The sequence below is a fragment of the Tasmannia lanceolata genome, unplaced genomic scaffold (assembly GCF_043159265.1).
Source record: "Tasmannia lanceolata isolate RefF3 unplaced genomic scaffold, GAP_Taslan_0.1 ptg000002l, whole genome shotgun sequence".
Taxonomy (NCBI): Eukaryota; Viridiplantae; Streptophyta; class Magnoliopsida; order Canellales; family Winteraceae; genus Tasmannia; species Tasmannia lanceolata.
Window position 1 is genome coordinate 48466353 of NW_027518679.1, and position 52231 is coordinate 48518583.

At 39.1% G+C, this 52231-nt stretch overlaps 5 protein-coding genes and 1 pseudogene across 6 annotated transcripts; 2 read left to right on the top strand and 4 right to left on the bottom strand.

Moving 5' to 3' along the window:
- Positions 1 to 7289: 7289 nt before the first annotated feature.
- Positions 7290 to 8511, bottom strand: LOC143876330 (protein BRANCHLESS TRICHOME-like). The gene has a single exon (XM_077378056.1). The coding sequence runs from the start codon at positions 8303 to 8305 to the stop codon at positions 7514 to 7516; it is 792 nt and encodes a 263-aa protein (XP_077234171.1). The 5' UTR covers positions 8306 to 8511; the 3' UTR covers positions 7290 to 7513.
- A 2378-nt stretch (positions 8512 to 10889) lies between these two features.
- Positions 10890 to 20686, bottom strand: LOC143876337 (uncharacterized). The gene is made up of 2 exons (XM_077378058.1): positions 20551 to 20686; positions 10890 to 14699 (listed from the first exon to the last, which is right to left on the bottom strand). The coding sequence occupies exon 2, from the start codon at positions 13387 to 13389 to the stop codon at positions 11389 to 11391; it is 2001 nt and encodes a 666-aa protein (XP_077234173.1). The 5' UTR covers positions 13390 to 14699; positions 20551 to 20686; the 3' UTR covers positions 10890 to 11388.
- On the bottom strand, positions 20680 to 23695 carry LOC143892702 (protein CANDIDATE G-PROTEIN COUPLED RECEPTOR 7 pseudogene; annotated as a pseudogene).
- LOC143876341 (heterogeneous nuclear ribonucleoprotein Q-like) lies at positions 22988 to 30154 on the top strand. 2 transcript variants are annotated; one of them, XM_077378062.1, is made up of 9 exons: positions 22988 to 23145; positions 24970 to 25438; positions 25524 to 25640; positions 25789 to 25929; positions 26031 to 26207; positions 28708 to 28915; positions 29034 to 29200; positions 29334 to 29419; positions 29699 to 30154. In XM_077378062.1, exons 2-9 carry the CDS (start codon positions 25040 to 25042, stop codon positions 29823 to 29825), a joined length of 1422 nt encoding a protein of 473 aa, XP_077234177.1. In that variant the 5' UTR covers positions 22988 to 23145; positions 24970 to 25039; the 3' UTR covers positions 29826 to 30154. The 2 variants fall into 2 exon arrangements, with proteins under 2 accessions (XP_077234177.1, XP_077234180.1); XM_077378065.1 differs by having other exon boundaries at positions 23046 to 23145; positions 24989 to 25438.
- A 2798-nt stretch (positions 30155 to 32952) lies between these two features.
- On the top strand, positions 32953 to 34375 carry LOC143886138 (uncharacterized). Its single transcript, XM_077390098.1, has 4 exons — positions 32953 to 33053; positions 33178 to 33252; positions 33476 to 33543; positions 33908 to 34375. Exons 1-4 carry the CDS (start codon positions 33012 to 33014, stop codon positions 34119 to 34121), a joined length of 399 nt encoding a protein of 132 aa, XP_077246213.1. The 5' UTR covers positions 32953 to 33011; the 3' UTR covers positions 34122 to 34375.
- A 5537-nt stretch (positions 34376 to 39912) lies between these two features.
- LOC143876353 (putative lysophospholipase BODYGUARD 3) lies at positions 39913 to 44884 on the bottom strand. The gene is made up of 5 exons (XM_077378069.1): positions 44123 to 44884; positions 43613 to 43838; positions 42937 to 43265; positions 42401 to 42600; positions 39913 to 40614 (listed from the first exon to the last, which is right to left on the bottom strand). The coding sequence occupies exons 1-5, from the start codon at positions 44480 to 44482 to the stop codon at positions 40290 to 40292; spliced, it is 1440 nt and encodes a 479-aa protein (XP_077234184.1). The 5' UTR covers positions 44483 to 44884; the 3' UTR covers positions 39913 to 40289.
- Between the last annotated feature and the right edge of the window lie 7347 nt (positions 44885 to 52231).

The window sequence follows — 52231 nt, forward strand, 5'->3', positions numbered from 1 at the left end:
AAGCTTTACGAAGTAGGATTGTCTAATCAAATCGCGGTGGCTATCAAGGCGGCCGAGGTCGTTGGCGCGGTCGAGGAAGAGGTGGAAATTTTTATCCCACCAACAAAGAAAAATCAAGTGATGGAAATCGTGGAGGAAATACTGGAACACGAGACAAATCTAATGTCAAATGCTTTAATTGCAAAAGATTAGACATTACAGAAATGAATGTCAAGCCAAAATGCCAGATGATCAGGCAGAGCATGCAAACACCACCGAAGTTGAAGGAAATATGTTGCTTGCGTGCAAGACAGACGAACCAGATGTAGAGCATGGAAATACCTGGTATCTTGACAGAGGATGCAGCAATCACATGTGTGGGACAAAGGAGCTATTCTCACACTTGGGCGAGATGGTTCGTGGAGAAGTCAATTTTGGGAATAAATCCAAAGTTTTGTAATTGGCAAAGGTAACATCAATATTCATTCCAAAGACGGTACTAATGTCACTATTGCAGATGTTTATTTTGTGCCGGAACTTTTTTGGAATTTATTGAGTGTTGGACAACTTTCCGAAAAAGGGCACAAAATTGACATCCAAAATGGAGTTTGCACTGTTAAGGGCAGAAACAACAAAATGGTTGCAAAAGTGCAGATGATGAAAAATCGGATGTTCCCTTTGATGCTTCAAACAAAGATTGTGATGAATCTTTCAACAATGTTGAAAGATAGTGATTGGTTATGGCACTTGTCGTTCGGTCACCTGAATTTTCGCGGACTAAAGTTGCTAGTCCAGAAGAAGATGGTAACTGGGTTACCATTGATCAAGGCTCCTGATCACCCTTGTGAAGGGTGTATATCCATGTTTTCCTGGTAAGCAACACAGAGATTCCTTTCCAGTTGAGAAGGCAAGAAGGGCCAAGCAACCTTTGGCGTTGGTACACACAGACATCTGTGAGCCAATTGAGGTAGAATCACTCGGACAGAAAAGGTACATGTTTTGTGGATGATTTTACCAGGAAAACATGGATATATTTTTTGAAAGAAAAATCCGAAGCTTTTGGAAAATTTAAAGAATTTAAAGCCCTTGTTGAATAACATAGCAGCTTTAACATAAAAACGTTGAGTTCAGATTGAGGAGGAGAATTCACCTCAACTGAATTTAACAATTACTGTAAAATTCAAGGGATCCAACGCCAACTGACCTAGTTATACACCTCAACAGAATGGTATAGCTGAAAGAAAAAATAGGACAATTTTTGAAATGGCCAAAAGCATGTTAAAAGCTAAATCTCTGCCAAAGTCTTTTTGGGCAGAAGTTGTTGCTTGTGCTGTATATTTGTTGAACAGGTATCCAACAAAGAGTGTTCTTGGAAGAACTCCAGAAGAGGCTTGGAGTGGCAACAAGCCAGATGTTTCTTTCTTGCGGGTATTTGGATGTATTGCATATCCACATACACTCGACGAAAGAAGGAAGAAGCTGGACGACAAGAGCCACAAATGCATCTTCATCGGCTACAGTGATGTCACGAAAGGTTATAAATTATATAACCCAGTAACAGGAGAAGTGATAGTGAGCAGAGATGTCATATTTATCGAAGATGAAGCCTGGTCATAGAATTAGAAAGATGAAAAACAGAAAGGAGTCATCATCGACAATGAACCAAACGGGAAAGAGATGGACAGATCTTTACCTAGCAATTCATCTCCTATACAAACTTCTCTGTCACAAACAGAAGCTCATGAGTTTTCGGCACGTCCAAAGCGAACACGGGTGCTCCCGGCTCGCTTACAAGGACAACGACACCGATGATGACATAACAAATGAAACTCTGGTAACTTTTTGTCTATTTGCAGATTGTGACCCAATCACATATGAGGATGCAGCAAATGATGAACGGTGGATTCAGGCGATGGCTGAAGAGATCCACGCAATAGAGAAGAATAACACATGGGAGTTGACTTCTTTACCATCTGGGAAGAAGCCAATTGGTGTCAAGTGGGTGTACAAGATGAAGTAAAAACCCGACGGTCAGGTAGACCGGTTCAAGGCGAGACTCATAGTGAAAGGCTACAAGCAAAAGCCAGGAATTGACTACTTTGAGGTGTTCGCACCGGTTGCCAGAATGGATACCATCCGGATGATCATAGCACTTGCAGCTTAGAATCGATGGAAAATCCATCAAAGGGATGTCAAATCGGCATTCCTGAACGGTGTTCTTGAAGAAGAGGTTTATGTTGATCAACCTCCTGGCTATGTGAAGAAAGAGCATGAGAATCATGTTTACAAATTGAAGAAGGCACTATATGGTTTGAAACAGGCACCCCGAGCCTGGTACACACGCATTGATACATATATGCTGCAGCATGATTTCCAGAAGTGCCCTTATGAGCATACACTATATATCAAGTCAAACTCTTATGGTGATCTCATTATTGTTTGCCTTTATGTTGATGACTTGATATTTTCAGGAAATTGCGAAAAGATGTTTGCAGAATTCAGGGAGGCTATGACTTGCCAGTTTGAGATGATAGATATGGGATTGATGTCCTACTTTCTGGGCATTGAAGTACAGCAGACAGATGATGGCATATTTATTTCACAAAAGAAGTATGCCAGTGATATTCTAAAGCGTCTCAAGATGGAGTCTCCCAATTCCATTCGGACTCCAGTTATGGAACGGTTGGAATTAAAGACGAAAGGAATCGAAGAACTAATAAATCCCACATATTTTAAAAACATAGTTGGTAGTCTGAGATATTTGACTTCCACTAGGCTAGATATTGTTTATGGAGTGGGGATTATTAGCCGATTTATGGAGAAGCCCTACCAGTCACACTTGCAGGTGGCGAAGCGCATTTTGCATTACATCAGTGGTACCCGTGATCATGGAATTTTGTAATCTTATTCTAACAATTTCATTTTGTTGGGATATATAGACAGTGATTGGGGAGGTGATATAGAAACTCGGAAAAGTACTTCTGGGTATGCTTTCTTTCTCGGAGCCGAAGCTTTCTCCTGGTCTTCGAAAAAGCAACAGGTGGTTGCCCTTTCTACAGCAGAAGCGGAATACATGGCTGCAACATCTGCTGCATGTCAGGCAGCATGGCTTCGCAGAATGCTCAATGAGTTAATGCATCAACCTGACGGCCCCACCAAACTAATGTGTGATAATAAGTCAGCCATCACATTAGCCAAGAATCCAGTTTTTCATGGCAGGAGTAAACACATCGGCATCAAGTATTACTATATTAGAGACCTGGTTAGAGATGGAGAAATTAAGCTTGAGTTCTGCAGATCTGAAGATCAAGTTGCAGACATTTTAACGAAACCATTGAAGGCAGAATTATTTGAGAAACTGAAACTGATGCTCGGTGTTGTTGATTTTAAAAATCGATTTAAGGGAGGTTGTTAAAATTAAATCGATATTTTAATGTTTGCCGACAAATCTTGAGATTGGTAGATCTTTGGCGGTTGGTCAAAATTCGGCGCATGCAAATCCGAAGATATCAGGGCATGCAAATAAGATTTGTGAAAATCCTCTTGTATTGTTTTTCTTTGTATTGCATGTATGGTATTGAATGTGTTAGTTGTTATGTTATGTACCTTGAAAATGACATGCATTCTATATAATGCATGGGGTGTGAAATAAAAGATATACGAATCTCTCTCTCTCTCTCTCTCTCTCTCTCTCCCCCCCCCCCCCCCCCCCCCTTAGCTTTCTCCTCATCCAGTAGAAGAAATACAATGGTGCAAATATCATTTTTCAAAACGAGAGTTATTTGAGTGGTTACTATAGAGTTTTTGGTTCCAACAATCATAACTAAAGAAAGGAGGAACAAAGGATCTTAGACGGTCCAAATTCGTTGAAGTAACACTAGAGACAATGATTAGGGGAAAAAACAATGGGTTCCCAAAGATCCAATATAAGACATGGATGTAGCTCAACACTTAATGGATGAGTGCTAAGATACATTAATGGATAGGCATGGTGGATGCATATTGGGATCTTTGGGAGCGTCCCAAATAAAGAGTTTGGGGGGTATTACTTCTTTGGAACATTCTTCCATGGCACACCATCGGAGTCATTGTGGTCCATCAATAACATTCAACTTTTGAGGCATCTTTGATCTAAGAGCTATCCCCTTTTCTACCCTAGGTTTTCCCTCAAAACCTGGTGGGGAGGTCTTATCCAAAATTTCACTTCTTCTATGGTACACTTTCCTTCTTCAATTTATTCGAGAGCCGTAGCTATCGGGATGGTTGTATTGTTTCATAGTAACCTTAGAGATGGGAAATTTTTTATCCTTTTACACCACTGTCTTGCTTACGAAAAATGGTTTCTATTTTCTAATACATTTTTAATATTATATTTTAGGTAAGAAGTAGGTGATAAATTTTGTTTTTTTGATAGATAACTTGGGATTGAACCTTCGACCTCGAAGTTAAAGAACAAAGCCTTAACCAATTGAGCTCAGCTTTGGGTGATAATTTCCAAAAGAGAACCCAATAACTTAAGAATAGGTGAAATCCAATTCATGTCGGCATAGGTGAAATCCACTTAGGGCCCGTTTGGATACCTCATATTTTGTATTTGGATTTGGAATTGAGTTTTGATTACAAAATGAGTAGATCAGCCAGCTCATGTTGAGGGAGAGAGAGAGAGAGAGGGAAGGGGATACTTCCTACTGGATGAGAGAGGTTGAGAAGCAAAGAGGGTGAAGGAAACTGCCAGATTTGTGGATTTCCAATTACTTATTTCCACAACATATTCGGAAATCTGATTTTTTTCACTGTCAGTCGCTGATTTGGAAATCCAAGGATTTGATCCGGATCCAAATCACAGCGCAAAAAGGGCTTCAAATGTGAGAAATCCAAATCATAATCTTCTCGGCATCCAAACGGGCCCTTAATTAAAAAACTAAGAGATTCTCTCATACCCTAAAATATATTTCCACATCAATTATTAATCTAAACCAGGTAAAACTAATTTTTATAAAAATCTAGGTAACTCATTAGAAAGACTTTTATGCGCAACCAACTGCTACCTTAGAGTGCTTCAGAGAACTCCTTGGACTAGAGGAATAACTCCTTAGACTCACCTGAGTTTTAGCCTCCACTCTAAAATCCTACTCAGGAGGTCTGAAATTTAGATCATACATAGACTCCCCAAAATCCCATTCTATTATTAGAACATCCACTTGAGAATCCATCTCAATTCTCATGGAATCTGACCAAAATAGCCTTCTCATGAAAAAAAAAAAAAAAGTAGAAACCAATAGAAAAAATGGTAAGCTTCTTAAGAAATAAAAAATCCTAAAATATTTTCAATGAATACTAATCAAAATACCCTTATTAAAATAAAAATATTATAAAATAAGAACAAATACCTCTATGTCATAGAAAATGACCAAAATACCCTTATCTCATGAAAATAAGAAAAAATTAAAAATACCCTAAAAGAAAATAAATTCTATACTACCCCGTGTCATGCACTTATCTTTTAGAAAATGACCAACTTGAACTTATCATTTAGAAAATGAGCAAAATACCGTTACCTCATGGGAACTGAGAAAAAATAGAAAATGGAAAAATTGTAAAAAAGAATAAATTTCTAAAATATCTCATGTCTTGGAAAACGAGAATGATGGCATTATCTTAGGAAAGATTCCCAAAATACCCTTATCTAATAGACAAATAGAAAAATTCCTAAAATTGGAATAATTCTACAACGCCCTTATCTCATGAAAAATGACTAGAATACCCTTATCTCATTAGAAATGAAAAGAGGGAAATGATTTCAGCGCTCCAATGTTTTGATAAACATGCGCTCACTTGTTTGTCGTGTAGTATTTAAAGGGTTTTAAGAGCTTTTTGAGAACCGTAATATCGTCTGGCATCCCTTTAAATACTACAGGACAAACAAGCTGAGCGCATGTTTATCAAAACACTAGAGGCAGAAATCATTTACCATGAGAAAAATGCATAAATCCTAAAATACCTCATATGTCATGCAAAATGACTGGATGATAAAAATATCCCTACCCATGAAAATGTAAGAAAAATGAAAATTCTAAAATACTTTGATGTCATAGAAAATGACCAAAATGCCCTTATTTCATAGAAAATAATTAAAATACTCTTTATCTGATGAAAATTTATCAAAATAGCCTTATCTCATAGTAAATGACCAAAATACCTTTCTCTTATAAAATAACTAAAATGCCTAGGTAGAAGAGGTCTGTGCTCTGTGCACTGCAAGTCAAATAAGAAAAATAATCTTTTGTTATAAAATATTGGTGAGCTTCTGCTACCATTCCTTCCACCTTCAAATCCATTTGGGCAGTCTACATTGAGAAATCCTTATCTCAATGAAAACATTACCTATCAGATTGCCTATGATCGAACCCGATCATAATTTAGCTCAGCCTTCTATTGTTATGAATTGGGGTTCCGTATGGAGTAGATTTTTGGGATGCGTCCTATCAAGCCATGGATTTCCGTGGATATCCTCGCCCACTTAATATAAAATCTCTATAAGAATGAAGTCATTTGTGTAGAGATTGTAAGCTAAAAGAGTAAAGCTTCAAGGGTAAAGGATCAAGAGAGGGATAAAGGGAAAAGAATACCAAGTCTACACGAGCCCTCAATGTCTACGCTATATGATCGAAGAGTCAATGTAGACTTCTTATGATGTTGCTTAAGATTCATAAAGTCTCATGAGGACTACAACAAAATGTTTAATGTATTTAGCTATTTTAGGACTGTTTTGTGCCTGTAAGCATGAAGTCATTTGTATAGAGATCGTAAACTAAAAGAGTAAAGCTTCAAGGGTAGAGGCTCGAGAGAAGAAAACGGGAAAAGAAAACCAAGTCTATACGGGCCTTTTGGCCGTGTAACTCTCAAGCTCCCTTACCTTGCTCTTATAATCACAAAATTGCATAATCGATCCATCCAATTGGAGCCAACCACTTTGATCAGATGATTCTAGTCTCCTACCAGATTGCCCATGTAATCTTTTGTTACCTCTCATTTACTGATACAGGCCAATCAATGTAAATGGAGATTTAATATCCTTTGCTGGCCAAGTGAAAGGCTTTGGATCGGTGGAGATCCAACGTGGGGCCTACAGGTGAACGATTTGGATTGATTACGGTCGAGGCCTACATATGCAACACAATTGCAGCTCACTTTGCTATACCTGAGCCACCCATTAGTGGCTCATTCAGTATCTGTTTATCTGATTCCTGTCCATCCATTTCCAAATTGCAATTCAAAGGGATAAGCCTTTGTTACAGAGAGATGTATGATAGCAGCACAGACAATTATCCACCCTCTTCTAGTATTGGGTTTTGCACATCATCAATTCACAAAAATAAATTCTCAAAAACCAAATCAAAAGAAATGTGAAGGAGAAAGATAGCCCTGCTCCAACACAAAAGCAAAAGAAAGAAACACAGAGATGAGAAATCCACAGATAGAAAGAAAAAAGAAAGGAAAAAAAAAACTAAGAAAACATAAATCATAAAACCAATCATCCAACAGCAAGACCATCTGAGCTCTTGTGTCTAGATAAAATCCGAATCTGAGCCTTCTGACACTCGACTTTCGAACTCGATTGCCTCTCTCTCAACCCAACTGCTCGAATCACTCTTTGAAATTCCACAAACCCTTTAATCCCTCTCTTGATATGAGGATTCTCCCCTCTCTTCTCTACCTTCTGCTCCTCCGCCTTCGAATTCGTAGTCCTCTCAAGCGGTCCGAGCTCTCTTCTTTTTGAATCTGGGAGCTTGTTCTCCATCAAAATTCGCTCTTCTGCCAACTTTATCTCCATCCTCTCTTCCATCCATAACTCCGCAATCCTAAGCATTTTCCTCTCTTCTTCCATCTCTCTCTTCATTAGTACAATCTTGGCCTTCGCAACCGCAATCTCATTGGCAAGCTCTTCACATACACTACCCATTGCCTCTCTCTCCTTTTTCTCCTCTTCAACCTCCTTGGCCAATCTCTTGTTTATATACTCAGCCTTTTTCCTCATTTTTCGTTCGAATTCGACCTCCGCCTTTAGATCCTCAACCTGGGCTCGAGCCAGGTCGAGCTCGGATTGGCGGCGTAGAGAGGTAGAGGATTGGTTTGAGTGTATGGATGTATGAAAGAAGTTGAGATCTCTAACTGAAGAAGCGAACTTTCGAGAGGAGAGAGGGTTGTGATGATGATGATTTTGGTGTTGAGAACAATAAAATGGGTTGTTGTAAAGCTTCCATATTGGTAAAGGGGATGTGGGGTTTCTTAATTCTTCTTCCTCTCCTCCTCCTTCCATCATCATTTTTGCTTCTTCCCTTCTTCTTACTGATTTCTGATTTTCTTTGATTTGTTTCTCAAGGAAAGCAACTGATTGTGGACCATCTAGCTATATCTTTGTCCAACCATTAAGCTTTGGGTTCCAAAACCCCTTCACATCATTATTGACATTAAACATGCTTGTGGTCTTCCTCTCCTCATCCATCCATCCATCCGTGTCACTGTTTCTACCTTTATTTTTTTACAGGGTTTCTTATCTAGTATGTATTTACATCTTTCCAACCGTCCATCATTAATAGGACCATGAAATTGCCAGCCAAAAAGTCTCTCTCTCTCTCTCTCTCTCAAAATAGAAACCAGTTGCATTTACATTACAGGCCATGTTTGGATTACAGGAAAAATATTTCTGGCAGAAAACTTTTTGCTGTCAAAAAATTTCATCTACACAGTTTGGCAAGAAATAGTATGTTATGATGGGATTTGCTAGGTACAATCGCAGTAGGCATTTCGTGGACCGGCTGTTGTACGAGAGAGAAGTCACATAGGCTCACTTTCCAAAAGATTTTGTCTTAGTAAGTTAATTAATCTGAGGTGGCTATTCTCTCATAAAACAGGCTGCCCGCTGAATGCCTTCTGCGATGCTCCCTAGCAAATCTCTATATTTAGAGGAATATTATCATAAATTGAAGGTTCCTCTAACTAAAACTTGAACCACAGGGCTAAAAGTAGAGTTCATTTCACCTCGTTGCTCGCCTAGAAAACAGCCTCACTTTCTTGTAATCACACTAAAACACATGTTTTTTAATTTCAGTCCTTAAATCAGAAAAGTGAAAGGATAATTAATCTCTAAGTGACACGCTTAGGCCCTACTTGTTTTGTAATATGAGAATTGATCGGGAGTCTAAAAGTGATATTGAACTCAAAGATTGTATTATACCGTGGTCATAATTGCCCCTAAAAGCGAACATATTGTGACAGTTACCACCTTTAAAAAGCAACTTCAAGATATTTCCATCCCATCACTACATTTCCACACCTTTTGCTTGTGTTGTGTTCTCCTCAAAAGTAACTTTATTGTTATGAAAAGACAAACAGAAGCGGCAGAAATGTATGCATTATTAGAGACGGACAAACAAATGAGGGTGAAAGATGATGGGAAAAGTGAAATTATCATTTTGGCTTTGTTCACTTGCCTTCTTGAGAAAGGAAAAGAGAAGAAAGTAAGCCAAATTTTTCAATGATTAGGCATGATTTGACATTTTCCGCCGTTCACTTGTTTTCTTGGGAAAGTGGAATTACATAGGTGGAAAATATAAATAATGACGTGGAAAACCAACTTTCTTGCACTTTCCCTCTAAATTTTCTCACCAAAAGGATGGGAAAATCACTTTCCTGAGAAAACCACTTTGCCTGCATACTTTTTTTCCTTTCTCGGCCAAATGAACAACGGAATTTTCTCACAAAAAGGAATTTTCTCACAGTTTCTTTTTCTTTCTTTTCTTTTCCTGCAGCTAGAAAACAAGTGAACAGAGCCTAGTGCGTGAAATATTTCTCATCTTTTGTATCATTTATTAAGGGAGATGATATTTTCACCCCCACTTTTGCAGGAGAGAACAGCTACCCAACCTCACATGGTAGTAAATTTTGTCTTATTCATTTAATTATTCTGTGGTGGTTGTTCTCTCCTGCAAAAGTTAGCCATGAAATGGTTTCCCCTGAAATTGCCTAGCAAATCCCATACACACACAGTAATTTGCAAGTAATAAAAGTGTGATGGTGGTGTATCTTAGCACGCGATTGCACATGCACAAGCAACAAAATACAGAGATTAACATAACATGCCGTGAAAGTCAAAGCACACCCACATGGCTAACACAAACCTTTTCAAATACATTCGGTCGCTCGTTTATTCTTTTAACCAAAGAATGCATTTCATTTGGAAAGACTCGACCATTTACGTTTACTTCATCTTTTTTCCAGAAAATTATGGAAATGGTACTCTCTCTCTCTCTCTCTCTCTCGTTTTAATACAATAGAACCTCTAAGTCAACTCCCTAAGGACCAATGAGATAGTATTAAAAAGGATCGGTGAACGACTCTTCACAAAGATTTGCAATGTAATAATCTGCCACCACATTATCTATTCAAGTCTCGGTTCAACTGTGTTCTGTGGGTTGGAAAGACCACCAAAATGACGTGGTGAAAAGAACAGGAAAAAACTCGTTCTATAGGAGGGAGAAAGTGCTAAAAATATAAAAGATTAAATAACGCCTTCTCCAGTTCTCCAATGGCTTAAGCTTTCAGAGTAATTGGCCGTTTCCATGGTATCAGAACAAAGGTCCAGAGTTCAAACCTCCGTGATATTAAAATTCCACATGGAATAGCCAACCCAAAAGAGGGGCCATATGTGCCGCATGGAGGCCAACCCCAAAAAGAGGGGCTACACGTGAAGGTGAGTGTTAAAAGTATAAAAGATTAAATAACACCTTCTCCAATGGCTTAAGCTTTTGGAGTAATTGGTCGTTGCACAGAAAGAATGTGATACCTGATCAATATTCAGAAAAACAAGAAATACAGGGAAAGAGGTGGAGAAGAAGAAGAAGAAGAGAGAAAGACTGAAGAGGAAAATTCATTTGCTGTCCCTTTCTTTATTTTACAGCTACATATATGCAATTACAATCTTGCAATCAACCATTCCTTAACCTGAGTTAACAACAGATCCTAACTAACCAACTATAGTTCTAACTGTCCTTAACTGTTCCAACTGTCCTTAACTGTTTCATTTACCACTCAGATTTATCCTCTTTTCTACCTTGACACATATTCAGACATCCAGTGTGGTTGCTTCTTAGTTCTCTGAATTCTAGCCTGAGATGGGGCATTCTTTTCCTGAAGCTCTGTTTCTGTTCCTTCATTTGAAGATGTATCATTGCCACCCCCATTGAAAACCACCTTGTCCTCAAGGTGAAGGGAAGGGTACAATTGATGAAATTCCTCAGCGTTTTCCCAAGAAGCTTCTTCCAATGGCAAGTTCTTCCATTGAACCAGCCACTGTTTAATCCACTTGCCCTGCTTTAATACATTTCGTTCACTGACAATAGCGAGAGGTTAAATGACAGGCCGATTGTTGAGGCTAATCGAAGGCAAATCAAGTGGAACTATGATTGAACCAGGATCCCCATAAAATGGTTTCAAAACAGAGATGTGAAACACCGGGTGAATTTGTGATCCCTCTGGTAACTTGAGTTTGTAAGCGACGGATCCAATCTTTTTAATTACCTGAAAAGGGCCAAAAAACTTCTTCCCGAGTTTGTGATTGGGCTGATGACCCACTGTTACTTGTCTATAATGTTGCTTCAATAAAACCCAATCGCCCTTTTGAAATTGTAATTCTGTTCTATGAACATCAGCTTTAGCTTTCATTCGTGTTTGAGCTGAAAGAAGGCATTGTTTGAGATTGTGCAATAGCTCAGTTCTAGTTCCCAAATCTTGATCTAAAGCTTCCAATTTGGTACTTCCTCTGCAATAAGCTGGGATGTTAGGAGGGAGACGCCCAAATACCGCTTCAAAAGGAGATCTTCCCAAAGAAGAGTGAAAAGCGGTGTTATTGTGATATTCTGCCCAACCCAAGAAATTATACCATTTTGTAGGATATCCAGAAGTAAAGGCCCTCAAATACTGTTCTAAACAGCGATTCACTACTTCAGTTTGGCCATCGGTTTGCAGATTGTATGCAGAACTCATCCTTAGTTCAGTACTTTGTAATTGAAACAGAGTTTTCCAAAATTTACTCAAGAACACAAGGTCCCTATCACTGACCAATGATCTGGGTATGCCGTGATGCTTACATACAATGTTCATAAACAAAGAAGCAACCTTGCTAGCATCATAATGTTTGGGCAAAGCTCCAAAATGAGCACTCTTAGAAAATCTATCGGCGACCACTAAAATGACAGAAAATTCTTTAGAAGTAGGTAGTTGTTTCAAATTCGAAGGTCTTGGCCACGACAACATAGATTCAATCTTCTTATAATCTGGTTGAACTCCTTTGTCTGATATGAAGTGACCCAAGTATTCAATTGAATGTTTTCCAAATGAACACTTACTGAGTTTTGCATATAATTGATGAGTTTTGAGTGTTTGCAGAACATGAAATAACTGGATAACATGATCAGCAAGTGTCTGACTAAACACAAATATGTCATCGAAAAAGATAATGACAAATTTTCGCAGAAAGGGCTTAAAAAATTGATTCATGGTAGCTTGGAAAGTCGATGGAGCATTTGTTAAGCAAAAGGGCATAACAAGAAACTCAAAATGTCCATCGTGTGTTCGAAAAGCGGTTTTTTGAATATCAGATGGATGCATTCGAATTTGGTGATAACCTGCCCTTAAATCCAACTTCGAAAAAACTGTAGCTCCATGTAATTCATCAAGCAGCTCAGCCACCGTTGGAATAGGAAACTTGTCCTTAGTCACAAAATCTCTATAATCAACACAAAACCGCCAGCTACCGTCTCGTTTTTTTACCAATAAAACAGGGGAGCTAAAAGGACTGGAACTAGGCTGAATAATTCCTGAATCCAACATTTCGTTTACCAATTTTGCAATCCCGGATTTCTGAAAATGCGGGTATCGATACGGTTTAATATTCACATGCTTTGAATTTGGTTCTAACAAAATTCTATGATCCGTAGGCCTGGAAGGAGGTAAAGAGGAAGGTTCAGTAAATACCTCTGTGAATTGATGTAAAACTGCTTGTAAGTCAGGAAGCATTTGTTGAGCTGAATTTCTAGCCAATTGTTCCTCTGATGGATTGGTTGTGGATGAAAACAAAATGAAACAGGATGATAAACCCCCATTATCAGCCAATTTGTGCAACTGCGTTGGTGAGATAAAATCCGATTGACCTTCCTGAATTCCTTGGAAATGAACTGGTTCTCCATGCCAAACAAAATCCATTGTTAAGGACTTATAATCGGTGGTGATAGGACCCAATCCTTGTAACCATTGAACTCCCAGAATAACATCAGCTCCTTGTAAGGCAATGATGAAGAAATCAGTGACAAAAGAATGATTTTGGATGTCTAGTTGAATATTAGAGCACATGCCTTGGCAAGTTAAAAATTGTCCATTACCCACTTGGACTTTAAAATGAGGAGAAGGGGTAGTAGGTAAACCCAAGAATTTTGCAACCCTTTCCTATATAAAATTATGGGTACTGCCGCTATCGACTAGAACTTGAAGAAGCTGATTTTCAATGATACCTGCTAGTCTGAGTGTTTTTGATACATCGAGACCCATTAGTGCATAAAAAGTAATAGTAGGTTCAGCCAAAGAATCTGATGGTATCTCTGAATCCCCTGAAGCAAATTCTTCTGTGTCTTCATTGTCACATTCTAAGAGCAAAAGTGACAATTGATTCTTGCATTTGTGTCCAGGGTGAAAACGTTCATCGCAATTAAAACAAAGGCCTTTTTCCCGCCTTTGTTGCATTTCAACAAAAGACAGTTTCTTGATTGGAAGTTTTGTGGTTGTTGGATTAGAATTTGAATTCAATGGTTTGAGGGCTGGTAAATTGGAACGAGGAAAAATGGTAGAAAAAGTTTTAGAAGTTGTTTGAATAGGAAAAGTTGGGCTAGGGCCAAGAATAGAAGATTGAGTCTCAAATTTGGAAGGCCATTGACGACTCATCATACGAGATTCTGCAATTTTATCTTCTTGTAATCGGGCAAGACCGATAGCTTGATGTAACCCATATGGCTGATGAGCTATCACCTCTCGTTTGATCTCTGGCTTAAGTCCAGATACAAAACAACTCTTCAAGATATGGTCAGAAAGACCATAAACTTTGGTTGATAATTCCTGAAATTCCGTTTGGTAATCAAGAACAGAACCAGACTGAGTTAATTTTGACAACGCACCTTGGGGATCTGCATAAGCTGAAGGGCCAAAGCGATTTTTTAGTGCAGTTCAAATTCAGGCCAAGATCGTAGCTGATTACTGTTGGACATCCACTGAAACCAGCTTGATGCAAGACCGTCCATATGGAAAGAAACCATCTGAAGTTTCTGATGTTCTGGGGTTTGATGAAAAGTAAAAAACTGGGTAACTTTGAAGAGCCATGACGTCGGATCTCCTCCACTGAATTTGGGAAGATCCAGTTTAACATGTTTATGGAAAGGCATAGAAAGAACAGAAGAAGGAATATCTCCATGTTGGGAAGAAGAATTGGATGGGTTTTGGTTTTGCTGATTTTTACTGGATTCAAAATCGGATGACAATTTATCCAATTGCTGCTGCATTGGGCGGAGTAGCCAAAAAATCCTCTCTTATTTGTTTCTGCATAGCAGTCATTTGAGCCGAAATTTTATCAATGGTAACATCTGGTTAAGAATTTTGTCTAGCTCGAGTTCCATCTGCCATGATCGGAAAAACAATGAAAGCACGAATGATACCTGATCAATATTCAGAAAAACAAGAAATACAGGGAAAGAGGTGGAGAAGAAGAAGAAGAGAGAAAGACTGAAGAGAAAAATTCATTTGCTGTCCCTTTCTTTATTTTACAGCTACATATATGCAATTACAATCTTGCAATCAACCATTCCTTAACCTGAGTTAACAACAGATCCTAACTAACCAACTATAGTTCTAACTGTCCTTAACTGTTCCAACTGTCCTTAACTGTTTCATTTACCACTCAGATTTATCCTCTTTTCTACCTTGACACATATTCAGACATCCAGTGTGGTTGCTTCTTAGTTCTCTGAATTCTAGCCTGAGATGGGGCATTCTTTTCCTGAAGCTCTGTTTCTGTTCCTTCATTTGAAGATGTATCAGAATGAGAGAGGGAAAGTTTGTGGAGGTAGTGGGCAGTGGGAGAGAGAGAGAGAGAGAGAGAGAGAGAGAGAGAGAGAGAGAGAGAGAGAGAGAGAGAGTTCTGTTTTCCGTTGATAATCTGCTTGCGGAAGATGAAAAAATAGGGTGCCACATCAGCCTCTTGGGGAATTCTAATGGGAAACACTAAGAATACAGCGCGGCATATCAACCAGGATAAGGATATCTTGATCGCTTGGATCCAAGAAGCGATCTCCATTACCAGCGCGGGATGTGCAAGGGATCGGGGCAGAAAGGAAAAGAGAGAACCTGCACCCACGCCTTCACGGATTCTTGGCCGAGGTAGCAAGATCTGTCGAGGGAGACTGGATTCCCAATCAAATTTCTCACCTTCGAGAAGTTCTCCAAAGACCAAGCGCGAGGAGGAACTCTGCATATTTCCCACTACCCATCTATTAGCCGGTTCTTCCTTCCTTCCAGCCCACTCTTCTAGTTTCTCAAAGGGGCATCCATATTTGGACAGCCAAAGTTTAATCAGATCCACCCTCTTGACTTACACGCCGAAACCACTATCATCACCCCAAGAGCATCAATCCCTACCACCCTAACTCTACCTCTGATTCCGCTCGCTCTTTCCAGCCACAGTTCTGGTAGACATTGGTGTCCTTTCAGTCAATTTTACTTGGATATAGTGAATGACACACTAATGTCTAACAAGTTCAAGCTCACTCGCTGAACCAGTCCAACTCTCAGATATTGGGCCAATATTGATTCATCATTTCCTTCACAATCGTCCTCTTCTCTTCATCTCCTAATCCTCTCACATTCCAACTAATGATATTCATTATGAACTAATGCCCCATCAATTCCCCCTTTAACTCCTCTGATAAATTTGCAACCTGCAATTTATCTTGGTTTTGGCATCGGCTATCCTATCTTATTGAAGGTAATAAGCCAGTAATCTCTCTTTTCCCTTTGTTGATCACCTCTTTAAGCTACTTCACCCTGCTAAATAGGTTAGATTTCTTTCTCTTTTTTAAATATGCAAAACCTCACTATTTCCTCCTCTCTACCTTCAACAGGAAGTCCTACAAAATAGGTTGACATGCCAAACTGACTTCTCCATCCATATAGCAGCCGTGGCCTCAGTTTTTCTTTTTCTTTTTCTTTTTGGATGGTAAAACTAATGGCCCCCCTAAAAAATTGACAACCTTTCTTTTCCCTTCGTTGTCTGAGGCTGTTAAAACGTTTTTTCTACATGGCCGAATATATTTGTTTCCATAATTGTAGGTTTTAGTAGCTTCGGGTTTCTGTTTAACAATATTCATTGGATCCTCCATGAAGTTTTGATTCAATGCTTTCTTAATCATCTCATACATTTCATGATGGTTTGGCTAGAAGTAAAACAGAAACAGTTTATGGCCCTTTGAAGTTTCTTCCCAAGTAAAATAACTATCAAAAGTTTCTTCCATAAGGGGTTACTTTCTGATCTAGTCTGATGCAGATATAATAGAACCAAAGACCTATCAGATTCTTCATGAACTATGAGGTTGATTCAACTATCCTCCCGTATAACCCAAAGTGGACCTTTGGGATTAGAGGGTCAGTTTATCTACAATATTGATTAAGAAATTTTCCTTGAGTATTGTTTCCCATCTTACACATCATAGAAAATTAAAATTTTGATGTGTCTACACTCTTCAGGAAGAGGCATGTTAATGCCTCCCAGCCACAGAATGAATCATCATGGTGGACTAGTGGGCAAAGTATTTAATTCTGCATCTATAATAATATCATTTTCTTTTATTTTTAAATGAATGATAACATCTATCATAATAACACAATGAGAAAAAGGCTGTCAATAAGTTAAATCCTCATCATTTAACACGTTGTCTTCCATAAAATTTTTTTTTATAGAAGTCCAATATAACTAAGCATTATTTTTGTTAACGGATGAGAGATGATTCAGAACTAAATTGATTTGATAATTTAAATTACCAAATTGGGTCAATGTAGATTGATCTTGATGATCCCTTTCTAGCTCGAATGCATCAATACTAGTTTCTTTGTCTTCTTTGCCAAGCCATCTTCGCCTTCGATGGCTTGGAACTCAAAGATCTGCGTTTGCATGGTGTATTCTCACTTTCTCTCATTGCTAGGAGTGATAATGATAAACCCCCTGAAGTGCACTTGTAACCCTTTATCCTTAATAAAATTGGATCTATTTCAAAAAAAAAAAAAACTGGAAACTCAAATCTGTTTCACATTCATTTGGATTTGCTTCCTGTTTTGCTCTTTCTTCCTGCTTTGTATCACTTCATGTACTTAGGGTTGCTTCTAAATTAAGCTATTATTTTCAGTTCATGTACTTAGGGTTTGCTTATAGATGCGTGCTAGCGTGCGCGAGTCACGAAAGGGCTTTGACGATCGCTTTTTTTTTTTTTTTTTTGCCAAACATGGCCTTGGTGTTTTGATTTTTCCAAACCCATACGTGCTTCTCTATTGGCTTTTCCTTTTAACATTAAGTGGGAGAATTCCATCTCCCTTGCAGTGAGATTGAGGACAATAGGGAAACTTTCCAGTCATAATTGACTGGTTGAGCTTCAAAATGGCAGTAATCATCTCCAACATAAATGATCCACTCCAACCATTACTTAAATACACAAGATCATGCAAAGGATAAATGTTGTTCTACAATTGTATATCCATCTAAATAAAGGAGGAAACCCTATCGATATTTCTAATTTTCCAATTGTTTATTGTTCCCAGTATTTCAAATGAAAGCCCGAAAACCATATCTGGATCAGAATTGATGAAAAGTCATCTGATTTTTTTTTTGTGAAATGGATGAACAAGTCATCTGATTTCTGATCTTTTCTCCAACTTCTAATCATTAAAGCATTACCTTCTATAAAGCAGAACCATTCTCGGGTACCTTTAAAAAATCCTCACGATGACTGATTGGTTGAGTTTCAATATTGTCATTATCATCTGTAACATAAATGATCATCTCCGGCAAAAATTCCACCTAGGATCATGCAAAGGATAAATGATGTTCTTTAATTGTATACCCATCTCCAACTTCTAATCATTAAAGCTTTTGTCATGTGTATTTTCTTATGTTGTATGTGGGGTTAGTTAGTGCATAGTAGTGGGTATTGTTTTAGTGTAATGACCATTAGTTGTGGCTAATGTGTTTAGGGTAGTGGGAGTTAGTTATTTGTGATGTGTCTTGTTAGTGGGTAAGTGTGCTTGTGATGTGGCATTCCCTCTTCCTTGTATTTATGTAATAGCAATTCAATGAAAAGAGGAGAAGAAGATAATTTTATAGCAAAGGAAACTTTGTAGGACAGTCATGGTTCCTCTCGAATCGAGCCATTAGGAGGTCCGGTTGCCTAAAATCAACCTCTCTCCCCCTCATTTCTATTTTACGTTTGTTTATTTCCGTTACGGCCAATTACGCATGTAACAAATTGGTATCAGAGCGGTGGATCCTACGCCATGGCTGCGCCTTCAGAGATTTTGGAATCCCTACGCGGTGATTTCAAGCAAATCAAAGTGCTTTTTTTGAAATGATGGAAGAACACCAACGATTTGCGGAAAGCTTGGAAAAAATCAGCAAAGGGATCAAAGAAATGCATAAAGACAGAGAAAAGTTAAATCTTGAAAGTGTTGACGTTTACGTGAAGAAAAATGAGAGAATTGATGGCGACAAGAATAGTTTTGTTGAAGACACCACCAAGGATCATCATGATCATTTCATCATCTTGAAGCGGCTTCATGAAAAATCTTATTTCGTCCCGACTTTGATCACGATGGATTTTGGAGGCGAGGTTCAACTGATCGCGACTCTTAAGATTTGGGACCCTGGTGGAATAAGTTTTTCTCCAATAATTCGACCTTGAGGACAAGGTCGTTTGTAAGGGGGAAGGAATGTTATGTGTATTTTCTTATGTTGAATGTGGGGTTAGTTAGTGCATAGTAGTGGGTATGTGTTTTAGTATAATGACCATTAGTTGTGGCTAATGTGTTTAGGGTAGTGGGAGTTAATTATTTGTGATGTGTCTTGTTAGTGGTAGTGTACTTGTGATGTGGCACTCCCTCTTGCTTGTATTTATGTAGTAGCAATTCAATGAAAAGAGGAGAAGAAGATAATTTTACAGCAAAGGAAACTTTGTAGAAGAGTCATGGTTCCTCTCGAATCGAGCCATTAGGAGGTCCAGTTGCCTCAAATCAACCTCTCTCCCTCTCATTTCTATTTTACGTTTGTTTATTTCCGTTACGGCCAATTAGGCATGTAACAGCTTTACTTTCCCCAGTAGCCACTCCCAAGTATCTGTAAACAATACACAGCAAAGTCGAAGACAATGCCTCATCAAGGGAAAGCATGTATAGGGACCCACCACCTAATTTCAACAATTTTCTGTTGAAGTTTTCATGGGGAGGAAATATGTTCTTTAGGCCAAAAGATACAATTAGAATATTGTCCCATTTAGACATTCTTCTTAATTTCTGAATTTCTCTTTTACATTTCCTTCGCAAGCTTGTAGGCCATACAATTTGATGCAGAGCACTAGGTGCACATTCAAAACCAAAGAATTTCAGAGATGGGTCTCTTATCAGGCACTTAAGGCCTTAACAGCATCGAGGTGAGTAAAATGCAAGTGAGGGCAGCTATCATTCTTTCTTTGGAAAAAAGGGAACCTATGATTATTGCAAGGTAAAACCTCTATTTTGGGATTAGGTCCGACATTGGACTCAGTTCAGAGTTTGGTAAAGTAATTTCCAAAAGAGTTAATCAGCCCACCAAAACATGGCCATTTGGGCTTCAAATATATAGGAAACATTTATAGCCTAAACAAACTCAAGTCAAATATGGTATAGAAATCCCACAGCAAAAGCATACAACAGATCACAGATATGCGACTCCATCGGCTAATCAAAAAGCAAAATCTAATTCACTACTCAAAACCTAATTACTTCAACCAAATTCCTTTTGTAACAGGAAAACCAAATCTACATTTACTAAAGCTTGCCAATATTAGGGAAATCCACACAAACATTCCTTCTCACTGGCATATTCCATGCACATCAATTACATATCAGTAGTTGCAGTAGGTTAACAAAGATGAAAATTAGCAACCGAAATTAACAAACAAGAGAGAGAATATGACTACAAAACCGACACGTGTAAGAACAAACACAACTCATTCACCCAAACTAAATCAAATGATCCCAAATTGGTAATTCAATTCACTAAGTATCACTAACACTGAGAAAATACCTAAGCCTATGCAGCTAAATTGCTAAAATACAAAGCATGGGCAGAAAAAACAACGTATAGAAGATAACAAGTTATAGGCTGAACAAGAGCTTCATGGCTCCTACAATATTGACTATTAGAACACCCATTATGAGGAACAGAATTCCTACCTCAACATTCTGAGCTAGAACAGACTGGTTTTTCCCAAAGCAGAATTCCCATCCATCAATATTGGCCTTGGATTTATTAACATCGAGAGGAAGAATAAAACCCGCCACGCATAAAAATTACAAGGAACCCATCACAATTCGAACTCAGCTTCAAGCTTAAGAGCTTCTGCCGCAGCTTCCTCCTCTTCATCATCAATCACAAAATACGGGTTATGTACCTCTGGTCTGAACTTATACCCAGTGAACACATAGAAAGCAAGTGTCCCTAATTCACCTGCAACAACACTGGTCCATAGATACCGATAAGAAGTGATGGTAACCAGAGCATAGACAATGACCCGAGTAAAGTAGATATAACAGATCACAACAATGTAGTACTGGCGGAAGAGCGTGAGCTTCATCAGGTTCACTGCTGCCTTCCCATCGGTTTGAGCAGCCTCGCGGTGATTTTTGATAGACCAAACAATGGGGAATAGCACGGCGCAGCAGCATATAACATCGACGAGGAGGAAGACCTGCCTCCAGGTAATCCAATCTTGGGCGTAAGGCCTGCTTTCGTCTATGACGACTTGAGCAATGTTGGCCACAATCTGGAGAGGGATGACGATCATTAGCACCTTCTTCTCCTTGGAGGTAGGGTTTGATGAAAGACCTGTTGGGACAAATTGGTTTGGTGAATGATCAACACAAATAATCGAAGTAAGAAACACAGAGAGGGTTAGAAATGAGAGTTTGAAAAATGGGAGGGAGGCAAGAGAAGCGGAAGTTTTATCTTATAAACTTTAATTTCCCGACTTATGCAGGTGTACCAGGAAATAAGTCCTGAGGATAACAAGGGCTGCACCCGAGTCCGGAGGATACAATCCCTACGCTAAGAACAAGAGGTGCACCAGTATTCAAGACAACCAGTGTAGCCGGTCAGAGAAAAAACAGAAAAGTGAAAGAGGAGAGAATCACATTGAAAATTGAGACACAAGCCCTTTCGTTGTAAAATAACAACTTTAATTTTAAAAATAGAGAGGGAGCCTTGGCGCAACGGTAAAGGTTGCTCCATTGTGACCCGGTGACAGGGGCTCGAGTCACGGAAACAGCTTCAGCAAAACCTCTTGTTTAGTTGCCAATGTGGCATCGAAATCCCTAGAGATCGTGACTCGGGCTCGTGGATGAGGATGTTTAATTGGGTTTTGTCCGTCGTTTTTCCAGATGAGAATGAAAGGACTGCTTTCTGGGAATAATTACATTGATGCCACTGGGGTATGGAAAAGTCAAACGCGTTGTTTGACGGTAGTGGCATTGTCGTAGTTTTGTAACTGAGTTAGTGCTATATTAGTAAGTATGGAGTATCGCTTCATTGCTTAGCCTCTAAGGCTGGACCTTTCTAGGCGATTTTATCGTCGGTGCCCAGATAATAAAAAATTGAGGAAGGCTAAAGTGAAAAACGCCCTTGTAGAAATCGGATGAAAGAGGGCCCTATTGGTTGAAAGTTACGAAAGTGCATTTATAATATGTAAAAGTCAAAATGCATTAAGTGCAATTTGGTGACTTCCCCGTATGGGGCGCACTTTCTCCTCATTTATGCAACGGCACGTGTGAGTTTAGCATTCCTCTAAAAAATTTGGCAACTGATATAGCCACAGCGCTGTTTTGATAGTAGGTGTGTGCCTAACCATCTGTTACAATTCCTATAAATGAGATAATTAAAATCATTACATTATTTGGTCTCAGGGTCCACTTTCCAGTGGGCCCACATATTAGGGTTGTAACTTGGGTCGGGTTGATGCCAACCTTAACCCAACCCGAGATAGCATTCCCCCAACCCAAACCAAGCATCGGGTAAAGGATGGTCAACCCTAACCCTAACCATAACCCAACCTGTCTGTAAATCTCTCAATCCTAACCCAACCCATCTAACCCAAAATCGGGTCAGGTTGGTTCGGATTCACCTTGGGCCAACCCTAACCCTAACCCAACCTGTCTGTAAATCTCTCAACCCCATCTAACCCAAAATCGGGGTCGGGTTCACCTTGGGCCAACCCTAACCCAATCCGTCTGTAAATCTCTCAACCCTAACCCAACCCATCTAACCCGAAAGCAGGTCAGGTTGGTTCGGGTTCACCCTAGGCAAATCCTAACCCAAACCATCTAACCTGAAATTGGGTCGGGTTAACTTTTCCCAACCCTAACCCGACCCAAACTGAGGAAATGCCAACCCAACAAAAGCCAAAATCAGGTTGAGCCCATCGGGTTCGGATTGACCCCAACCCAAGTTGCACCCCTAAATTTCGGGCATGGCATAGGGGGTACATGTAAACTTTTTTTTTGGTACGAAAACATCAGTCGTAGATTAGCTGTAAAACGATCTTGACATGTACTTTCGTCCCTTCACATCCTTAGAATTTAAGTACTAAAAAATTCTTACTGTGCTGATTAGGCACCATGCTTTGCCCGTGACGATTGTTGAATGGTGGGCTCCATCGCAGTGGAATTTCTATTTACTATGTTATAAAATCAGAAAAATTCTTGAGAGAGAGAGAGAGAGAGAGAGAGAGAGGGAGATAGAAGCTCAGAAGAAAATTATCAAAAGATCTAAAGCTGGTATGCAAATCCCTCCCATTTAATCTCCTATTCTTATGCATATTGAAACCCATATAATCTCCTAATCTCCTTTTTCACTTAAAATGCTTCTTATTCAGTTTGTGTAGAGAATACTTTTAGGGTTTGGTTTAGCTTTTGTTTTTCCATGAAGATTCGTTTCTTAATCAATTGGGATTTGGGTTTTTTTAGATTGTTTAATTTCTTTTCTATAGTTCTGTTTTTACCAATGAGATTTGAGGTTTTTGTTTCTTTGATTTGGGTTATATCCATATCTATCTTCCTGGTCTTTATCTTTAGGCATGCTTGACAACAATGTTTTTTTTATTTGGGTTGCAAGAAAAACATTTCTAACGGAAATTTTTTTCGTGGGAGTTTTTTTCCCATCGAGGATTTAGTGGGAAATGGCATGATTATGGTCAATTTAGAGGGATATTATTATAAATTGAAGGTTCCTCTAAGTAAAAATTGGAAAGGGTTGGTTCAAGTTATCATTTTTCCTGTGTAAAAAAATTACTAACCTGAAATAGTTTTCTTTTCCAAACTTTTCCATCAATTTCCTGCAATATAAACACGGCCTTAAGTTTTGATTCTACTTATGGTGTGTGTTTGGCACTGAATCTGTAGACATTTACATTTTTAGGGTTAGTTATTCCTAGATTGGATGTAGTCAGGAAATTGCACTGATTGGGTGATTGCAACTGTCTATCAATAGATTTTGACATGTTGAATGTGGACAATTGTTCCCACGGATTGAATTACTGGAATCATCATGTGCTTGCAAAATTTTGGCAATGTATCCTTCATGGTGGGAACCCCTTTCAATCTAAGTCAAAAATATTGTTCTCGGGAATTTCTCGGCCTTGGAAAGATCTCGGGATATATAATTTTCTTAAGTTTTAGGGCTTTATTGGAAAAACTACAATGAAATTATTTAAAAATATATAAACTCAACTCAACTAAGCCTTTGTCCCAAACTAGTTGGGATCGGCTAATGAATCATTTAGAAAATTTTCATGAACAAGGTGAAAGGATCTACCCGGCTCAAATTGACTAAGTCTAATCCTGACACTAGTTGAGTTCGTCTACATGGATCATTTTCTTCTATTCTCTCCTATCTGAGGTCATGTTCTCTGTTATGTTCCTTTTAAATTATATATTTTTAAGAAAACAATATGAAATAAGAAATATCGTAAAAAGATTGTGATGTTATCGTGACATTTTCATTGTAAATGATAAAAATGAAAATATGGTTTTTTTTTTTAAATCCCGGGATGATTTTGGGATTCTATCGTTTTATCAAAATGTCACGATAAAATAGATATATTTTGAAAACATTGGAGATATTTGTGACATAGCCTTCAATTGGTGGGTCTGGGTCTCCTACAAGTCTACTGTGTTCATGACAGGCTGCTCGAGATCATTGTGTCATTGCTCACATGCATATTACTTTTACTTCAATTGGTAGAATTGTAATGTGTTTTAAGTTGACATGATGTCTGAAGCCTAAACTATGAGAAATTCTTTTTTTCTTTTGCACCTGTGGGGAATTGTTGATTGCCAATCGGAATGCTTGTGTTCTTGGATAAGTCAGATTACATCTGTTAAAAATTACCTGTTCAGCTCATGCCTATCACTGTTTAGATCAAAATTTATCACCCCATTAAAAGAATCTGTCAGTTTTCACTCTGCAAGCATATCTCATGGCCCAAATTCCATCAAGATTCTCACTCTACGAATCCTGTTGGCCATTCACTTGTTCCCCCCAACCCATTTTTGTATTCCATTGCTCTACAAATGCTCCTGGCTTCTGTGCATCCTCCACAGTTGCCGTGCAAGCTTGCAGGTGGTCTACGTCAAAGGCTGAAGTTGGGTGACTGGAGCCAAACCCCAATCGATGGCCGAGAATGCGTCAGTGGGGCCTGAGGAGCAGGTGGACCTTGATGATGACAACGAAATTGAAGAAATGTTGGATGAAGACATTGAAGAAGCATTAGGGGATGATCTCAAAGAAATTGAAAATGAAGTGCAAGATAGACATGTAGAAGAAGAACGTGGGTCCGTTGGCGAGGGGCATGAAAAAACATTAGTATTTGATGGAGCTGATGATGCTGATAGCTCTATGAGTGATGAAGAGAAATTGCCTGTCTCAAAGGATGAGGAGGACAGTGAGAAACGTGCTGAGCTGCTTGCTCTTCCTCCTTATGGGTCCGAAATTTTTATTGGAGGCCTTCCACGAGATGCCACAGAAGATGATTTACGAGGACTCTGTGAACTGATTGGTGACATTGCTGAGGTGAAAATAAAATCACTAATGCTTATTTCATCTTTTTATATTTGCTACATTGTGGTTGTTGTGTAATTTTTGCAACTGGTAGCAGATAAGACTTGTGAAAGATAAGGACACTGGTGTCCACAAGGGTTATGCTTTCGTAACATTTAAAACGAAGGAGTCGGCACAACAGGCCATTGAAGATGTCCACAATAAAGAATTTAAGGTAACTTTGATGCTGGTTATGTGTTTGTCGTTGTTCTTGGCACTCTAACATCTATTTTGTGAATTTTCATTTTTTTTTTTTGGTTTCAGGTAAAACATTAAGGTTTTCACTTTCTCAAGTTAAACACAGGTTATTTTTGTGCTTTCAGGGAAAAACATTAAGGTGTTCCCTTTCTCAAGTTAAACACAGGTTGTTTATTGGAAATATTCCAAAGACCTGGGCAGAGGAAGACCTGAGAAGAGTGATTGAGGAGAATGGTCCTGGAGTTGAAAATATTGAGCTTTTAAAGGTGCAGTAAGCTTGGTGAACTAAAATGGGGCTGCTTTTATATCAGAACTCAAAAATATCTGACTTCTTATCACATTAGTTATTTTCTGTTGCTAATTACAGGATGCACTAAATCCAAGCCGTAACCGTGGTTTTGCTTTCGTGGAATACTACAACCATGCATGTGCTGATTATGCAAGGCAGAAAATGTCAAGCGGGAAATTTAAGCTGGAAGGCAACACTCCCACTGTCACCTGGGCTGACCCTAAGAATTCACCTGATCCTTCTGCAGCTGCTCAGGTAACAATCAAATATATTTAAGGGAAAGAAAAGTCCATGTGATTTTATTGTCGTTTTAAAACCCAAAAGAACCCCTAATAAAAAATTGCTTATGATTTCAAAAAAAGAAGAAGATGCTGGATCTGAATCTTAGGACATACTTGCCGTGGACAATAATATGAGCAAATGAGTACGTCCAGTTTTAATGGGGTTCAAAAAGATGTATTCAACCGGACAAAAAGATTGGAAAGGGGTCACTTATACAATTAGGATGGAATATGAACTGACCTAAAGAATTGTAAATTCGACCTAACATGAATGGATTTCATGGAGATTTTATAACAAAGAAATAAATTCAGGTTTTGTGAACTGATTGTAGAGTTTGAAAGGGCTTCTAAACAGTTCGTAGGTTGGGAAAAGCATAAGAATAGTCCTAGATGAATATGTGGATTGAAAAACTAAATATCTAAAGGTAGAATATTAAAAGAGAAGAACTAGAAGATTGATAAGAGAGATAAACTAGAACTAACTTGAAGAAATTAGATCCAGCATATATTGTAGGAAGATAGATAAAGAAGGATAAATTTGTTACTGTAACACTAACAAATTCATGACCTCACACCAATGGAAATAAGGATAGATATGTTAGCATCGTGCTAACAAATGACATCACACCAATGGAAATAAGGATAGATTGTTAGCTTTGTTGCGGTCTAGATTTGATCGAGTGCCTGGTAGGTCCTTCCTTCAAGCACTCCGGGGTTCAGAAGTGCTGCAAAGGACCTGCGCTCACAGACAAAGGGTTAAGGCCACCCGGAGTTTGGGAACTCCAGCGGAACCATCAACACTCAAGTCAGCTCTGGAGGTAACAGATGGAACTAAACTTCAAACAAGAGCTAAGGCCTATCTTGGCTTCAGGTTACCTTCCTTCAAGCACTCCGGGGTTCAGAAGTGCTGCAAAGGACCTGCGCTCACAGACAAAGGGTTAAGGCCACCCGGAGTTTGGGAACTCCAGCGGAACCATCAACACTCAAGTCAGCTCTGGAGGTAACAGATGGAACTAAACTTCAAACAAGAGCTAAGACATATCTTGGCTTGGCCTGAAGGCCTCTGTGGGCTCAGTGGCCAGGCGGGATGACATGCCATGCTATACGGCCTCAAGACCCTCGTGGGCTCTGGAGCCAGATGATGCTTTGTGATAGGTGCCTGATCTTTGTCCCCAACGTATAGCTCCTCTACTTTTTTGGGTCGGGCCGGGCCAAGAAATTACTCTGGTCTCGAGCTCCTTTAAGTCTGATCTCTAGCTCCTTCGTCCCCCAAGAGTTTGATGTCACTAAATGTGACGTATGTCTGTTGTGTCGTTATCATTGCAAATCCGCTTCGTTTCCCAGGTTGCTGCGCCGGTTCGTGGGAGATGCATTCATTTCTCTAAGCTTTTTTGGAGCGTCATGGATGTCTTTGCCGTTTCAAGGAAGATTGATGGTGACAACCTCGGGGGTGTTTCCATGTGTTCAGCCTGAGACTAATGTATGTAACCACGTCAAACAGTTAACCACATCTGATAATGTTCGCCTCTCAGGTTTCTTAACCTGCAGTCCATTTTGTGTTGATGGTGTGGCATCGCCTACAGAGTAGACAGAGCCAACATCCCTCAATTAGACCTCGATCGCCCCACTCTCTTCCTCTTGGAGTGAAGTAATGACTTAGATTTTGACACCAAGTTTGGGGAAATCTTTCTCAAAAAACTTGACAGGAATACATCTTTACATGTTATAATATTGTCATAAACAAGGGGCATCATTTTTTTTTCTATGTGAGTCATCTGACCATCCCATTTCCAAAAAATTAATGACATTTGTAGAAGTCTATGTGAAGAAATACATTGTAGATAGTAGTGGTTTGCTACTGGAATTCACGAACAATAGATCTGTTTGTCGCTCGTGCCCTCCACCATACATGTGAACTATGTATTGATTGAGGTTGTTGATCTAGGGTCATCTGTTAGGTGTGAGACTGGTAAGTACCATGATCTAGTGATTCAACACACTCGATCATCATAGATGTGTACTAAATTTAAAGTGGTGAGGCAAGCAACCAACAGCAGAAAAGAGAAGAATGACAGTATCAAAACTTTAGATATTATTGAAGTGATATCTGTCACTTGGGAAATGCTAAATTAAATATTTAGAAAGTCAAAACTCTAGATACTATTGAAGTGATATCAGACACTTAGGAAATGCTAAATTAAATTTTTAGAAAGTGTGAGCTGAATAGAAAGAATTTATTAGTTCTTCAGTTGCTCTATTTGGTTTTATTCTTCCTCTTTATTAACGTTTTGTTGTACGCATTCTTTGTTTAACTGTGACTGTCTAATAATTGTATTTGTTTTATGGATTCAGAATCAAATCTCACTTTATGTGGGGGTTTTCACTTAGCTTTCTGCAGAGAAAGCAGCTGGTCAGTACGTTATAGAGTTATAGACATACAGTATACTTAATGTGACTCACCCATAATTTTCTAGGTGAAGGCTCTTTATGTGAAAAATTTGCCCGACAATACAACTCCAGAACAGTTGAAGGAACTCTTTCAATGTCATGGGGAGGTCACAAAAGTTGTCCTGCCACCAGGCAAACCTGGGCAGAACAAAAGGGATTTTGGATTCATTCATTTTGCAGAAAGATCTAGTGCATTGAAGGCAGTAAAGGGAACTGAAAAATATGAAATTGATGGTATGACAGTCTCTTACGCATTATACACGCGGGACTTATGATTAATTGATGTCGAAAATTTTAGTGGATTCTTGGTTACTTTGTAGTGTGACCATTTTTCGTCTTCTTCCGATGACAGGCCAGGTATTGGATGTCTCCCTTGCAAAGCCTCAGAGTGACAGGAAGCTAGACGCCGCCTCCTATAGAGGCGGGTTAGTTCCAAGTTATGTTCCACATTCTAGTTATGGCTTTGTCGATCCATATGGAGCTTATGGTGCTGGATATGGCACTGCTGGATTTGGACAGGTCGATATTACTCACTTCCCTTTTGTTATGATCCTATCATGACACAATCCCTTCATGTAGTTGCTTTCCATCATTTTGCATCTGCATACCTTTTTGCTTACCATTAAAAAATGGGTATGGTGTTTGTGAGTAGCCCATGATATATGGTAGAGGACCGATGCCGTCTGGGATGCAAATGGTGCCTATGGTCCTACCAGATGGTCGCCTCGGTTATGTCTTGTAAGTAGGATAGATAGATCTGTTTTGATGCTTTCGCTGGATTTTTTTCCTTTTTTTTTTTTTTTTTTTTTGAAGAAAATGCTTTTGCTAGATTGTTTAAAGGGTTTTGCTAACTAGTGCCCGAAACTTAATTTTACACATGTTTTGAGACTTTTTTTTTTATCAAAACGTCTAAAAGCCTCAAAACATGTGTAAAATGATTGCAAAATTAAGTTTCCAATGCACCTTAAATTTCGAATGTCTTTTGTTTATTTTCGTACACCTGTGAAAAATGTACAGGCAGCAGCCTGGTGCACAAGCTTCATCGCCACCAGCTCGTCGGAATGACCGTAGCAGTGGTTCAAGTGGACGGCAGGGGCGGGGAGGTGGTGAAGGCAATCGTGGGCGAAGGTACCGGCCTTACTAATTTACAGTGAGATGGTGATCTTGGGGTTGGATAATCAATCTAACAAGAAATGAGAATTGGGTATGTATCTTTGGATTTATTATAACTTCCCCACCTCTAGCAGAAGAAACTGAGACATCATTTTTTCCTTTTGTTGCCATCTGATCAGTGTTTGCCCTTATCACCCAGATTATTTATAACAGCAAGGTTGTTGTGCTGAACTCAATTAAGTAAACTGAATTTCGTTACTTGCAGAAATTGCGTGAAAATGTTTAGAATGATCCTTCACACTAGCCCGAATGCTACTTTATTGTTGTAAATTTAAATATTTAAGCTTCATTCCTTGCCTAGTTTTTCTCTTTTATTATAGTTATCTTTGGCCTGAAAGAATTAAAATTTAAGCAGCGCATTGAGAACGCCACCCTGTTCAGAAGCGGCATTGATGACACTCGGCGGCACATCCTTGGAAGATTTTGTCTCTTGTTTTAAAAATTGATACTATTCTCTTCATTTTCACTTATGATGCGGCGCATCCATGGCAGAGTTTGTCCCTTGTTTTAATATTGATCCTAATCTCTTTGTTTTTAATCTTGATGTTTCCTTTTGTCCTTGTCTGTATCTCACAGCCTCTTTTTTCACTTTTTTAAGGAAGCTCTGTTTGGTTGCTTAGAAACTGGATGTCATGTAAGCCTTGGGAAATCCATGAGCTTTATTCTGTTTGCATGCATGTTAATCGGGAGAGGGAGGGAGCGAACGGGGAGGATTACATAGAAATCCCTTCTTTTTTGGGATATTTCAGATTATCTAGAAATCCCTTCTGTCTTGGGATATTTCATATGTAAATGGTAGTGATGCCACGTCACCAGACATGTAATTATTTCTCATATTTCTTGTCTGGTAATCTCTAAGGATTTGGGTGTTACTTTGGCAAACAAACACCACAAGTAATCCAATAAAGTGCTTTTTTTGCTTAGGAATTGCTTGAAGATCCCTTGCATGTGGCATTGAAACAAGGGCACGTTTGGCTCGCGAGAATTTATTTCATGACAAATCGGGGTCTCAAGTGGAGATGAGAGTGAAGTAGCTGAAATTCAGATAAAAATGTTTAGAATGACCCTTTACACTATCCCCCAATAGTAGTTTATGGGTGCAAATTTAAAATTTAAGCAGCTCATTGAGATTACTCTTGTGCGGGCACTTTTCCCGTCGAGTTGTCTTGTGTGGCAAATCTGGAGCAAGGTGAGACTCATCTACCGAATGCCCTTTCCAGTTTTATATGAGGATTGTTTCACTTATATCTCACAAAGTGTGTCACCTGGAAATCATCCTTTCGATGTTTTGTGAAGGTCTTAGATTAAAAAGCAAGTTTTTAGTGAGTTTAATCTCAGCCCTTCATAACACAGCAGAAGGCTGATTTCCAAGGGACGTGCTTAGGTTGCGGCCATAGTTATCAAAACTTCATTTTAAACGGCATTTTTTTCTAACAAAAAAAAAAACATGTTTGTTAGGTATGTTGTTTAGTACTCAGTTTAAAACTTCTAATGCAGAAAAAAATTTGTATTATCAGAACAGAACGTTCCTTCCGCAACGTATTAAACACGTTTTCGACCAACTTTTCTGCCATGTTTGGCAACCATGAAAAATTATTCCATAGAATATTTGTGGGGTCCAAACTGTGAGACATGCTGAAAAGGAAGGGGTGGAGAGAATTAAGTGGGCCAGACTCAAGATGGTATAAAAAATCCCTAAAAACTAGCGAAAAGAAAATACCTATTTAGAATTAGTATTTTTCCCTTGATTTTAGATCTCATGTTGCTCTCATCCCTACCTCCTAATTTCTCTTCATGTCTTACCCATCTCTCACAATTGGCCCGTTTTCATGGCTGCCAAACATAGCCTTCAACTTTACCCTCCACTGTCTTTTTGAATGATCACATTTTAAGCATATTAAATGAGTTTAATTTTGGGAGATGATAAATTCGCACCCCCTCTAAGATTATCCACATCATTCTAAAGTGATTGACGTCAAAAAGCGTCCAAAAGGAGCGTAATGTGAACAGACTTTAACACTTTTTGACGTCAAATCACGTTACAGTGGTGCGAATAATCCTACATAGGGCTGCAACTCGGGTCGGGCGGGTCGGGTTTTGGAGAACCCAACCCTACCCGAGAAATATCTCGGGTTGGGTCGGATCAGGTTTTTTTCCGGAAAACCCACGATTCCCAAACCCGGCCCTACCCATGATAAATCTCGGGTCGGTTCGGGTCGGGTCGGGTTTTTTCACGTTGACGCAATTTTTTAAGGAAAATTCTTGTTTGGCAAGGCAACTCAACTCATAGAAGCAGAAATTACACTCACATTACACTTGAATCAAACAATGATGTAATTACACTCACATCACACTTGAATCAAACAATGTTGTAATCAAACAATGTTGTAATTACAATCAAACAATACTGAATCAAACACTTGAATCAACTCAACTCATAGAAGCAGAAATTACACTCACATACAGTAACAGTGGGTGCGTGGGTTTTCACTTTTAACTTTTAACTAACAATAGAAAAAAATGTACATACTATAACTTATGTAACTCGGGTCGGGTCGGGCCAGGCTATTTTCGGGTCGGATCGATGCGGGTCGGGTAAAACCCGGCTCAAGTTGCAGCCCTAATCCTACAGGGGTGCGAATTTATCATCTCCCTTAATTTTTCCTACTTTCATTTATTTGGCCTTATTCTAACTACGTTTTTTGAAACAAATAAGATCGATTATATCACTTCCAATAGATTAATGTCACTTGTAAATAAGCCCCGATTATGGTGGCATCCAAAGGGAGAAAACTAACGGTAACAAAAGGTTCTTTGCCTGTTATTCCTCTCCATTCTCTATGAAAATGAGCAAAGATCTGGACAATTTTAAAAGTTGCATTTACACAAATGATCCAAGCCATTCAATCAGATGATCCTAATCATCCATGTAAGCCACAGAGATGAATCCTCATAGCGGCCACGTGTAAGGCCAGGACTGGGCAATCTTAAAAATGGATAACAGATAACTACACAAAGCTAACATGTGGAACTGTGGAAGCATGTAAAAGAAGCGGTTATGAAAATTTGAATGACCCAAAAAAAAACCTAACAATAACTACTTCATTCTATATGGGTTCTCTCCTCTTTCTCTCTCTGCTTCGTCTCTTTCAATCCCATGTTGGACGCCCCAATAGAATGTCTACCTTTGGACGCCATTGTAAGTTTCTTTCTTCTCTCTAACTCTCAAATATTTCTTTGCCCATCACTTGTAATCAATCTTTTTCTCCAATTGATTAAAAAGTTCTATGTTTCTCCCTAATATTTCTGTTTGTTGACCAAAGGTCCAAATCCTCTGCAAACTGACCCACCACGAACTCAAACCCGTAATCAATGTCTCCAAGTTCTTCCATGAAGCGGTGAGTTTATGTTACGTGGCTAATTGACCGTAACACAAATAAACAAAGAAAAAGAGATAAAGATGAAAGGAAAGGTTGATTCAGGGCAACCCGATATACACATTCTAACTATCCCGATCTGCACCACTAACATGCACATATCGGTTTATAGCCATTTTATTGGTCACAGTTCAAAAATGGCCTTGGTTCTTCTCCTTTTGATCTAATTGGTTTTTTATGCTAGGTTAACCTAGCACGGCAATGGCATTTTGATTTCTCAACTCCCCCAACCAAGACATGGGTCCCTTCTGGGTATGTCCAGAATCCCCATCTTTGTTATTGCATCATCAGTAGTGCTACGGACCCCATGATTTTTTTTATTTTATTTTTTTATGACAGAGTATCCCCACCCCTATTTTTAGGGCGGGACTATTCCCTACGGATGCGCACAATCACCCGAAAAACACGCGCATCGGGTAAGCCAGGGGGGATTCGAACTCTCGTCACTGAGAAGCACACCCATAACTTTAAGCTAAAGAGCCACACCCGTACGGGTTACCCCATGATTTTATTAGAAAAATCCAAAGGACAAGGCCCAAATAGAGGACATGTACCATCTAAAGAACATGAGTAGTACTATATTCTATCTTATCTAAGGATGTATCTGTTTGATCAGGGAAATGGATGAGAGCCCAGAAGCCCCATTGAAGCAACACTCCAAGAAGCCGCGGAAAATATGGTTATCGAAAGAAGAGACGCAGAGGATCGCCGTGGTTCTTTTTCCGGCAGCAGACTGTAAGAGGGAACTGGCTTCGAGGCTTAATTCAAATCCAGAAAAGATCCCTTCTCATCATCAGACATTTATCCACGCTTCTCAAGCAAATGCTTGAATGTACATATCTATGTATTTCTGTAACTGATCGATGTATATTTGCTCCATGTTTTCCTCTTTAATTTCTATTAGAGACAATAGATGGTTGGGTTTTATCATCTTATCTCCTAACTGAAGTTTTGGGAAAAAGTTACCTTCGAGTGGAAAAAGTATTATATGTCTACAGTTATTGGGAAACATATATAAAGACCCAGTGTAGATTTTCTGAGAAGTTTATTGGAACATGCAAACAAGAAAATTACATTAAGGGGCTATTTGGGTTGCTGGAATGTTGAGAAGTTTGGAAAGGAAAAATATTTCTAAAATTACACTAGTGGGACCTTCAATTTATAATAAATCCCTTTAAACTAATCATAAGAATATTAATTCTCTCAAAATCGTGGAAGGAAAAAATTGTCCATCAGAAATGCTTTTCTTGCAAACTAAACAGGGCCTAACTCTAAGTTACATTTCTCAAGAAGGAAGAAAACCCCATCTGAAAGCCAAGGTACAAATAGAAGAAGACAAACATTCCTTTTTTAATTCCACATTTCTTTGTTACTGTTCAAGGGATATGGCTTGGTTTGGCGAAGCAAAATTGAGTAGTAACAAGGCCCATCTTTTGAATCCTGATTAGTGGTTTTAAGGGCCTAGTCAAACGTGTTCCATCAATCCTAGAGCTTTTGACCTATTGATTAGGTACCTAATAATCTTGTATCCAAACTTCTCCAACGCCCTCTCCACTTCGGCTTGGACATGTAGATAAGCCCTTCTCATCTTTGTAGACCTGGGAAAAAGCTGTCCATATTTGAGATCTCTATCTAGGTGGCCTAGATGGCCATTTTTATTTAATCTGAAATTAAGCTTTTTTTCTTAATGAAGGAACCTCAAGCAATTATGACTAATCTCATTAAGGGTACATAACTAGTAGTGTAATGCATTAGACGATCTAATTCTAATGCAAAGGGATGGGACGGGATGGGATTTCGAACCATGCTTCTCATGTTTTTCCACTCCTGTGATCCCTTGCAAGGGCGGAGGGACATATAGCATGGGGTGGCCATGGCCCACAGTGACTTGCAAAATACCTTTTATAGTACTTGCAAAATCTCTTTTATATGCCCCCTCCCCCGTCCCTCCAAGTGTAAATTCCTCTCTCCTCGCCTGATCCCTTGGGTCTACGACCTTTTGTATTGGGTGCTTGAATTTCTTTGGGGTTCTAAGGTTTTGTAAGGGTGTGAAATGGTGTGGTTTGGTGGGTAGGCTAAATAATGTTGGATTCTCCTCACTTCTTATGCTTGCAAAGAATTCTCTTCTGCTTGTCCGATAGTTTGAAACACACAGTAATGTTCATCATTGGAGTCTTCATCGCGACAGCCTAACATCCGTCCAAGCCCAGCAAATTGAGGTGTTAATAGATGCCTCTATTTGGCAAAGGGTGCTTGGAACTTGAATGCCAAAGCCGAGAGGCACCACATTTTAACCGACCGGACTGATGGTAGGGTGCAAGTCTTCTTAGGTTCATAGACTTGGTTCCTAGCCAAGAATTGTTGCCATCAGGTCGTCGAGTCGAAAATTTCTTGTTGACACTTAAACTTTGAACTACTTCAATGGTTGGGCAGCTAGATGGGTCCTTGGGAGAACTCTCGCGGGTTCTATACTGATGGGGAGAGGGAGATAAGATCAGGCCCTTGAGTCGGAAATCTCTCACCGACCACTTAAACTTTTGAAAAGATAAAATAAGGCAGGTGGGGTAGAACAGATTTCCACTCCTGTGATCCCTTGCAAGGGCGGAGGGACATATAGCATGGGGTGGCCATGGCCCACAGTGACTTGCAAAATACCTTTTATAGTACTTGCAAAATCTCTTTTATATGCCCCCTCCCCCGTCCCTCCAAGTGTAAATTCCTCTCTCCTCGCCTGATCCCTTGGGTCTACGACCTTTTGTATTGGGTGCTTGAATTTCTTTGGGGTTCTAAGGTTTTGTAAGGGTGTGAAATGGTGTGGTTTGGTGGGTAGGCTAAATAATGTTGGATTCTCCTCACTTCTTATGCTTGCAAAGAATTCTCTTCTGCTTGTCCGATAGTTTGAAACACACAGTAATGTTCATCATTGGAGTCTTCATCGCGACAGCCTAACATCCGTCCAAGCCCAGCAAATTGAGGTGTTAATAGATGCCTCTATTTGGCAAAGGGTGCTTGGAACTTGAATGCCAAAGCCGAGAGGCACCACATTTTAACCGACCGGACTGATGGTAGGGTGCAAGTCTTCTTAGGTTCATAGACTTGGTTCCTAGCCAAGAATTGTTGCCATCAGGTCGTCGAGTCGAAAATTTCTTGTTGACACTTAAACTTTGAACTACTTCAATGGTTGGGCAGCTAGATGGGTCCTTGGGAGAACTCTCGCGGGTTCTATACTGATGGGGAGAGGGAGATAAGATCAGGCCCTTGAGTCGGAAATCTCTCACCGACCACTTAAACTTTTGTAAAGATAAAATAAGGCAGGTGGGGTAGAACAGATTTCTCATCACTCTGAGCTGCCGGGGAAATAGAGAGTTTGTTTTTTATTTTCGAGATTTTCTTAATTTTTATGGTTTTATTTAGAAAATGTGAGAATGGGTGACTTTCTTTTCCCAAGTGTAAGAGATATGGGAGCGACTTTCTATCGCTCAATGCAGAAGGGGATGACTTCTCGTCACCCAGTGTTAAAAAAAGATTGGTGGTGACTTTTTACCCCTCAGTGCAAGAGAGATGACTTTATGCTATCCTGTGCTTGTGCTGACAACATGTTTTGGGAGTGACTTAGTTCTGAGAGGGATGATGTCTTGCTCTCCAATGCTGAAAGATGACCTCATATGATAAAAGCACCATTAGATGACATATTATATTGGGAAATGTTATCAGCACTATTGTATTTTGATGAGGGCACTCCTCACTTTATTAATAGTATGGTATGGCCTGCACCATAGGATGATCCAAACTGTCCATTAGATGGGCCACAGCCTAAATAGGTTGCGCCTCAAAAATTATTTCCATAGAAGGTTAGGATCAAGCCTCTAACATTCAGATAGGAGCATTAGGATCAAGCTATGGAAATGATTTTTGGGGCACAACTTATTTAGGTTGTGACCCATCTAATGGACGGTTTGGATCATCCCCCAAAAATTATTTCCATAGGTTGATCCGAACCCTCCGATCTATAGAGGGTTAGGATCAAGCCTCTAGCATTCAGATAGGAGGGTTAGGATCAAGCTATGGAAATGATTTTTGGGGCACAACTTATTTAGGCTGTGACCCATCTAATGGACAGTTCGGATCATCAATCCATACCGTACTTTTAATAAAGTGAGGAGTGCCCTCATCGAAAGGTTATTACAGTTCCCAAAAAACTCTCAAAAGCCCTTTAAATATTAAATGAAAAGAAACTTGAGCGGAAATATAAAAACATTGGAGGGCTGATATCATCTCCCTGTATATAAGGACTCCTTTATTCTTTAGCGCAAGAGATTTGGATATATCTTCATAAAGAGGACTAAAAAGTTGGTGAATGATTGAGCTCTAAAGATTTACAAACTGAGATCTACCATGACTGATTTGATAGTGAATTTAAGCTTCTTGATTAAACATTATTTAAGTATGCATTGTTTAAATTTAGTGCTTTTCTTTTGCGTGAATCATGTTCACACAGTGTATGTTGTTTTCTTGTTATCATAATTCTTTTGCCGACAAAGAAAAAACAAAGAACTCTTGGCTTATTCCCTTACCCCACGTATATCTCATTCTTGATTTTGTCTTTACATATTTATATTACCCTCTAATTACTTTGCGTGTGATCAAACCATTTTTCCAATTTTTTTCCTACTGTTTTTTCGGATCAAAGTTTTTGAGACTAGGTCTCAATCCATTTTGAATTGGACTAGGTGTTACTCATGCTGAGAGAGGAAATTGGTCAACAAACTGAAAAACGACAGATCAGATACAGCTGTTGTGTCCAAATCTGGCTCATTAAGGTTCGGATCCTTTGGATTCATCGAACCATCTAAGTCTATTGCCACCCCTAGTCATCATAGTATAACTCTATGACCATTCTTCTTCATGGGTTAATCTTGTTCTAATCCCTTGATTACTCTTTTGAGTGTTGCCTAATTAAAGGGACAAAATATCCCACTGACCAATACCCAAGTCTTTTTCTTAGTTGGTTTGAAACATGAAAAGAAGTGGGTCCTCTTTGATGTGATCATTTTAACAAATATCATTGAGAAACGGTAGCTTATGGGCTTCCTAATGCACAAACCTTTCCATATAATGTAAAGTAGATGGTCCCACATAAAGTGCTTCACCATTACTAGAGTAGGAAGGTCTTAATTACCTCACCGAAAAGTGCCCACATTCTTGCATTAAAGCAACCAATATAAAAAAAATGTCTCCAGCCCCCTTTTCTGGTATTAGAACAATCTCTTAATATGCAACTCCCTAGATCAATTATTCAGCTTACCTCTATTAAATCGGTGGGGGGGGTGGTGGGGGGGGGGGGGGGGGGGGGGATTGATTGGTCTCTAGAGATTAAATAGACCCTAGATTGGATATCTAGAGACCCATATGTACAATGTAATTCTTTGGCCTTTCAATATGAGATGTTTTCTCTAAGTATTTAATTACCATCCATTTGTAGGCTTTATATTGATTGGACGATTAGGATTATCTAATCAGCATGATGTTTTGGGCAATTGGAGGACTAGATCGACAGTCTATATGATTTGTATCTTCTATTTTGAAAAAGCCCGCAAGTTCTTCATATGTTTTTTATTGCTGGAATCAGATCCCGATTCCAATTCTGCCTAATTCCAGTATTTGGTTAAAAAAAGAAATGAATGATGAGGGGAGGAATTAGAGCAGGGAAATGCTAGAATCATGTTTTCGTCCCAAGAGGTGGTATTCTGATTCTGCCCTGTTGGGATGGAATTTTTTTAGTAGAATTATATTGGATTAAAATTTCTTTCATATTTTGTTTTAAAGGAGAATCAGAACAGGAATCCGTATATAATGACAAATCCAATTCCTAATTCTGGGTGACTCTCTCAATCTCTCGTAGAAAGAAGGGAAAGGGTGCGTTGTGAGTTAGGAAGCAGAATCACCATCCTATTTCAATTCCTATTCTGATTCCACCGTAAATGGATTGAAAAAATTAATAAAAATATTGATAAAAATTCTAATAAAAATTTAATTCAGATTGGGCAGAATCAAAATACCACAACGGAAAACAGATATTCCAGCATTTTTACCATATATTCCGCCCAGTATTCAATTCTGCCCTCTTTCTTATTCGAAGCAAACACCAGAATAAGATAGAATTGGAATAAGATGCCGATTCCAACACTCGATTCGGGAAGCATTAATCACAGACTTGGGATCCCACCACAGAGAGCTAATATGTAGGACCCAAAAACACAACATCGAAGAGGAAGACAAGACCCAACAATGTAATAGAAAGTGGTATTTGCTAGGCAATTTCTCGAAAAGCCATTTTTCGGCCCAATTTTGCAGGAGAGGACAGGCACCTCATCATATGAATAAGACAAAAAAAATGCTAAAAAGTGGGCCCTTGTGGGTGTTCTCTCCCTCAAAAGTGATCCGAGAAATTGCCTAGCAAATCCCAAGAATGAGTAAAATTGAATGATTTTCCCATGCATTTATTTCTTTCTCCATCAATATGAGATGTCTTTCCAGTAGATGTATAAGAACACAGTAAAATGCAAAGAGAGAGAGAGAGAGGGAGGGACCCTTCAAACCCTTTTGCGAGACAGCTCAAAGTGTGGTAAACCAGTCATTATTACATTAATAGCAAAGAAGTGAATATTTCTGACATGGAAAGCAGTGCATTTACGTGAAACCAATCATCCAATCCAGATTGGCATTACACTTCATAAATAGGGAAGAAAATGAAAGCCCAACATGAAAGAAAAAAGATCAAATAGGAGTAAAAGATTTCATGGGCTTATGTTAAATAATTTCCTTTGAAATTAACATAATTATAATTAAACATTTAATCACCACAATGTTAGGTGACAACTGATAATACACCTGACCCAAGAGAAGACTTCATACATGGAAGAAAGTAGAACAACCAATCTTGATTTTCTTCCTTTTTTGTTGATCTTTTTTAAAGATATATAAACATTGGGGCAATTCTAACTGCTAGATTTCTTCCATATCTCTTCAAGTTCTCTAGCGAAAGCCCTTTGTCGGCCCACGACAATGGTTATATGATCTTTCTTTTCTATTATTTTAACGCGCGCTCTTGGGATTTTGGAGCGAACTGAGTAGCTACATTCTACTGGAAGGAGCTCATCATGGCTACCATGGAAGACGGTGACGTGGCAATCAAGCTGTTCTCTTATTGTGTCTAAATAGTATTCAATCTTAGTGGCACTCCCACATATAATGTTGTGTAGGGTATGCCATGCAGCATAATGGGTGTGGCAAAAGAAGCCCTCCATCAAGTAAGTCCTTACCCTGCAAATGGAATTAAATTTCATCAGAAAAAGCTGTAAGATAGCTGAGCATACATACTGAAATTTGATAATGTGGGGCCCTAATTCTTGTCACCTTCCTTATCTTATTGATCCAAAGGCTATGAGGTTCGTACAGACTACAGAGTAAGCATAGAGTGGGCCCCGTTGCAAGGATAGAATAAAAAGAGGTTTGGTTTTTGTTCAAATTGATTTGAATTGTGATGCCATAAATAAAATAGCTTTCAATACAAAAAAAATGAAGCAGAAGTTGAAAACTCCACAAATACCATGTGAAAGAGGGAAAATAGGGAAACAATGGTAGACAAATTTAAGTAATTTAGTGATGTTCTTAGTAGATTTTTAAGGGTTAAATTTGTTAGATACCTAGTCAATACCCCCAAAGGCCCCAAGACTGATGGATCCCGTTAGTCTAAGCCCTTGAATCGCTTAGGATTGTAATATTACACCATGGCAATGTCCCTAACGGGCCACATTGTCACAACTTTTACTGTGGTCATTTAAGGTAATCTTTTTTATAGGTCACACCTTCCGCTCGTAGCCCCACTTTGTGATTACTTTCACTCTGGTTGCTCTAAGTAGCCCTTTTCAAAGGCCGCCCCTAATGTTGACAGCCCTTTCTTTGGCAACCCCACTCAATGACTGGTCGAAGTGGCGACCTAATTCTCATCACCCATTCACCCTCCTTATCGTTTTGATCAAAAAGCTTATAAGGTTCGTACAGAATAAACTCAATGTGGGTCCGTTGCGAGTACTGAACAAAAAGAAGTCGTGCTTCTGTTCAAGAGGCTCAAAATTGGCTCAATATGTGTCGAATCTTGATGCAATAGTGTAAATCAAATGAAGGAAAAGTGGAAAACTCAAAAAATACCATGAAAAAGAGGAAACAATAGAACGTGTTAGGCTAAGCCCTACGACTGATAGGACGCGTTACACTAGGCCCTTAAACCACTTAGGATCGTAACATTTCACATGCTCGGTAGTCGATGTCATTGATGACCTATCTCTGAGATAGCTTTTACTCTACTCATTCAAGGTAGAGTCCATTTTACAGGTTGCCCCTTCTGCGAGTAGCCCCACGCCACTGTGACAACTTCATTCTATTAGTTCTGAGTAGAACTTTTCACAGCTCATCCTGCTCCTCAGCATCCCCACTATGTAACGACTCTCACTTTTTTTGCTCCATTTAACCTTTTCGTAGGCAACCCATTCCATCGGTGACCCCCACTCGGCGAGAACTCTAAATCTTGTTGTTCCAGGTAGTCCTTTCCATAGATTACCCCTTCTGTGAGATTCGGTAATGTCTTTGGTACGAAATATTAGGTACCTTACTAAATAGGCTAAAAGTCCTAAGGACTAATGGAAAGCGTTACGATTATGGGTGCAACTTGGGTCGGGTCGGGCTGAGGTTTTTTGTCAAAAATGAATTGGAATCAACCCGAATCTCCAACCCAACTTTATGGTAAAAGCTCATCCTGAATTCCCAAAAATTGACCTGAATTGCACCCCTAATTGGCCTATGCCATTAAACCAGATACGATTCCTAACAAAATTAATGGAGATTGAAAATTTTAAGCTGCTTTAATTTCTTATTTATCAACAGGTAAAGAATTTCTCCACCCAATTCAAACTGTTCATTAGTAAAAGCATAAAAAACACTTCGACGTTATGTTGGTCATTTCAGCCATAGCTTTATGTATTACTGTGAGGAGAAAAAATTGGCAAGGTAGAGTAAGAAATGCCATTTTCATTTTCAAAGTCAGGTTTACCTGTTTCTTGTGATCAATTTGGCAATGAATTCCCAAACCCGGTGGTTCTTACAGATGAGGAAGCAAATCGTACGGCTAATGTGCTCGTACCAACAGGCAAGGGATGCTCCAAAAGCGATCAACGGCCACACACGCCGTGGGGCCACCCTCCTCAGCACGAACTGGGTCCCTTGCTCCCCCTTCGGTACTGGAAAATATGGCTGCACGGTTTTAAAAATCGTCTTAACACCCCTCAAAGGCTCAAACAAATAAAATAGTAACAAAATAAAATATGGGTACCAGATCCAATCTGTCCATTTGATGGGCCATAACCTAAAATAGGGTGGGGCCCAAAAATCATTTCATAGAATGATCAAAATTTAAGAGAAAATGAGGGGGAGTGCCCATATCAAAATCGTGGTTTTGAATTTCAGCCGAAATACCGAAATTTTTTATCTGAAACCCAAATTGCCACCGAAATTTTGGTTTCGGCCGAAATTTCAAACCTTGATCAAACTAAGGGTACTGTAATCTATGTAAAAAAACACCTAGCTTACAGGTGCGAGCAACGTCAGAGACTTCACGGCACCGGGATATTTCACGGCGAGAGCAAGGGCCAGAATGCAACCCAACGAGTGGGCCACGATATGAAACGACTTAACCCTGTACGGCTCGAGCACGGACCGTTCGATCATGTCTACGTGCTCTCTCACTGTGTAAAGGGAGTCTGTGGGTTTCGGGCTCCTTCCGAAACCTAGAATATCTACTGCTAGTAACCGATATTGAGATTTCGTTTCGGCTGAAAAGTTCGGAAAAACCGTTTCTGTCCAAAACTCGGACGAGGAGATGAACCCGTGAATAAACAGAACGTCCTCCCCCACATTATCTGTCCATTGCAGATTTAAAAACAAAAAACCAAAATAAATAAACCGCAAGAAATTTAAACAAAAAAAAGTAAAGGCAAATGATATCAGCACAACCATGTTTTGATATTTTCACTAAGCCATCCTGTCTATTAGTATTTAAAGAGTTGTCATAACATAATTACATTTCCCCAAAATCTCTCACGAGCCAATTAAAAAAGAAAAGACAAGCTGGGTTTGTGCAAATATTAAAACATGGTTTTGCTGAAATGATTTTTCAAAAAGAATTAGAACAAAACTATATGGGATTGCTTGTGCTCAATGGGATTCAACCGTGCCAATTATTCTGCTAAAAATAAAATATAATTACCTTTAGGTCCTTCGGCATGGACGAAGAGGGTCTCTTTGTAAGATGAGGTCCAAGCAGTACAAGACTTACAATCGCAATCTGACCATCGAGGGATCGGATTCGATTTCTGCCCTCCGATCTTCCCTTGTAACATCTCGACAATGGTGGAGTTGATCGTGAACGTCGATCTCACACTCCCATTCCTCACCTTCTCACATGCCGACCTAATCGTCGTCCGTTCAATCTTCTGTTGGGAAATAGGCTAAAGCGGTGAACAGATTTGAAAATGAGAGTGACAGGAGGAATAAAAATATGATAATAATCAAATCAAGAGAAAGGAATAAAAATGTTTTTTTTGGTAGGTAACTTCGGATCGAACCTACGCCCTCAATGTTGACGAACAAAGCCTCAACCATTGAGCTATAGGCCCAACCCCAGCAAAAATGATGTGTAAACCCTTGGAACTCCTAATAAAAATATGATAATAATCAAAGTTAAAGGCAAGGAATAAAAATGAGGTTCCTTCCCCACCAGCCTCTGGAGTTCTTTGACCGTAGATTTCGAGATATCGGAAACCAACGAAGGACGAGTGTACAAAGTGTCTGAGATGTCCTCTAACTGCAACTTGCTCGAACATAAGCATACGATCTTCGTTGATTCGCCTTCCTCCGAAACAACGATCTTCCCACTGCTCGTTATAGCCTCCTTGGCCGAAGAGCAATAACACGGTTTCCATTCGGATTCCACGTAGAAATCTACGAGCTTGTAAATGACACAGAGGAAGACATCCAACAGATCAAGGAAGCTGAAAACCACAAAGCTTAGGACGTCGTTAATGAAATTCCCGGCTAAGGTTAGAAGGGTTTTGGTGGCTTGCATTATAGTACCCATTGATACAAAACAAAGGAGCTCAGATGTAAAACAGAGAAACAAAAATACAGTCTATGGAGAAGTAGTCTTCCCACCCAATAGTCTAATATAACACCCCATTTTCTCAAAACAGGCACTCAGTTCTTTTCTGATCTTTACTCCTTTCTTCTCTTAAAACACCCAAAAAGCCACCCTCAGGGAAAGGAAAGCCCACAAGAAAAGATGGGGTTTGGCCTAATCTCTTTGCAAATGGGGTGTGAGGTTAATAACCTAACATACAGAGAGATTGTGAGAGAGATTGAAAGCGACATAGAGGATGAGAGAAAGGAGAGAGGGGGTTTTTCAGATTTGAGAAAAGCGTGTGGGAGAGCTTGTCTTAAGAGTAGGAAAAGAAAGAGAGATGGTATAAGCAGATAGCAGATAAATGAATTCATTGTACATTAAAATCGTTTGTTGGCCAAGGAAAAATGGTAGGTGGTTGTTGAACTCCCGACTAAAAATTCCTCACTTTGGCTACTACCTAGGGTTACACTTTTGTATATAACTATTTTTCCACATACTCTTCTTTCCTACTCTTTTCATTTTCTTCCACTTTCTATCTTCACTCCGACTACGGCAATTACTTCCCACATGTGGTTATTCTCAAAGAGACACAGAAATTTCAAAGTGACGACACACCAAACCTCTCTTATTTATTACAACTGTCTTGGGCACATGACTCCCATCCCATTCAGCCCTTCATTTTCGGAGTCTCACCCCTCATATTAATGCCTATTATGCCCAAAAAATTAAGGGAAATGATATCCGCACAACCATGTTTAATGATTGCACAAGCCCAATTTGTCTTTTCTTTTTTCGTTGACTTCTGAGAGCTTTTTTAGAGCTGTAACAACCTTTCATGTCTCTTTACATTATAAAAGACAAGATGAGTTAGTGCAAATATCAAACAATGTTTGTGCTGACATCATTTCCCAAAATTAATTACACCTAATAAAACCCAATTACCAAACAATCCTCATACCAAATTATGTTTTAAAATGACATTTCCATGGTACATTAACCATTGCCCGACAGCGCCGGTCAGTTTGGCATGTCTTTATTAGGGTCATTACCCATAATTAAATTAAGTGCTAAGATATGGGCCATATTGGTTTGTGGAGAAATTATATGGTGCAAGGCCTTAAAACAATAAGGCTCTTGGACGGTGGAAGTACTAACCTTAATTGATATTTGATCGGAAGTACTAACCTTGATATTTGATCCAACAGCAGCTTCTCAAAAAGTGAGCTGCCGTTGGATCAAATATCAAGGGTGGTACCCCTACCATATTGTTGTAAGGACTTGCACCATATAAAAACTCTGGTTTGTGAATATGTTGTGAGTGTTATTTATTTATATTTTAGGGTCATTATCACCCTAGTACTGATTCAGCGAAATTGGCGGTGGTTCATGATGATACGTTGATCTGGTAGCATAAAATTGCGGATAATGAAGATCTTAACCTATCTAGATCGCTAAGGATCGATCTTTGTAACAATTTGACATGGATAGGTGACTGTAGCAAAATCTGTAGCCTAATACATTTTTGTTTTTTTTTTTTTCATTATGAAATAGGGTATCCCCACCCCATTAAGGATAGGAGTAATCCCTAAGGATGCAGACAATCACCTGTAAACCGCTTGCATTGGATAAGCCCAGGGGAGTCGAACTCACATCAGTAAGAAACAAGCTAAGCTATTGGAGAAGTTGGTAAGTTAACATGGTATCAGAGCAAAGGTCTCAAGTTCAAACCTCCCGGATAGCAAAAATCCACATGCGATGGTCGGCCCAAAGTGGGACCACATGTGCCACGTGTTTGCCAAGTGGGCCACACGTGCAGAAGAGTGTTAAAGTTTAAAAGATAAAGAATGCCTTTCTCCTTAAGCTTTTGGAGAAGTTGGTACCATAAACACCCACGCCGCTAGCCAACGTTGCCCAATACACATAGCAAAGCTAAATATTGTATAGATTATTTCTGTGTGGCTGAATGTAAAGAGCGACAGACGGATTTTGTCCGCGACCAATGAGTGTATTTCTTGTAGAATCCTTTCAATATATTTAACATCATATTCAAATTTATTATGGCATGATATAAGCTTAAAAAAGTTGTTATATGATGTTGTGTTTGTCATTAATGAATAATTAAGCGCTTAACAAAGATACTACCTAAATATGTTTCTTCCTTGAAAGAGATTACATACACTCCTTGATGTTTTCAAATTTTTCTAGTTACGGTTTCGGAATGATTGGGATTGTTGAAGTTTCGATTAACTAAATGGAGACCCGCGAACAATCAATAACCGAGCGTTTTTGGCTGAAAGGTAAGACTTGAATCTCACAATTTGGTGAGACCAATGAATCAATATTTAAAATGTGATTTCAAGAGTCAATGCCACTTTATGATATATACAGGAACAAATAAAAGAATCCAGGAGATAGATACACGATCAAATGAGGAAACTAACTATTCTAAGAAGCCGATATGGTGGACAGATCTGTCACAGATAGTGAGCTTGTCACGAAGTTTCGAAAATCAAAGAGTGCCGAGTACTTTTTGTTAGAGTATTTTCAAAATGAAATGTGTTTTGAAAAAGGTTCTGAGAAGAACGGTGTACCTTATTTGTAAAGTCGGGTGATTTTGAAATGAGTGGTGAAAAGTGCTTTGTGAGAATAGTCCCACATTGGAAACTAAAGGAGTTGGAGAAGGGTATATAAAGCTTCTCGTACTTCTCTCACTTCCGTTGTTGCACAATGAGTTTTGGAATGATGGACCCTCGGCATTGTGGACCCCGATCCGAGAGAGGTGGGGGACGAGCCCCTAGAAAGTCTTTAGATAATCCACGTGAAGGAGAGCTCTACCAAGGAACTCTCAAAAAGATTTTTTAAACGTTGAAATTTTGGCTATAAAGGCTCAAACGTCCAAGGATGGCCTCCTGGTGTTTTGACATACAAACTTTTTGAGAAATAAGGTTCAACAGCTTCGAATATTTTTGTCGAGTAGTCTGGCAGTATTTACAAGCAAGACTTCAACCACGGTGCCCCACTTAAACTTATGCGCTTTTCAAATATCTTGAATTTATGCTCAAGGTTATACAGCTCTCGATAGTCTCCAAATGTCGGAGACAATTCTGATATTCAATTTACCTCATAGACTCCATCACTTGGGTCTTTGATTTTTCTAAGATATTGTCTTAGGGACGCAATCTCTTCTCCTTCTTGTCTTTCTTTCATATTCTTTTTTTTTTGCTTTTAGACATTAGGAATATCCTTACTCTTGAAGTATTCCACCTCAAAATCTCATTGAAAACATGTAGCCAAGAGCTCTTTTCGGGCTCGAATTGATGACTTCATTTTCTGAAAGTCTTCTCTAAACTTTTCATCAGCTCAACTAGATGTCTGATGCTTCACTCTCTTGAATTTTGCTTTTCGATTGATATCTAAAGCCGATGGAGTCTTGCTTTGCACAACAACATGGCGTTCACCCAGTTTATCCTAATAGGATCAAGCAAAACTACCTCGAACCCCCTATAAATAGGTGTATCAATTCCTCGCTCTCCTCGGGAGATAAAGTTTTGTCAAACCATTTTTCCCGAGTTTTGAATTTTGATACCCCTATCGATGGCTTCAATTTCTTCTTTGAGTGGCTATGCTCGACGTTCTTCCTCTCGTTTGATCATCTTTCAGATCTCGAGGGGAATTTTGTCTGTATCCTCATCCGATGAGGGTGTCTTTAGTTATTTTAAACATTAGATCTAAGAGCGAATCATAGAATATCAAAGATATGAAATCAACAACTTTATTGAATTGAAAACTGTATGTATAACGGTAACACTCTCTTTCTCTCTTTTTTCCTTTTTCTTTTTTTTTAACTCGCCTCAACGAGCTCTACATTGGACTTGACAAATAACGGAAACAACACACTCTGAATGAACAATACTGACAAACATGACATACTCTTTTTTTATCAACCCAGTAAGACTTACCAACTCTGAGAGAAGAAAGTTGGTGTACACTCAACGAAAGACAAACAACACATAACACTTCTTCGATGGTAAAAAAAACTGACACTAAAAGTTTATGAGTAACACTCCTTCTTCCATGATGTCCATAACTGGGGGTTCAATCCTGGTATAGGTCATGTTGACCTGGCTTCAGCTGATCTTCAATAACTGGCATCAGCGACATTTTTCTTGGCATATAACCACCTTCTCACATTTCAAGCTCTAACACTCCCAAGTTTGAAGATAAAGAACTCTCTGACTCAAAAGTGGGATGGGTGATGGTAAGTGGATCTTCAAAAGGCTCAACCATCAAGTTAGCTTTAGTAGCATCATGAGAAATATCAACATGTCTAGGTGAAGGATTCTGAGTAGCATTAAACCTGGGCCAAATGGGATGGTCCCTATCTATGAGGTCCTGGATCGCAAATCTGAGGGAACGACAACGATTGGTGATGTGACCAGGGCCTTGGTGATATTCACAGTATTCATCCTTGTTGTAGAACCTTGGAAGGACCTTAGGAGGTGGCTTCTGAGCCATGAGTTTCAATTGTCCATCCTTAACAAGATTTCGGAGAATGACCGCTGGAGGTTTTGGTAATTGAGTGAACTTCTTCTTAGGCTTCTGTGCTGTTTTCTCATCTCCTTGACCACACTTCTGCATGATAGGTTGAGGTGCTTGATGAGATGACTCAATAATGTTGATCTTCTTAGAATCAGCAACTGATTTGCTATCGTTTCTTGAATTCTTCACCCTTTGGTGATCAATGGTCAATTCTTCAATTTCTTTAACACGTTCTGTCACTTTCCCTACTGAGGTGGGAGATGGGAGACACTTCTTTTCAACCTGTTGCTTGGCTTAAGAATCATCAATATGTGATACCGTGACTGACACAGGAATAGGGATCATTAGAGACAGCTTCTCGACCTCGACAACAAATTCTTTCTCCTTTCCTATGACAGTGGGAGGTGTAAAACACTTCTCTTCAATAAGTTGTTCTTCTTCAGAATTACCAATATGTGATATCATGGCCTTGATAGGATCAAGGGTCACAGGAGGATGATTTTGGACTATAGAGTCCTCAGAAATCACGGATTTTCCATCATCTTTTATTTTCAAAAATGCCACTTCCTCCTTCACACTGGACATTTCTTTAGATACTTCCTTCAGAAATTCTACCACTTCAGAAATCACGGATTTTTCATCATCTTTTGTTTTCAGAAGGACCACTTCCTCCTTCACACTTGACATTTTTCTAGATACTTTCCTCAGAAATTCTACCACTTCAAAATCACGGATTGTCCATCATCTTTTGTTTTCAGAAGGGCCACTTCCTCCTTCACACTTGATATCTCTCTAGATATTTTCCCCAGAAATTCTACCACTTCAGAAATCACGGATTTTCCATCATCTTTTGTTTTCAGAAGAGCCACTTCCTCCTTCACACTTGACATTTCTCTAGATATTTCCTTCAGAAATTCTACCACTCTCACTAGGATGTCCATAGGTACAGCCATTTTGTCTGGGTAAAATGAAAGGAAACCGGTGCAGCAGATGAGTGAGGTCAATTAGGTCTGACTCCTGTCATGGAAATGACAAACACTAACTTTAGTGTAAGGCAATCTTGTTGAATGTTATACACAAGTTGAAACAAGAGATGATACAAACACATCTCTCCCTTGGGTAAGAACCAACAGCATCACAATTGTAAGAAGGGTCATGGTAAGGTAAACACATGATTTACCAATATCGCTAAAGGATAGCAATCACACTGAAAATGTGTTGGGTAAAATCCGGCAGTATGACAACTATATAAAGAGATCCCCACATGTCATCATAAGGGTATGTGAATAGAAACTCAATAATGTAGGACTCTCAGCAAGGATACTTGCACTCAAATGATGGTGGCAAGATGCAAGATAAGCACACAATTGGTAGAAGGAATATGGTCATTGAAGAGATGTAATCAAATGAAGGACTGACCATGAATGACGATGCTTGGCCATGGGTCGGATTTGCGACAAAAAGACCGAAGGATAGATCATGGCAATAAGAATGGTGATTAAAAGCCATCGATCTAATCATATTCCAAAAAAATGAATGGATAAGGATAATTGATTAGATTAGGAAGGAAAACCTAATCTAATATGTAAACCCTAATCTAATAATGTAAATCCACGATGGAAAACACAGACCAATTTTATGAACAATAGATCAAGGGATAGATTATGGATAAAGAGCCAATAATCTAATAATTATCCACAGAATGAATAAATAGAAAGAATTGATTAGATTAAGAAGGAAAACCGAACTAAGAAATAGGCCCTAATCTAAATATGTAGGATATAGATCAATGATACAAAGTATGAGTCGGTCAAAAGATAGACTATGGCCATAAAGGTGACAAGTGAAATCCACTGACCAGGTCTAGATCTGAAAGATGAATTGATATAATAGATTGGATTAGATAAGAAAATCTCACTACATAAGTAGGCCCTAATCTAATAATAAATAAATAGATATATATATATATATATATATATATATATATATATATATATATACATATATATCCTAACCAAGGGCACCAGCCCTAATTCTAATCTAGTGGAGTCGAGAGTCTCGACTCATGATAGACTCGTGAGTGTGTTAGGACTGCGTTGTAACCACATAAGGTGAGCTGCCCTACTCTATAGATAGGATAAGGCTCCTAGCTCTAGGTTCCACATGTGTAAGCAACACATATGTTCATCACTTTATGAATGCAATATATATATATATATATAAACACATGCATCTCCTAGTTGGGTTTCACTAAGTTAGCAAATATACTCATATACATAATATATATAAAATGAAAGTAGGGTGTAGACACCCCATTTTGACCGTGCCCTAAACCTTCCAATTTTATGCAAAACCCCACCAAATCAATCAGCTAGGGTCCCAAACTTCACCCTAAGATAGCTTAGGATCTCATCTAAGTCCCTGCGAAATTTCGTCAAAATCCGAGCGCGTTTGCCTGACGAACGAACCGAAGTAAGCCTGTAGTGTAAACCAGAAAGGGGGGTGAGTTTATCCTAGAAGGGGGGTGGATTATCCTGGAAAGGTACCAAGCAGATTCCTAATGGGACACGATTCTTTTGTGCGCCTATCAAGTTTCGCGTAACCGCGCGCCAATCACAAGATAGTAGTGCCAATATCATTTCTCAAGAACTGCTATAAATATCAAGCTAACCTCCTTATTAAAAAAAAGAGAAGAAAAAATTCGTTTGACAAAGAGAGAGAGAGAGAGAGAAAGGGAGAGAGAAAGTAGATCTCGTTTTTTTTTCAAACCCTAACTTCGTTCATCCTTTCCGATCATCTTCTCCGGTGGAAATCTGGCAAGATTCCGATCATTGTACCGGCCTAATTCTTCTTCTTCAACTAGATTTTCTGGTTTTCCATAGTTTTCTTCTTCTTTTTCCTCTTATTTTGATTCCTAGCACCATAGAAATCCTAAATCTCAGTTGAAAATTTTCTTCTTGAGTTTTAAAACCCTAACTTCATTAAAGTCCTTAGATCCGTGTTGTGTTAGCTCATATATTCATTCAAATCATAGATCCTTGACATTTTACCTTATTAAACCCTAAATCCGTTCCTCTTTCTTCTCCGATCGTTTTCCGGTTGATTTTTCGGTCGGATTCTCTTCTCCGATAAACCTTGGCCTAGCCTTTTACTCATTCAATCACTATA

Bases quoted from the DNA above. Each gene is read 5' to 3' on its own strand.
- LOC143876353 (XM_077378069.1), bottom strand. From the start codon at position 44,482: ATGGGTACTATAATGCAAGCCACCAAAACCCTTCTAACCTTAGCCGGG. The intron at 43,839-44,122 runs GTGGGGAAGGAA...ATTTCCCAACAG, and splicing joins TCAAAGAACTCCAGAGGCTG to AAGATTGAACGGACGACGAT. The intron at 43,266-43,612 runs GTAATTATATTT...TGCAATGGACAG, and splicing joins CCATGCCGAAGGACCTAAAG to ATAATGTGGGGGAGGACGTT.
- LOC143876330 (XM_077378056.1), bottom strand. From the start codon at position 8,305: ATGATGATGGAAGGAGGAGGAGAGGAAGAAGAATTAAGAAACCCCACA.
- LOC143886138 (XM_077390098.1), top strand. From the start codon at position 33,012: ATGTTGGACGCCCCAATAGAATGTCTACCTTTGGACGCCATT. The intron at 33,054-33,177 runs GTAAGTTTCTTT...TGTTGACCAAAG, and splicing joins GTCTACCTTTGGACGCCATT to GTCCAAATCCTCTGCAAACT. The intron at 33,253-33,475 runs GTGAGTTTATGT...TTTTTATGCTAG, and splicing joins CCAAGTTCTTCCATGAAGCG to GTTAACCTAGCACGGCAATG.
- LOC143876337 (XM_077378058.1), bottom strand. From the start codon at position 13,389: ATGTGCTCTAATATTCAACTAGACATCCAAAATCATTCTTTTGTCACT.
- LOC143876341 (XM_077378062.1), top strand. From the start codon at position 25,040: ATGGCCGAGAATGCGTCAGTGGGGCCTGAGGAGCAGGTGGACCTTGAT. The intron at 28,916-29,033 runs GTATGACAGTCT...TTCCGATGACAG, and splicing joins TGAAAAATATGAAATTGATG to GCCAGGTATTGGATGTCTCC. The intron at 29,420-29,698 runs GTAAGTAGGATA...AAAAATGTACAG, and splicing joins GGTCGCCTCGGTTATGTCTT to GCAGCAGCCTGGTGCACAAG.